This window comes from Sorghum bicolor, chromosome 4 (genome assembly GCF_000003195.3).
Source record: "Sorghum bicolor cultivar BTx623 chromosome 4, Sorghum_bicolor_NCBIv3, whole genome shotgun sequence".
In the NCBI taxonomy this organism is placed as follows: domain Eukaryota; kingdom Viridiplantae; phylum Streptophyta; class Magnoliopsida; order Poales; family Poaceae; genus Sorghum; species Sorghum bicolor.
Window position 1 is genome coordinate 44,546,044 of NC_012873.2, and position 72,089 is coordinate 44,618,132.

Here is a 72,089-nt window from a genome sequence, read left to right on the forward strand (position 1 = left end):
TTTTCCACAAGAGCTGTGGCTTGTGATATGGTAAGTGATAGGAATGCTCCTCCAGCTGCAGCATCCATGGTCTCTCGGGCACTGTTGCCGAGCCCATGATAAAACGTCTGCATCAGTAGCCAACTCTCCATTTCGTGATGGGGACATTCTAGGATGTAGTCTTGGAAGCGCTACCACGCTTCTGGAACGGATTCATCATGTTGTTGCTGAAAACTTGTAATCTTCCCACGGAGAGCATTGGTCTTGCCCATGGGAAAGAACTTAGCCAGAAAGTTCATGGAGCAGAGTGCCCACGTAGTATTCTTCTCCTTTGTAGCGTAGAACCACTGCTTCGCTCTTCCTAACAGTGAGAATGGGAAGAGGCGAAGTAGTATAACATCTCTGGGGACTCCTGATATGGTGAATGTGCTGCAAATCTCCAGAAAGTGTTAGAGATGAGTACTAGCATCTTCGTGCGCCTTCCCATAGAACTGGTTGGATTGCACCATTGAAGCGCCCCTGGTAAACCAGGAACACAAATGTGATACAATACTAGTCCCAGGAGGCTAGTAACACATTTATTACATCAGATAAGTTTCAGCGCAGTAGTCTCGGTAAGCGTGGACAAGGAAGGCACGCTATAATAATAAGACACCAAAATACAACATAGGTCCAAAGGACCTAGAAACAAACGATATCACAATCGAACATCTGACGAGTCCCAATGCCACAGGCTTAGTTGGGTGCAGACACGACCTTACTTGAATGCCACTTCGGGATCGAAGTCCGGATCTTCCTCTGTTTAATAAAGCAAGGGTGAGTACAAAGTACTCAGCAAATCCAACCTTACCCTACGGAAGGGGATAACAATATATATGCATATGGATAAATCAAGGGTGAGGCTTAGTTTTATTTGCATAAAGCTATCTTTTTACATATCCAAGGTTTCATTTCACAAATACTGTTGTAAAAGAACTCTTTTTCCACATATGATAGTATTTCTGAAAATGGGAGTTTGATCACAATTTTAAGTGTTGTTGAACCCCAGTTCCCACAACACAATGGCAGTCAACTATTTATTTCTAAAATCACACTCACTCTCATGTTTTCACTCATCTCATCCCATCTAGTTGTTGAAACCAAACCATAACCCGTCCGAGACCGCGGACACGGCTATCCAGATAGATTTACACTCTGCAGAGGTTGTACACTTTTCCCACAAGTAGGATACCATAACTTACACCGTCGTGCAAGCACAGATCCATCAAAGTCATTACCCTCCATAGCTAAGTAATGGCGCTCACCACAGGAACACTAAGGCCACATCTCATGATACCACAATAATTCACAAAGCTCTTTTCATATATTTCCACAATTTCACATACATCACTTAGTGTCCCGTTGCACACCTGCCTCCAGGTGATTGCCATACTAACTAGAGGGATTTAGACTAAGCCTTTCCCATGCAAGGCGAGTGGTTGTACGATAAATGAGTTAGGCAAGATGAATCATCAACTCAGTCCTTAATCGAGACAAGGCGGATATCTTCACGCTTAACCCCGCAAGGTATAAGCCACAACACCAGGGCATCCCTAAAAGAGATCTCATCCGCCCATCTCTATAGTAATCACATCTATGACTTGTTCATTAACCCTTTCACAATACCCACAATTTATTTTCACCACTCACACCTTTTACTTTTAAAATCATTATATTTGAGAAAATATAGCGATGAGTATCCGGAATGAGTAACAAGTCCTAAGCATACTAAATAATAATATTTCTTGTCATAGCATATTACTTGTTCCTATGTTCAAACAAGACAATTACCGGGTAATATCAATTCAAGGATGGCTATTCAACAGGTTTTAACTAAGCAGCGAAAATACTTCGTACATATATCGTACATGCAATATTTAAAACGGCTACTACGGGTTGTGTTTAATAATAGGATCAATATGCATCAAAGGGAATCGGTTGGACTTGCCTCCGTCGGCATCCTCGGCAAACTCCTGCTGACAGTTCGGGTCCTCGGCGTCAAACTCGCGGTACTCGTCTCCAACGTCCGCGTTTTCCAGCTCGTTCACTCCGTCAGCTAAAATACGCGACGACCGACACAGACAACAAGCACAGATAAATAATCACATAAATTCAAATAAGCTCTAAAAATCATGAAATTAATATGGGAGGTAGATCATGATTTTAGATGAATTTAGGAAAAAGAATCGTTGAAATCTGAACTCGGATGAAGGAGATATTAATTTTATAAGATCATTGTCTACTAAAATAAACAAGGCTTTTTGGAGAGACAAGTGACCATGTGCTGTCATTTTCATGGTGTACTCTGGCATGCATCTTTGCTCACTTACGTGTGGGTCCAGAAAGGGAAGAAATTGAAATTAGCTACTGCTATTGGTGAAGAATTAACAGAGAGAGAGGTGGGGGTACAGGAGCGTTCGTGCTCCTCACTCTTGTTTTCCATGGATGGCTTGTGGAGCTCAGAGAAAGGCTCGGTAAATGTAGGAACAAGGACAGCCATGGCTTAGGAGAGATAGAGGAGGGTCTGAAGGTGCTTGCTAGCTACTCACCTGTGAAGAGCACGAGAGAGAAACAGAGGTGCTGAAAGGGAGAAGCTGAGCAGCAGCACGGTGAGCTCAATGCGGTGGCAAGAGCAGCTCGACGTTGCCTTTTATAGGCAGCAAGAGAGGAGCCCTGGCACCAGTGCTCGGCTTCTTAACGTAATGGTAGCTCTACCACTTGCTGAGCAAGGACGATGGACGGTGAATGCTTTGCATGCATGGACGGTGCCTAACTTGCTACTATGTGATGGTCGGCACGTATCGAAGTACGAGCGCGTGTGTTGCTGAGGCTTTGCCTCCTCTGCATGCATGAGATATATATTCGTGTGGGTGCACTGCTATGTTTTCTTGCATGAAAGCTTGCTGGTACTTGCTGTTATTTATGCGCGAAAAATATAGATGGTGCCTAGTTGTGTGTTGCGACTTGCTATCTTTTTGTACAGCAAAAGAGGAGCGGGAAAAGGTGAGCGGTGGGGCCCGCATGTCGCGGTGCGCGTGCGAGCGAGTGCGCTCGGCGAGGGGGCCAGGCGCGAGTGAGCTGCGGCGATGATGGTGGTGGGGTCGGCGCACGCGCCGTTGCCGGGTATCGGGCAAAGCGAGCGAGCGAGAGAGATGGGTAGCGGACATATGATGCTCATGCAGGTTATATTTAAAGATGAATAATTAGGATGGATACAAAAGAATTAGATGGAGATACTATAGAGCTCAAATGATTTATAGTTTTTGAAATATATTTTGAAAATAATTTTTAATGCGAGTGATTTTTGAATGTTACAAACCTACCCCACTTAAAAGGAATCTCGTCCTCGAGATTCGGCTGGGTTCTAAACAGGTGAGGAAACTCTTTTCTCAGGGCATCTTCTCTTTCCCATGTTGCTTCCGCTTCAGTGTGTCTACTCCACTGAACACGACAAATTCGGACTGTGGTCGTTCGAGTTTGCTTGGTGACTGTGTCTAGGATTTTTATTGGCACTTCTTGATATCTTAGGTCGTCTTGTAAATCAACTGTATGTGGCGATATTTGTTCCTTTGGTACTCTGAGACATTTCTTCAATTGGGAGACCTGAAACACATTGTGTATATCTGACATTTCTTCAGGTAACCGAACACAATAGGCTACAGCTCCAATCCTCTGTAATACTTGATATGGTCGAATATACCGAGGTGCTAGCTTGCCTCTAACTTGGAACCTTCGAGTTCCTCGAATAGGAGAGACTTTGATATACACAAAATCTCCAACTGCAAAACATAAATCTCGCCTTCTTTTATCAGAATAGCTCTTTTGACGTGATTGTGCCTCTTTCAATTTTTCTCTGATTTCAGCTACACGATCTTCTGCTTCCTTTATAAGGGCTGGTCCAAGCAAGGTTCGTTCTCCAACTTCTGACCACATCAATGGGGTTCTATATTTTCTTCCATACAGGGCCTCAAAAGGTGACATGCCTAAACTAGCTTGGTAACTGTTATTATAGGAGAACTCTGCATAAGTTAGGCTTTTCTCCCAATCTTTACCATATGTGAGCACACATGCTCTTAGCATATCTTCCATTATCTGATTTATTCTTTCAGTCTGGCCATCTGTTTGAGGATGATAAGCTGAGCTAAAATCTTGCTTGGTTCCCATAGCTTCCTGCAAACTTTTCCATAACTTAGAGGTAAATTGGGTACCTCGGTCAGATACAATCCTTCTTGGCACACCATGCAATTTGACTATGTTATCCACATATAACTGGGCCAACTTGTCTCCACTATATTTGGTGTGCACAGATATGAAGTGAGCAACCTTGGTAAGGCGGTCCACTATTACCCATATTGAATCATTTCCTTTCAGAGTTTTGGGTAATCCATTCACAAAATCCATGCCTATCTTATCCCATTTCCAAACAGGAATAGGCAATGGCTGGAGCAAGCCTGCGGGTTTCTGATGCTCTGCTTTAACCCTTTGGCATACATCACATTATGCAATAAATCGTGCCACATCAGCTTTCATGCCATTCCACCAATACCTTTCTTTTAGGTCCATGTACATCTTGGTGGCACCAGGGTGGATAGAATAAGCTGAGTTATGGGCTTCATCAAGGATTAATTCTTGAAACTTTCCCTCCTTGGGCACACAAATCCTATTTTTATACCACAATACTCCTTTATTATCCACTCTAAAGTATGGAGCTTTATTTTCTCCAGTTTGCTCACAAATCTTCATCAGATCCTTATCCTTATGTTGTGTCTGCTTGATTTCTTCCACAAGAGTTGGCTGCACCATCAGACTGCCATTTTGAGGTTGACGTACTATATGCATGTTCAACGGTGCTATCTATTCTTGTAGGTGAGTGTTCTTAGGCACCAACTGCTGACCATATGACCTTCTGCTTAGGGCATCTGCTACCACGTTGGCCTTTCCTGGGTGGTAATGAATCTCAAGGTTATAGTCCTTGATTAATTCTAACCATCTTCTTTGCCTTAGGTTCAAGTCTGACTGTGTGAAGATGTACTTCAAACTCTTGTGATCAGTGTAGATTTCACACTTGTTTCCAATGAGGCAGTGTCTCCAAATCTTGAGAGCATGTACTATCGCTGCTAACTCCAAATCATGGGTAGGGTAATTTTGCTCATGAGGTCTAAGCCGACGGGATGCATAAGCAACCACTTTTCCTCCTTGCATGAGAACACATCCTAAACCTTGTCTTGAGGCATCATAGTATATGATGAAATCTTGGTGAATGTCTGGCAAAGTTAACACTGGTGCTGTTGTCAGTCTCTTCTTCAACTCTTGGAAACTCTTCTCACATGATTCTGTCCAAGTGAATTTCTTATCCTTCCTAAGAAGCTCTGTCATGGGTCTAGCTATCTTGGAAAATCCTTCTATAAACCTTCGATAATATCCAGCTAATCCAAGAAAACTTCTAACCTCACTCACATTGGTGGGTTCCTGCCAATGGGAGACAGCTTCTACTTTCTCAGGGTCAACTGCAACTCCTTCAGCTGTCAAGATGTGGCCTAGAAATGCAACCTTCTCAAGCCAAAATTCACACTTGCTGAATTTAGCATACAACTTGTGCCTTCTTAGCTTTTCCAACACTACTCTCAAGTGTTGCCCATGTTCTTCAGCACTCTTAGAGTAGATAAGTATGTCATCAATGAAGACTACAACAAACTTATCTAACTCTTCCATGAATACCTTATTCATGAGGTTCATGAAATAGGCAGGGGCATTGGTTAATCCAAAGGACATCACTGTAAACTCATATTGTCCATATCTGGATACAAAGGCTATCTTGGGAACATCACTATTCTTGATCTTGAGCTGGTGATAACCCGATCTCAAATCAATCTTAGAGAAATACTTGGCTCCTTTAAGCTGATCAAAAAGGTCATCTATCCTTGGCAGGGGATACTTATTCTTGATGGTGACTTCATTTAGGGACCTATAATCCACACACATCCTCATACTTCCATCTTTCTTCTTCACAAACAAGACTGGGGCTCCCCATGGTGAAGAACTAGGTCTAATATAACCTTTCTGCTGCAATTCTCTTAGCTGCTCTTTCAGTTCTGCAAACTCTGCCGGAGCCATTCTGTAAGGTCTCTTAGCTATGGGGGCAGTCCCGGGGATAAGATCAATGATGAACTCTATATCCCTGTCTGGTGGCATTCCAGGTAGTTCCTCAGGGAATACATCAGGGTATTCTTGCACTATTGGTACTTCCTCTATGGTCCTTGCATCCAAGTTGAAGACCATTGGATTAACTTTAGACCCTCGGGTTTGGCATTTCACTTTAATCCCTTCATGGTTAACTTATAATACTTCCTTGGTTGCACAACTAATAATTCCATTGTGTCTGGTTAACCAATCCATTCCAAGGATAACATCTATTCCTTTGGACTTGAGCACTACTAAGTCCGCTAAGAAAACTACCCCACTTAGAATGATCCTTACATTTGAACAACCTAGATGACATTTGATGTCAGACCCAGGTGTTCGAGTTATTAGGGGTAACTTTAGTAGTACTGTGGGTATTTGATGCTTCTCAACAAAACTTGATGATATGAATGAATGTGATGCTCCAGAATCAAATAATACTGTTGCAAGTACTGAATCGACTAAGAACTCACCAAGTACCACTCCTGAAGTAGTCTGAGCATCCTGAGCATGAATATGGTTGACACGGGCTCTACCATAGGATTGTTGAGGTTGCTTCATCATCTGGCTATTATTGTTGGTGTTGCTATTGTTGCGAGGGAAACCACGGTTGACTCCAGACACTGCAGGTCTTGGTCCATTAACGGTGTGGGACTGAGTGGATACTGTTGGTGGGTTGTTCTTGTAGGGACAGTTGGCAATGTAGTGTCCAGTCTCATGGCAGTTAAAGCAAGTTCTGACATTGTTTGTGACTTGACCAGTGCTGTTCTGTTGAGCCTTGCCATAAGTTTGATTTTGATATGTTGTCTTGGGCTGATATGATGACTACATTTGGTTATTAGAGACACTAGCAGGAGAGCGAAACTGCATTGGGGCTTGAGTCCGCTGGCTTGGTTGGCTAAAGGTTTTCAGCCTCTGGGATCTAGCACCATCTTGAACCTTACGCTCGAGAAACTTGCGCTTGTTTTCTTTCCTTTCTTTAGTCTTGGCCACATCAGTCAGAATGGTCCTATTCATCAATGTGTTGAAATCTGGATAGATCTGTGGGGTCATGAGGGTTCTGAGCTCACAGGTCAATCCTTCTATGAACTTTGTCTGTTTCTTGGCATCAGTGTTGACCAATTCTGGGGCATAGCGAGACAACTCAGTGAATTGGAAGATGTATTCACTCAGGGTTTTATTTCCTTGCTTCAAGTTGTGAAATTCATCAGCTTTCAGCTTCATGATCCCATTTGGAAGGTGGTACCAGCAGAACTCATCCACAAATTCTTCCCATGTGAATGTGTTGGCATTGTCCACAGCTCCACTATAGGCTTCCCACCAAGAAAGGGCAATTCCTGTCAGCTGATGAGATGCTAGCAGAACTCTATCCCTTCCATCGTAGTGGATTGTGTCCAACTTCCTTTCAATCACCTTAAGCCAATCATCTGCTTCCATGGGGTTGTCAGATCCAGTAAAGGTGGGTGGCTTAAGCCTCATGAACTCAGTCATCTTGTCTTGGGCTCTGGCTCCACGGTTGTTCCTGGGGCGGTTCATGCCTTGAGCCAAGGTCTCTAGAAGGCGAGTCTGAGTTGCCATGACTTGTGCTAAGTCAATTACTGGAGGAGGGGGCAAGTCAACTCCTTCATTATGGTTCCTAGTCTGACTCACTTCATCTTCATGAATACCATCAACATTTGCATTGGCTTGACTTCCATTTGGATTTTGGCTTTGTCTACTAGCTGCACGACCACTTGGTTGAGAGCGGGTAGCTGGTTTGGGAGGCATCTGTTGGTTAAGATGAGAAAGCATTAGATAAGGGTTAGATCTATTGAGTGATGTTTTTTTTGTCAAGACATTATATTTTAAAAAGGTGCAAGTTTTAAGACTTGCTATCCCGTAAAGGAACAACATAGAGCACTCAATTATTTAGCACAACCAACAAGCACAAATATATATTTTGAATAAGAGGGCGGTCTACAACATAGTAATGGAGGAAATAAGCGTACTACAATACGATTCATCTACTTTGGGGGTTGAACAAAAGTGAAGTAAACTTCACTTCCCCAAGACATAAGGAGGAACTAGGTGCTACTATTCTTCAACTTCTTCGGACAGAACGACTTCATTCCCTTGGTGTTGAGGAGGATCATGCTTCCGGCATTTGTGGTTCTTCTTTTGGACTAAGAGGTGGGTCACCATCTTCTTTTGGTGGTGGCTGGGTGAGGAGGGGAAATCCTCCTTCCTTAGTGGACTCCAACTATAAGGCTTCATGAGAGGCTTCTGTGGGTGGGGGAGCTGATGGCCCTTCTATGTCCATCTTTCTTTTGGTTTTTAGGGACATGATTGGGATACCTTTTAGGACTATGGGCTCTTGGTCTTCCTCTGCTAACATCCTTCTTTTGATCCTGGTGATAAGGTAGGCATCCTTCAACTCCTGAGCATGGCGGTCTTCAGCTGCCTTCAAGACTTCAGCAATGGTAGTTTCACGACTCTCGGTTGCAGCTGCTTGGGCCTGAGCTTCCGCAAGCTGCACATGGAGCTTTCTAACTATGATCTCGGCTTCCTCCGCACGATGGATGCACTTCCTTAACTCTGAGGCCTGCTCATCATATTGCTTATCTAGAGCAAGTAGGTATGTGGTCATGAGTACCACAGTTGGGTCATCTTCAAGTGAGTAACGTCCTTGCAAGAGCTCCATGCGGGTCCTCCAAACTGGTCGGTCTTTTTCGTCGGGTGGAAAGAACCTCATGGGTGTACGGGTGATAGGCTTCTCGTAGATCTGGCATAGGTACCTCAAGGCTTTACGGGCGACGGCTTGATATGTATCTGCAAACCAAAATCCGGTCGCAGTCATACTCCAAGCTTCAGCTATGTTAGGGAAGTCCTCACTTTTTCCAATATAGACAGTAACTTCACACCGCTCGGTCTCATGCTCTTCATATTCTCTACCTTCATATTCTGGGCGATCCTTGATTTCAAGTTTCTGCATGGTAGCATACAAGAGCTTGGGAAAGCCTTCTACACTTAGACAGTAACTGCTGGTCCAAATTCCTTCTGCCATCTGAGAGACATAGATGAGAGTAAATATTTTTTTCAAATAGAGGGAAGAGGGTAAGAACTTTTATAAAATACATTATTTAGTAAAATACTGGTCCAGAAAAGCCTAAGGTCGCGTCCTATAGCCAACTACGGCTTTGATACCACCAGAAGCGCCCCTGGTAAACCAGGAACTCAAATGTGATACAATACTAGTCCCAGGAGGCTAGTAACACATTTATTACATCAGATAAGTTTCAGCGCAGTAGTCTCGGTAAGCGTGGACAAGAAAGGCACGCTATAATAATAAGACACCAAAATACACCATAGGTCCAAAGGTCCCAGAAACAAACGATATCACAATCGAACATCTGACGAGTCCCAATGCCACAGGCTTAGTTGGGTGCAGACACGACCTTACTCGAACGCCAATTCGGGATCGAAGTCCGAATCTTCCTCTGTTTAATAAAGCAAGGGTGAGTACAAAGTACTCAGCAAATCCAACCTTACCCTACGGAAGGGGATAACAATATATATGCATATGGATAAATCAAGGGTGAGGCTTAGTTTTATTTGCATAAAGCTATCTTTTTACATATGCAAGGTTTCATTTCACAAATACTGTTGTAAAAGAACTCTTTTTCCAAAATAGGGGTTTGATCACAACACAATGGCAGTCAACCATTTATTTCCAAAATCACACTCACTCTCATGTTTTCACTCATCTCATCCCATCTTGTTGTTGAAACCAAACCATAACCCGTCCGAGACCGCGGACACGGCTATCCAGATAGATTTACACTCTGCAGAGGTTGTACACTTTTCCCACAAGTAGGATACCATAACTTACACCGTCGTGCAAGCACAGATCCATCAAAGTCATTACCCTCCATAGCTAAGTAATGGCGCTCACCATGGGAACACTAAGGCCACATCTCATGATACCACAATAATTCACAAAGCTCTTTTCATATATTTCCACAATTTCACATACATCACTTAGTGTCCCGTTGCTGCCTCCAGGTGATTGCCATACTAACTAGAGGGATTTAGACTAAGCCTTTCCCATGCAAGGCGAGTGGTTGTACGATAAATGAGTTAGGCAAGATGAATCATCAACTTAGTCCTTAATCGAGACAAGGCGGATATCTTCACGCTTAACCCCGCAAGGTATAAACCACAACACCAGGGCATCCCCAAAAGAGATCCCATCCGCCCATCTCCATAGTAATCACATCCATGACTTGTTCATTAACCCTTTCACAATACCCACAATTTATTTTCACCACTCACACCTTTTACTTTTAAAATCATTATATTTGAGAAAATATAGCGATGAGTATCCGGGATGAGTAACAAGTCCTAAGCATACTAAATAATAATATTTCTTGTCATAGCATATTACTTGTTCCTATGTTCAAACAAGACAATTACCGGGTAATATCAATTCAAGGATGGCTATTCAACAGGTTTTAACTAAGTTGTGAAAATACTTCATACATATATCGTACATGCAATATTTAAAACGGCTTCTATGGGTTGTGTTTAAAAATAGGATCAATATGCATCAAAGGGAATCGGTTGGACTTGCCTCCGTCGGCGTCCTCGGCAAACTCCTGCTGACAGTCCAGGTCCTCGGCGTAAAACTCGCGGTACTCGTCTCCAACGTCCGCGTTTTCCGGCTCGTTCACTCCGTCAGCTAAAATACGCGACGACCGACACAGACAACAAGCACAGATAAATAATCAAATAAATTCAAATAAGCTCTAAAAATCATAAAATTAATATGGGAGGTAGATCATGATTTTAGATGAATTTAGGAAAAAGAATCGTTGAAATCTGAACTCGGATGAAGGAGATATTAATTTAATAAGATCATTGTCTACTAAAATAAACAAGGCTTTTTGGAGAGACAAGTGACCACGTGCTGTCTTTTTCATGGTGTACTCTGGCATGCATCTTTGCTCACTTACGTGTGGGTCCAGAAAGGAAAGAAAGTGAAATTAGCTACTGCTATTGGTGAAGAATTAACAGAGAGAGAGGTGGGGGTACAGGAGCGTTCGTGCTCCTCACTCTTGTTTGCCATGGATGGCTTGTGGAGCTCAGAGAAAGGCTCGGTAAATGTAGGAACAAGGACAGCCATGGCTTAGGAGAGATAGTGGAGGGTCTGAAGGTGCTTGCTAGCTACTCACCTGTGAAGAGCACGAGAGAGAAACAGAGGTGCTGAAAGGGAGAAGCTGAGCAGCAGCACGGTGAGCTCAATACGGTGGCAAGAGCAGCTCGACGTTGTCTTTTATAGGCAGCAAGAGAGGAGCCCTGGCACCGGTGCTCGGCTTCTTAACGTAATGGTAGCTCTACCACTTGCTGAGCAAGGACGATGGACGGTGAATGCTTTGCATGCATGGACGGTGCCTAACTTGCTACTGTGTGATGGTCGGCACGTATCGAAGTACGAGCGCGTGTGTTGCTGAGGCTTTGCCTCCTCTGCATGCATGAGATATATATTCGTGTGGGTGCACTGCTATGTTTTCTTGCATGAAAGCTTGCTGGTACTTGCTGTTATTTATGCGCGAAAAATATAGATGGTGCCTAGTTGTGTGTTGCGACTTGCTATCTTTTTGTACAGCAAAAGAGGAGCGGGAAAAAGGTGAGCGGTGGGGCCCGCATGTCGCGGTGCGCGTGCGAGCGAGTGCGCTCGGCGAGGGGGCCAGGCGCGAGTGCGCTGCGGCGCTGATGGTGGTGGGGTCGGCGCACGCGCCGTTGCCGGGTATCGGGCAAAGCGAGCGAGCGAGAGAGATGGGTAGCGGACATATGATGCTCATGCAGGTTATATTTAAAGATGAATAATTAGGATGGATACAAAAGAATTAGATGGAGATACTATAGAGCTCAAATGATTTATAGTTTTTGAAATATATTTTGAAAATAATTTTTAATGCGAGTGATTTTTGAATGTGAATTTTTGGATGTTACAACCATATTGATAAGTCCTGGCTTGAGCTCAAAGTTGCCATCGATCTCTGCAGCAGGTCCAGTGCGGATGTTGTCCGTAGTGGGAGCTGAGAACTCACGAAACGATTTGTTCGCCGTGGCTTCGAAGTCTGAAGACAAGTTCCGGTGATCTTCTTGATTGGATGTAGCTTCTTGCTGAAGTGTTGATGATCCCTTCATGAGCTTGGCTCTAGTTTTTCTGAATAATGCTTCGGTATTGTCAACAAAATTTTCTGGAAGATGTCTTCTATTCAGACATTACCCTGCATAAGATAAAATAGAAAAATATCGGGGTAAAACTATATGAGAGAATTGATAAGCTCAATCATATTAGTGATGCGAATGATAACTCAAAATTCTATATTCATTCCTGATTAGTAATCAACATTCCCCGGCAACGGCGCCAAAAATGCTTGTTCGGTATTCTTAATGTCATTTGTTGACACCGTTTTTGGGCACGTGTCTAGGATGGCAGGATAAGGTGGCAGTACGATGTTTACAAAGTGGGTTGCCGATGAGGATGGTTGCCGATGAGGGAGAAGTTGAACGTGACTAAGTCCACGGGCAGTAATATGGTGCCGATGGCTAGATAAGAAAGTCTGCCGATGACTATGGCAAAGGGTCTGCCGATGATGCAAAGAGGGAGTCCGAAAGCTGCCGGTCGTTATGTGGAGGAGTTTCGGTTTGTCACGAGGGATAGTTTTGTTATTTCCTTAATTATTTGCATCGTTTTGTATACGGATTCCGTGTAATTTAGAATTCGAATTCTAATCGTGTCTGGTTGTAGCTCTTTGAGCAGGGTATAAATATAGACCCTAGGGCCTTGTAATAGAAAGTGAATCAATGAATCAAACACACGTTTTTACTCATATTCCAGCATTTACTTTTCGACGACTTCGTCATACTTTTTCCTTTTGTTACGAGTTCTTAGGAATTCGTCGACTTAAGCTCGGCGTGTTCTCAAGTTCCGCGTGAGTACCTCTTAGCCATGACATCCGGGCGCATCGCTGTTGTCAGGACTAAAGTATTCGAGTTATCACCTTTGCCGATAGCAAGGTCAAATCGGCTGGCACGCCTTAACATTTGAATCGGGTATTAGCCCTTTGTGTTTGCAGATCAGTTTTGCATCAACACATCTTTTGGCACGCCCGGTGGGACCGGATTCAAGATCAAGATCAACATGTCGATCTCTGACCTCGATCAAGAGAACGTCATCCCCGTGACGGAGGCCAACCTCAAGGATGAGCAGAAGCAAGCTATTGCCCAAGCCATGGAAGAGTTCAAGCAGCAATGCCTGAGGTCTTTCAGCATAAATAGGAGCGGCGAAGTGGTCTAGAAAGATGCACTGCCGGCACCACGGCAGGTTACCTTTGACGCCAATCCTGGCAAGCTTCAAGATATGGTTGACAATGACATCAATCGAGCGTTGATTAACCAAGCTGGTGTACTGTCTAATACGGTTTTCAATGCCGTGGCAAGAACTTTCAAGGAAGGACAAATCCCACCAGATTATGTGGGCCCCTCCCATCATCAGCCAACGGCTCCAGAGGTCACGGCTCCATCGGCTGCCTTGACGACTGCAAGTGCACAATCTGCCGTCCCTCCAAGTACATCGGGGACTACTGGTGCACTATCTATGCCGATGACAACCAACCCACAAATTTCAGTTGGGCAGCATAAACTGACAACAGATATGTTGGCATCGGCAATGTCAGGGTTGACTCTTCCTCCCAACTGGTGGGGTTACGGTATGCCTCCAGAGTTGACACCGGGAACATCACAAATAACTGACATGAGGGGCAAAACTCCTATGACATCGGCACCTCCCAATGCGCCGGTGAACCAGAGTCCTCGGTATACCACAACTACTACTGCAAGGCCTCACACTGGAAATCCTCAAGATTCAATGTTCCAGATGCCCAACGCATCGGCAGAGTCAATGCTGATGCAACAGAGGTCTATGGCCCAGTCGGGGTATGTCAATTCAACGACGGTACCCAATTACCAATCATCGGCAGCACCTATGCCGATGAACGCTAATAATGGATGGCTTGGACAGCAAGCCTTTCCACAATCGCCCCAGCAGAGTTACCAGACTACAGGGTTCCAGCAAGGGCAGGTCTATCCCGGGTTCCAAGGTCAGGGGATTCCCAACCAGCCAATGAATTTTGGACAGCAACTCGGAGGACAGCCAATCGGTGGACAGCAGTTTGGTGGTCCGCAGATTGGAGGACAGGTGATCAATACAATGTTCCGTGCAGATCACGTCCCGAACAGACACGTGGAGGTTCGCCACCAAGTGCCAGATCCGCAGCCGCCTCATCGGCAAGATGCCGATGCATATTGGGCCGATAAGATTGCTGAAGTAATGAGGGAACAATTTGGGATAAAACCCAAAGTCAACACTTATTCTTATCGGACACCGTATCCTCCCGCGTATGATTTGATCCCGCTTCCACATCGGTACAAGGTACCGGATTTTACAAAGTTTTCCGGGCAGGACGACACGTCAACCATGGAGCATGTCAACAGGTTCATCATTCAATGTGGAGAGGCTGGTAACAGGGACGAATTGAGGGTTCGTCTATTTTCATCATCATTGTCTGGATCGGCCTTTACTTGGTTCATATCATTACCTCCCAACTCAGTAATTACTTGGGCCGATCTAGAGAAGCAATTCCACAAATACTTCTTCTCGGGGGTTCATGAGAAGAAGATCACCGACTTGGTCAAGTTGAGGCAACGTAACGATGAGTCGGTTGAGGGTTTTGTGCAGAGGATACGAGAGGTCAAGAATAAATGCTATAGCTTGGTTCTGGATGATCGGCAGCAAGCCGATTTGGCTTTCCAGGGTTTGTTGCCACATATCAGGGATAAGTATGCCTCTTAGGAGTTCGAAAGTTTAAGTCATTTGGTGCAGAGGATTTCTGATCAAGACATCAAGCCTTTCGAGCCTAAAAGAGCATGGAATAGGAAAGTATCATTTGTCGATGAAGCAACAAGCTCAGATTCTGATGAAGAACCAGTAATCGGCTTGGCAGAGTGGGTAAAAAACAAGAAGCCGATGTCTTGTCCTTTTGGGCAGAAGGAACCAGAGAAGTTTGCTTTTGACACCGCTAAGGCTGATAGGATATTTGACTTTCTACTTCAGGAAGGTCAGATCAAACTGTCACCTAACCATGTGATCCCATCGGCAGAAGAGTTGAAGAGGATGAGATATTGCAAGTGGCATAATGCAACTTCCCATGACACCAACGAGTGCAAAGTATTCAGACAGCAGCTGCAATCGGCTATAGAGTCAGGGAGAATCAAGTTTGACAGTTCCAAAGCCCAGAAGCCGATGAAGATAGACCAACATCCTTTCCCGACAAACATGTTGGATGCTAAGGGGAAGGCTAAGGTCTTAACATCGGAGACAGCTGAGAAGAGTGCATCGGTAGATCCTCAGCATCAAGTTACTACTGCCGATGCAAGAAGTAAGGGCTTGGTCCACGAAGGAACTAGCTCAGGAAGGCCTCCTCGATCTGGTATCGTCATAACTCATAGAAGGCCTCGAGAAAAATGGCAACAACAGGAAGATCGGTATCGGCGCCAGCAGGAAGATTATCGACGGGAAGAAGAAAGACGCCGACAGGAGTGGAATCGGCACAGGGATCATTGGAATTGTCCATTCTTCATCCATTGTTGGGAGGAAAATATCAAGCTTCCTACTGTCAGAGACTGCCCTGAGTGCAACGGTTATGATCGGTACGATGGGATCGATCGACATTATCATGATGATGAACGGCGATTTAATGGGCCGATCAGAGGAAGGGTGTCAGTTCATGACCGGCTGGGGGGCAGATTTAGTGGGCATGACAGACTTAGTGACCGTGTCCAGTATTTTCCCAGGAACCAAGAAGAGCTCGAGGAAATGGCTGATGCGCGGGTTCCCGATGAATTCATATTTTGCAGGGATGCTAACACGCATCGTATGGAGTCAAGGGAGAACCGACGCCCGACGACAAGGCAAAGGCCACTTCCTCCATGGTGCCCTGGAGGATTAACCAAGACACAGAAAAGGAGATTGCAACGTGAAAGGCAAGAAGAGCTAAACAAGGGAGAGAACTCTGGAAGTCGACAGCCGTCAGACACTAAGAGGGAAGGTCCATCGGCAGGCGTCAACATGGTCTTCATGTTGCCGATGGAGTTTCTTGCACCAGCCAGTGATGATGAGTTGGAATTTTCTGATCAGATAGCTCAGTTGGCTCTGGATCCGATGACGGCTATCTTTGAGAAACCTGCCGATGACGAGAGGCAGCATCTTAAAGCTCTGTTCCTCAAAGGAAGGGTTGATGGGCAGCCAATGACCAAGATCCTAGTTGATGGTGGAGCTGCTATTAATATTATGCCGTATGCAGTATATCGGAAGCTTGGGAAAGGGGATCAAGATTTGACCAAGACCGATATGATGCTCAAAGACTTTGAAGGAAACGTGTCTCCAGTCAAGGGGGCGATATGTGCAGAGTTGACCAAGGGCAGCAAAACCTTGCCGACAACTTTTTTCGTGATCAGCGGAAAAGGTGCTTACAACTTATTATTGGGAAGAGATTGGATTCATGCCAATTGTTGTATCCCATCTACAATGCATCAATGCTTGGTTCAGTGGGTAGGTGACAAGATTGAGATTGTCCCAGGAGATTCTTCTTATGTTGTCGCATCGGCAGAAGCGGATACTTACAAAAGGACCAGGTGCATTTCAGGAGAAGTTTGGGAGAAAGATTTTCTCAAAGTTGCCGATTATGAGATTCCACCGATCCAAGCAGTCGGTTCTGACGACGGTTTTTAATGGATAGATTCGCCGATGATGGAAAATTAGGCCAGGGATTCACATCGGCCGATGATTTGGTAGAAGTAGATATAGGTAGTGGTGATAAGCCTAGGCCTACTTTTATTAGTGCTAAATTAGATCCTGAGAGTAAGCAACAATTGACTAGTTTGTTAAAGGAATATAAAGATTGCTTTGCTTGGGATTATACCGAGATGCCTGGTTTAGACCGATCAATTGTTGAACATCGGTTACCCATCAAGTCTGGATTTCGGCCACATCAGCAACCAGCCCGCCGATGTAATCCTAACATTCTACCTGATATTAAGGCCGAAATCACCAAACTTATTGAAGCTAAGTTTATTCGGCAGTGTCGGTATGCCGAGTGGATTTCCAATGTTGTTCCGGTTTACAAGAAGAACGGGAAGCTTCGGGTGTGCATTGATTTCAGGAATCTCAATAAAGCTACGCCGATGGATGGATACCCAATGCCTGTCGCCGATCTACTGGTTGATGCTGCGGCTGGTCATCAGGTCATCAGCTTCATGGATGGTAATGCAGGTTACAATCAAATATTCATGGCGGAGGAGGATATTCCAAAAACCGCATTCAGGTGTCCTGGTCATGTTGGGCTATTTGAATGGATAGTCATGACTTTTGGGTTGAAGAATGCTGGTGCTACTTATCAAAGGGCTATGAATTTTATATTTCATGAGTTCATCGGCAAGCTCGTGGAGATTTATATTGATGATGTGGTGGTTAAGTCTGGAGATTTCTCAAAGCATCTTGCCGATTTACAAAAAGTGTTAGAGTGCACAAGGAAGCATGGATTGAAGATGAATCCCAACAAGTGTGCATTTGGTGTATCGGCAGGGCAGTTTCTTGGTTTCATGGTACATCAGAGGGGTATTGAAATTAGTCAAAGATCTATTGATGCCATCAATAAAATAGTGGCCCCTACCAACAAAACCGAGCTCCAATCCTTGATCGGCAAGGTAAATTTTATCAGGAGATTTATATCGAATTTGTCTGGTAGGATTCGTGCTTTCAGTCCTCTTCTTAAATTGAAAGCCGATCAAGAGTTTATTTGGGGAGAAGAACAGCAGTTGGCTCTGGATGAAATCAAGAAGTGTCTAGTAAATCCTCCAGTTCTAGTTCCACCTCAACAAGGGAAGCCCTTCAGATTGTATTTATCTACCGATGGATCGGTTATCGGTTCAGCTTTAGTTCAAGAATTTGAAGGGAAAGAAAGGGTAATTTATTATTTGAGTAGGAGGTTGATTGATGCTGAAACCAGGTATTCGGCCATTGAGAAACTATGCTTATGCTTATATTTTTCATGTATCAAGCTGAGACATTACCTGTTATCGGCCGAATGCACTGTTGTTTGCAAAGATGACGTGGTCCGATACATGCTATCTATGCCGATTATGAGTGGTAGGATCGGTAAATGGATTTTAGCGCTGTCGGAGTTCGATTTGCGTTACGAATCGGCTAAGGCAGTCAAAGGGCAGATTATGGCCGATTTTGTGACTCAGCATTGCGGTCTAGTGGAAACCTTGGAAATTGTACCCTGGACGCTCTTCTTTGATGGATCTACCTGCGACCGGGGGGCAGGAATCGGCATTGTATTAGTTTCCCCTAAGGGGAGGAAGTATGAGTTTTCCTTGCCGATTGTTGCCACATCAACAAATAATCAGGCTGAGTATCAGGCTCTGATCAAGGGATTGGAGTTGTTAAGAGAAGTTCGTGCTGATGCTGTTGAAATATTCGGGGATTCTATGTTGGTTATAAATCAATTGGCCGGAAGCTATGAATGCCGAAGTGAAGTTCTCATAACTTATTTCGAGAGAAGTATGCAACTGTTAAAGGAATTCAAGGATTTCCGATTGGAGCATGTTCCCCGATTGCATAATGAAGACGCTAATCGGTTAGCTCAGCATGCCTCGGGATATCAGCCAATGATTAATGCGACATCGGCAGTCGGTGCCGGTGATTGGAGGAAAGAAATTATTGATTATCTAAAAGATCCATCCAAAAAAGTTGAAAGACGGGTTCGATTTCAAGCAACCAAGTATGTGCTCCTTGAAAATGAATTGTATTATCGAACTATCGACGGAATTATTCTCCGATGCTTGGGTGATGATGAAGCTAGAAGTTTGATGGGGGAAATCCATGAAGGAGTGTGTGGAGCGCATCAGTCAGCTTTTAAGATGAAGTGGATGATTCGAAGGAATGGATATTTTTGGCCAACCATACTTGAAGATTGTTTTAAATATTTCAAGGGATGTCAGGGTTGTCAAAAGTTTGGTAATATCCAGAGAGCACCCGCATCGGCTATGAATCCTATAATAAAGCCTTGACCGTTCCGGGGGTGGGCCGTCGATCTGATCGGCCAGATTTATCCACCATCTAGCAAAGGGCATAAGTTCATTCTAGTTGCCACTGACTATTTCACTAAGTGGGTTGAAGCTATTCCTTTGAAGAAAGTCACATCGGCCAATATGATTGATTTATTGAAGGAGCATATTATTTACCGATTTGGGATTCCCCAAACGATTACTACCGATCAGGGCACCATGTTCACATCGGGGGAGTTCGATGAATTCGCAATCGGTATGGGAATTAAAGTGTTGAATTCTTCTCCTTATTATGCTCAATTCAATGGGCAGGCCGAAGCGTCTAACAAAGGAATTATCAAGCTTATTAAACGAAAGATTGAAGAAAATCCTAAGCGGTGGCATACATTATTAAATGAAGCATTGTGGTCTTATCGGATGGCTTGTCACGGATCGACCAAAGTATCACCCTATCAATTGGTGTATGGACATGATGCAGTGTTGCCTTGGGAAATTAAGGCTGGATCTAGGCGATTATCTTTTCAAGATCAATTAACTTCCGATGGTTATGCCACTTGGATGACCGATGAATTGGACGATCTAGCAGGGCATCGGTTAAAAGCTTTAATGAGTATAGAAGAAAATAAGAAGAGAGTTGCTAGATGGTATGATAAGAAAGTGAAGGCTAAAAAGTTTGCCGATGGGGATTTGGTATGGAAATTAATTTTACCAATTGGGACCAAAAGTTCGAAGTTTGGAAAGTGGTCTCCTAATTGGGAGGGTCCTTATCGGATAAGTCGATCGGCTCCTGGTAATGCCTACATTCTAGAAACCCTCGAAGGAATTGAATTTCCCAGAGCATTAAACGGCAAATATTTAAAGAAGTACTACCCCAGTATATGGGTCGATGCATAGAAGTTTAGGTGCCGATAACACTCCTATCGGCTGGATCCAAATGCTTGGGGACAAGACTTGGTGTTTCAAAAGTTTAGGTGCCGATAACAGTCCTATCGGCTAGACTAAAAGCTGAGGAAGCAGGAAAGCGCAGATACAATGCCGATGGAAACTCTATGTGTTAAGCAGCGTCTGGATTGCCGATATAGCGCGTAGCCGAATTTGGTTGGCTGCTTCTATCTCCTTGATGTCATCATCGGCAGAACCTTCTATCGTCTTCAGCTTCTTCTTCAGTTGAAGTGCCTTGCGACCATGAGCATTTCGTTCGTGCTCAAGAAGCCTGATGGTCTCTGGCAATTGGCTCTCTTCCTGTTGGGCTTGGGACAGAGCGTTCTCTACTTCCTTGAGCTCCGCCAACAGGGATTCTTTTCTTGCCGATAGATCGGATATCTTCTTCTTCAGCGCGTCTCCAGAAGATCTCAGGATACCGATGTTCTTGTGCTTCTCATCGGTCAAAAGCTTCTCTTTCCTCATTTCATCGGAGAGTTGAGTCTGAGCGGCTCTATCGGCAAGCCGCCGAGAAGCTCTTTGGTACTGCAGCTGGCGATTCTCCAGATGAGCGGCTTGGAACAGGATTTCTTCAACATCGGCTGGGATTTGGCCTCTGAGAGTTCTGAACAGGGTCTTGGTAGGGTCGGAATCATCAACCAATTGCGCTGTGTCCTGGTGAAGGAGAGCTGACAATTCTTCCAGCCTGACCTTGATCTCTGCCGATGTGATGCCGACCGTCTGAGAAGAGCTTGCTTCTTCACCTTCTTCTTCAGAGAGATCGATGGCGAAGGAGAACAGGCTATCGGGAGAATCTTGTTCCTGGGAGGGAAAGCAAAATTAGCTCATACTCAGAGAATCGGCAAATAGTGCTAACGGTAAACGGTGACTTACTTGCTTCAAGGCGATCTCTTGTCTTTGACTGAGAAGTGCTGGCGGAGCTGCAGGCTGATCAGCCAAAGATGCCGATGGAGCTACAGGTTGATCGGCTGAGATTGCCGATGGAACGATATCAACTGAAAGAAGACAAAAGGAGTTATGAGACTAAACAAGAATAAGTTCATCGGTAGCGATATTGTTAAAGTATGTTACCTGGAGGAGGGACAACGGTTGTCTGAATCGGGAGAACTGCCGATGGTATAACTGGACCCACCGGGCCAGTTGTTTGTTCACCCATGTCAGCTGATGTATCTTCTGTTTGAGATCCTTCCTGTTGGGGTTCTTCTATCTGTGGTGCTTCCTGCATAGGTGGGGGAGATGGTGCTTGCTGTGGCTGGGCTTCTGGAGAAGAAGGAGAAGACTCCACCGGAATTGGAGATACCGGAGGAGGAGGGGGAGTTGCTACCTTCTGGCGCTTTGTTCCAGTCTTAGCACCCGTGGTGCCCTTTCTCTTGGGTTGGCTAGACTGGGGGGCATCGGTACTCTCACACCTGGCTTTCGCCGATGCGCCGGTTTGCTGCAATAATGAACACGAGTTTATAAGCATAAATATAGCCGATATAAAGATAGTCAGCATAAAGGAAAAGATTTGACAAATTGCCTTGAAAGCCCGCGCAGGAGTGGGAGCAGCAACCGTTGGTGATGTCTGGGTTCTTCTGGTGGTGACTTTCCTGAGGCGTACACCCCGATGCACGATGGAAGCTAGAGTGGGAGCATTGTGGCCGATTGAGAAAATCGGGCCTGATGGAAACAAGTCGATCGGCCTGCCACTCCTACTAACCAATGGAGGAATATTGCCAACCTGCAAAAGGAATACAAGGGTAAGCTACCGATGGAGGTAATATTGAGAAAATGAAACGTTGGTTTGAGTTACTTACAGTGTCATCGGGAACTTCGTATTCGGAGTCAATCATGCCGCGATCTACATCTATATCGGCGTTTGGTGGTAGTTGGGCTGCTCGAGTCCACTCAAGAAGGTTGTTGATAGTTTCTCTGGGTTTTATCACATCGGCATAAGGAAGTGCAATCGGCAACTGGCCGAAAGCTAACTGGCGAGCTAATGCCGATGGATTGTAAAATTCGTAAGTTTGAGGGGAGGTTTTTGTGCTACCAAAGAAATTCACTGGAATGATTCTGGGAGTCACAATTGCCATCATCGCCTCATTGTCCCTGTCGAGAGCTTCATCAAATGGATTGAAGGTCAGAGGGAGCATGCTATCTGGGTCATCATAAGCCAACCATGGTCGTTCGTCTCTGGTCAAACCCTCATACAGAGTCTGGAAGAATCGGCCGATCTGATCTGGATTACCCCCTGAACCAGGCAGAACTATGACAGCTTCGCCAAAGTTCAAGGGGGTGCGTGTTGCCGATTCCTCTTCACCCAATACATGGTTTTCAGCTATATCTCTTGGGAAACGCTGTGTGAACAGGTTGAAGTTGAGACGCTTGTGCAGATGCAGATTGAGCCACATGTTGACAAACCACCAGGGGCCTCCCAAGTTGCCAGTGGATTGGCCGAGCAGAAGTTTCTGGGCTACTTGATGGAGAAGGTGGTAAGCAGCGCCAAGCAAGTATCGGCCGAGAGGGAATCGGCCACCGTTAGCCAGTCTTTCTGCTGCCGATAGGTAGACAGAAGTCGGTCCTGCCGATCGACCACAGAATACAAACTTGTCCAGCCACATGTTCAGAAAGGTGGTTTGTTCCTTTATGGTGACAGATCCTTTCCCACGGTACTTCTGAATGTACCCCGACCAACCGCCGATAGCGCGAGTCTCCACTTTGGCACTAGGGGCAGTATCAAAAAAGTGGGTGCTATCGGCAGAAGATATATCTAGACCAGTAAGCATGGCTACATCGGCAAGAGTAGGAGAAGCAGGGCCGTGGCCGAAGGCAAAAGCATTGAGGGTGTCTGACCAAAAGTAGGATGCAGCTAACAGCAGTGACTCGTTCCTATGCATATCGGCAATGGACAATCTAATGCATTGGGCTAGATTCCTTTCACCCCACTGAACTTCATTAGAGTTGCTGACCCTCAAGAACCAGTCTTTCCACCCTACAGTTGGGCTGGGCCAAGAGCGGAAGGTGTCCTTCCACAGATCTAAGGAAAAATTTTCGGCTCTGAAGGGGATCCTGTTGGTTTCTGCGTTGATAAGGTCAGTTGGATCTGGGTCCCCTAGGGGGCCGAGGCATTGAAGGTGTGGTTGATCGGTGGGGATGACAATTTTGTTGGACAATTCCTAGTGATTTTGGGCGTAAAAAGAAATACAAAGAGGAAAGAAAAGGAAGATGTTCAGTAAAATGAATTGCGAGTGAACAGGGATATGAAGAAAAATACAGAAGACGGGGTGGAGATTTGACCTCAGGGACGACGAACCCGACGGCCATCTTGCTGCGAAGGAAGCGTTTGAAGGCTCCGGAGTTGGTGAAGAGGGGTACTTGTCGGAGACCTTGGGAGTTTTTGGTGGCGCCGCCGCTGGAAAAGTAAAGTTGGGTAGTAGAATGGTGTGATGGGGAAGGAGTGCCCAAGAAGGAACTATTTATAGGACAAAATGGGCAAGGGCAAATCCGACTTATCTCTTTGCCGCATCCGAGAAATCCGAGGGTACTCAGGTGGATATGGTAACTGTTCGCACGGTAATCCAGGGATTGTGCAGGTGATTTGATGGGAAGCGGTCATTATCTAAAGATATTTTACTGTGCGAGATCTCCTGGTCGGTCCATCGGCAATATTCTATAACGGTCATATTGCCGATGGGCGGATAGAGGGGAAGTAACCGTTTGTGCCAATATCCTGGTCAGAACATCGGCAGATCTTTGTAACGGTATTGTTGCCGATGTACGACTGAGAAAAATGCCCGTTTAGGAAGTTGGGGATTTCGAGAAATCTGCGGAGGAATAGGATCAGAGTTGTTCAGATTGAGGTTGTCGGTTACCAGATTAGGAGCATTAATTGCGGGAAAAGGCATCATTACTGCAGAGAATTTCGGAGCATTAATAGTTCTATACTCCAAAACTGGGGGGCATGTGTTGACACCGTTTTTGGGCACGTGTCTAGGATGGCAGGATAAGGTGGCAGTACGATGTTTACAAAGTGGGCTGCGGCGCTGATGGTGGTGGGGTCGGCGCACGCACCGTTGCCGGGTATCGGGCAAAGCGAGCGAGCGAGAGAGATGGGTAGCGGACATATGATGCTCATGCAGGTTATATTTAAAGATGAATAATTAGGATGGATACAAAAGAATTAGATGGAGATACTATAGAGCTCAAATGATTTATAGTTTTTGAAATATATTTTGAAAATAATTTTTAATGCGAGTGATTTTTGAATGTGAATTTTTGGATGTTACAACCATGTTGATAAGTCCTGGCTTGAGCTCAAAGTTGCCATCGATCTCTGCAGCAGGTCCAGTGCGGATGTTGTCCGTAGTGGGAGCTGAGAACTCACGAAACGATTTGTTCGCCGTGGCTTCGAAGTCTGAAGACAAGTTCCGGTGATCTTCTTGATTGGATGTAGCTTCTTGCTGAAGTGTTGATGATCCCTTCATGAGCTTGGCTCTAGTTTTTCTGAATAATGCTTCGGGATTGTCAACAAAATTTTCTGGAAGATGTCTTCTATTCAGACATTACCCTGCATAAGATAAAATAGAAAAATATCGGGGTAAAACTATATGAGAGAATTGATAAGCTCAATCATATTAGTGATGCGAATGATAACTCAAAATTCTATATTCATTCCTGATTAGTAATCAACATTCCCCGGCAACGGCGCCAAAAATGCTTGTTCGGTATTCTTAATGTCATTTGTTGACACCGTTTTTGGGCACGTGTCTAGGATGGCAGGATAAGGTGGCAGTACGATGTTTACAAAGTGGGTTGCCGATGAGGATGGTTGCCGATGAGGGAGAAGTTGAACGTGACTAAGTCCACAGGCAGTAATATGGTGCCGATGGCTAGATAAGAAAGTCTGCCGATGACTATGGCAAAGGGTCTGCCGATGATGCAAAGAGGGAGTCCGGAAGCTGCCGGTCGTTATGTGGAGGAGTTTCGGTTTGTCACGAGGGATAGTTTTGTTATTTCCTTAATTATTTGCATCGTTTTGTATACGGATTCCGTGTAATTTAGAATTCGAATTCTAATCATGTCTCGTTGTAGCTCTTTGAGCAGGGTATAAATATAGACCCTAGGGCCTTGTAATAGAAAGTGAATCAATGAATCAAACACACGTTTTTACTCATATTCCAGCATTTACTTTTCGACGACTTCGTCATACTTTTTCCTTTTGTTATGAGTTCTTAGGAATTCGTCGACTTAAGCTCGGCGTGTTCTCAAGTTCCGCGTGAGTACCTCTTAGCCGTGACATCCGGGCGCATCGCTGTTGTCAGGACTAAAGTATTCGAGTTATCACCTTTGCCGATAGCAAGGTCAAATCGGCTGGCACGCCTTAACATTTGAATCGGGTATTAGCCCTTTGTGTTTGCAAATCAGTTTTGCATCAACATCATTATCAAAAGTAGACTTAGTTTTCTAATTCTGATAACAGCGCCAAAAATACCAAACCTATCCCTCATACCACTTAAGCCAAGTTGTCATCCCCAGCATGACATGAGAGACGCGATATTGAAATATGCAATTGCTCATCTAGATAAATAATAAATGGGATCTGCAAGCGCACAGATTAATACCGATGTAGCATTTTAACCGGGAAGTATTCCAGGTATCGTTATTTATATTTTACCACTGGGAAGGGATTAGTAATCATCAATGTTGATTATAGAATGGAATATAAGATTGAGTATCTATCATTGCATGTATAATTGAGAACATTTATCTAACTCTTTCATACAGGAATAAGTGTCACATAAAAGATATATATAAGGTAATGAATAGTGATAAAGATAATTAATCTGATCAGCATAACTTAGCCACATATAAATATGATAAGCACCTCAATTAGATATTCTAGCAAGTCATTAGCATGGAATTAGGACGAACTACAAAAATATTTCCTAAGTTATTCTTAACTATACAGTCTAGCATATCATAGTTAGTGCAATTATACTTAGCAATCATTGTGAGACAAGATTACGCCCATGCATAGTGATATTATCAAGGAATATGAGAAACATCGCAATCACTCCCCTGTAATAATGTTGCTCTGCCAGCCCAATACATGAGAGGGAGACTATATAAGAATCACTGAAGCTGTCACTATCACGAACTACCCCGCGATCTGGCATATAGGGTACAATCGCAGATAAATACGGTATAAGCACCACGCCTACACAATATCTATCATTTACCCATGGATCTGATGGATAAACGCTATACGATCCGATGGATAAGCCAAGTATATAACTATGATAAACTAAGAACAATATAATTGCGAATATAAACAAGTAGAGCAAATTCATAAGCAATATATTGTAGAACAAAGTCATATTCATAATATCGAAGAACAAAGATGAACAATTGAAGAACAATAGAGAATTACCAAGAATCCTCTTGACAGATCCGAAAACCAATCGAAGATTGACTCCTTCTAGTTCTAATCCTATGTAGCTATGCTAATCTAGATGTCTAATTGATGTGGTGGCTCTAGGCTTGATCAGAGGCTTCTTCTCCCTTGATGAATAATGAATTAGGGTTGAGAGGTCCTCTCCTCCAGGGGCCAGGGGGTCTGGTTTTATAGTCCTTCCAAGTGAATATAGGCCGTTGGATCAAACTGACATTGATTGAACGGTTATCCTTGATCCTTTAGGTCGGTGGAGCGTAATCCCGAAAGAGAGTCCTGATTGGACTCTAGGAGGGGGTGGGCGCCCTGGTCCCTAGGGCGGGCGCCCTGGGCCATGCTGCGTTCTGCCTCCGCTTCGTTCTCGTAGCTTATGGAGTCTTCTAGATGTAAGATAATTGCGCGACACATTAATATCTCTATGTAATCCCGACGTGTGGGTCTTTCTTCCGTATTTCCTGATAACCCCTGCAGAAATAGACAAACAAAAAAACTCATGGAATTCTGTCAGATAAAACCCTAAGTCTGGATGTTGATTTCATTTGGATCCTTTTCTTTATTTATTTGATAATTAAATTTGATACTTAAGGACCGTCAACACCACCGCAAGAATTTTGCATTGTCCTTGTTTCTGAACAGACGTTTTAATCGTGGTATTATAGGAGCATACCACATTACCTTGACAAGAATTTTCTTCCTATGACGTTCTTCACCCTCAACATCGCCAGGATCATCTCGCCTGATCTTATATCGTGATGCCTTACATACTGGACATGCATCCAAATTCTCGTATTCCTCCCCACGGTAGAGGATGCAGTCATTATGACATGCGTGTATCTTCTGGATTTCTAATCCCAAAGGGCAGACAACCTGTTTTGCTTCATATGTAGTGGTGGGCAATTCGTTGCCTTTCGGAAGCATCTTTTTTATGATCTTCAATAACTGTCCAAATGCCTTGTCAGATGTACCATTCTTTGCCTTCCATTGCAGCAATTCCAGTGTGGTACCCAGCTTTTTTTGCCCCTCTTCAGCGGTGGGATATAGCGATTTCTTGTGGTCCTCTAGCATGCACTCAAACTTGGCTTTCTCTTTCTCACTTTCACATTCTCTTTGTGCATCACGGATGGCATCACCAAAAGCATCATCGCCCCGATCATCTTCTGCCGCTACCTCTTCTTCATTATCTTCCCCCATTGCAACATCATTGAAGCCACCGTACTGAGCAATAATGTTGGCGTGGTCCAATTCTTCTTCTTCTTCTTCTTCTTCTTCACCTTCATCCATTATAATCCCGCTTTCTCCATGCTTGGTCCAACAAATATAGTTTGGTACGAAACCAGACTTTAATAAGTGTGAATGAAGAGTTCTTGAGTTCGAATATTCCGTCAAATTCTTGCACACGGCACATGGACAACACATGAAACCGTCCCTCTTATTTGTCTCGGCAACACTTAAGAAATAGTGCACGCCATTAATGAACTCTTTGGAGCGCCGATCGGCATTATACATCCAGTTACGTGTTACCATCTACATTAAATATAACATATATATTATGAAAACCATGCACACGTATAGTTTCTCATCTTATTGCACAACATGTCTAACACACATAGTTGATTAATTCAAGCAAGCTTGGCTACAACAAATACAATTGCAACTAGCACTAAAAAAATCAAAACTAAAATGCACTTAAGCAACATAATTAGTTCGCGTCCGATCCCAACTATAATAGATAGATCATTCGCTTGATCAACATCATTGAACTCCTTTCGCCTGCTCACTGCCTCATCTCCTTCAGCCTCAACCACCTGTGCAAAAGATTTCTTGATGTGTTCAATGTATTCTTCCTCCCAGTACCAACCTGTAATCCGCCGGTACCGTCCCACTAAAAATAAAATAGAGAATCAAAGTTTAATTAATACCATTAAAAAAATAAGCACAGATATAAGCAAATGTCTGGAAATAACTCACATTACGATCCGGACACTTGTAGAATATACGACCCTTGTTTACTCGCTCTTTCGACACTTTGTACTCCATCACAATCTTCTGCCCACACTTGCCACAAGTAATGAGAGGGAGTTCCAGCCGGTATCGCTTTTGAACCCGTTGAGAGACCGAAGACCCGGTCACGGTTGCCATCTACTATCCATACTTAATTTTTAAATAATTATAAATTCCACATTTACTAGTAAACATGTATGATTAAAGAATAACCTAATAATATCCTTTATTTGTCTAGTTACTTAAATAAATATTTTAAATTATACAATGGACATTATGTAGTAATAAAAACAAATCAAGTGATATTAACAAACCAAATAATTTAAACTATCCTAATTTCTAAGATCATAAAAAGATACTATAATTCATTCTTGCAAACTACATTAATACTAGGTCAACCATGAAATATGATTCAAAATAACAAAGTGGATTTGAGCTAAAAATAATGGGAAAATCACAAGCCAAAAACAACATGACAAAGACAAGAAAGGATACAGTTAGTCACCTCCAAGCACGAAGAGACGATGACGGAGTCGAAGAAGATCAACGATGGACGTCGGAGATGAAGAACAAAGGAAGACCAAGCAAGAAGAAGCTCCAAGAACAACAATGGTGCTCTCGGTTTCAAATGGGCAGAGGGGAGGAGGTAGCCGGCCTATAAACCGGACGTTTAGCACCGATTCAGGGCACAAACCGGTGCTAAAGGCTTTGCCTCGGCCCGTGGCACTGGCCGGTGCTAAAGGGGACCCTTTAGCACCGGTTGGTAACACGAACCGGTGCTAAAGGGTCCCTGCCCCGACAGCACCTGTCAGTAGCCGTTGGGCAGGACCCTTTAGCACCGGTTCGTGTTAAAGGGGCATTTAACCCCGGGCCGCAAAAAGGCCTGGGTTTTTGGTAATTTTGGGCATCGACCAATGCCTCATTCTGTAGTAGTGACTGTGACCTCGCTTAGTGCCACTGTGGTACCAGAGGTGGATCAGAGGTGAGGCTGAGCGAAATGGACACATTCACCATCTTTCGCCACAGCGCATCGATGCACACGACATCCTTAGCACCAACTAGCACATGGGTGTAAGGATTATATGCCCATGATTATATCTTTTAGTTTTGATGATTGAGACGACAACACAAGTTTAGGACTAACATGTGTGCCAAATTAAGATGTGTTAGACATGTTATATTAGGTCATTATAGGGATGCAAGCTTAAAGGTTGATCAAGATCCGAATTGAAATAGGAAGATTCCTCATCAAAGTATTCACTATATCAGTTGATCAGCCCCATGGGATCATACAATCCAGTAATCTGGCCTGAGAAGACAGAGCTCGCCCCATTATAGTGTTTGCACAATCTAGTGAACATTATAGTGTTTGCACAATTGAAGACCATGAAGATCAGTGTACTGTGCAGCACAGGAGCATCCCAGCAGATTATCTAGTATATCCCAGTACCGTAGCAATGGTCAAGATCGACGGTTGGTTACTTTGCTAGATGATACAGTGGACAACCGAGGATAAGGTGGTGGATCATCCGGTGAAGGGAGGACCAATAGCAACAAGTGAAGATTGAACATGATCACTAATGAATACAGAGTGAAGGGAGCCCATTCGCTTGTCTTATCAGCCGTACTTTTTCTACCATCCATCATAATAAATCAGCCAACAGTAATTTCAGCCATAATTTTTCATCTCGTCAGACGATATATGGTACAATATCAAAGACCACCCAGTGAATCAGCTTGTGTGCACAGAGAAGTTGCACAAAGATTGCGACAACTAGTTCAGGGGATACATGTATGTGGTTCCCTCGCTGGTGCATGCTGGAGCAGTGACCTAAGCTGTGCTTATATATTAATTATTGAAGAAGCAACAATATTTAGTTGATAACCGTATATTAAAGAAGCGTGTTGAGATATATATATATATATATATATATATATATATATATATATATATATATATATATATGAGAGTAACTACACGCGCGTGTAAAAGAAACGCGTCCTATATATGTGTGTGTGTGTGTGTGTCCAGAACAACTGTAACAAAGATCTGTGTAGTATTGATTGGGTTGCTCCGGGATTTTTTATGTGTCAAAAGTAGGAATTGTAGAGGCAAGTTGAGTTCCTATCATTTGATTAAAGTTTAATGATTTTTCATGATAGAAGAGAAGTTTTTTAGTTTAAAACCTATACTCTCCTTGATTTCATCATTTGCAACATGGATTTTCATTCGCAGGACGCAAGCTGCATATGCTGGCTACCGCCTACCGAGAGCGAAGTGTGTCGTGTGCCGAGGGGGGCATGTCCCTGCGAGAGGCCTCCACCCAGCGGCTACTGAATAGTGTCCACTACTGCTCCATGCCTCCATAGCATGGGCATGCCACATGCTCCATCCTCTTCCATCGGACGCCCTGCTGATTGGTCATAGGAGTACTATTTTTGCCTATGCTCGCAGCACTACACTGGTCTTTCAATTACTGCCTTAGCTCCTGGAGGCATCCTTACTGTCCCAGTTGTTCCGTGCGTGGAAAAGTCAGTTCAAGGATGATATGGCCTATTTCTATTTTTCTAGTAACAAATTCTAGCTGGCATTCAACAAAGCTCGTACCACTATACAGAATTGGGCATCTTGGTACAGATTTGGGTGAACCAATAGTGATGTACATTCACCGTCGGTTCAGCTTGAAAATCACAAAATGATTGGAGCTCTGTGAAAGCCGGTAGTAAAAGGCCACATACTGGCAGTGAGTTGACGGCCACATACCACTGCTCGTTCTAGCCAAGAACCAACGGTGATAAAATGACAGTACAAAAAGGTTGCAGCCATCCTCTCTTCCATCCCAAGCACATGTACAAAGGCGTGCGTTTGGCCCCTCCCTCCATTGTTGCGGTTGCTCTTCACCATGAAGCTAACTCTTGGATTCTGAATAATGTCTCGATCTTTTTTATTTAAGGTTAATAACAAGCATCCACTCATTTAATTTTGTTGCTTAATTAGAGTTGTTTTGATGGCTACATTGCTTGATTCTCATTACACTGCTGCATGATCGGGCATTAGCACCGGTCGGGAAGGGCCTGTTGCCCCGGTTCCCGAGCCGGTGCTGCCCTTCCGGGACTAAAGGCCCACCCTTTAGTCCCGGTTCGGCCAACCGGGGCTAAAGGCCCCCCCTTTAACACCGGTTGGTAACACCAACCGGTGTTAAAGGGTCCTGCCAGGGCTGCCACGTTGCATGACCCTTTAACACCGGTTGGTGTTACCAACCGGTGTTAAAGGGTTTCTTTTTCTTTTTTTTTAGTTCACTTCTTCGGTTCTGTTTATTGTTTATATATAATATATAATAATAGGTTTTTCAATACATGTTTTGCTGATACAATAATATATTTATATTACACGCATATTAAGCATATATAAATGAAAATTGTAGGCTAAGCTTAATAGTTAAGCTTTGCCTATAATAAAATGAATAGACCACATCAAAAATTAAATAGATATGTAAAAAGCTTTATATATATATAGTTTTATATGTACAAAATTCGTAACACATATATACATAGAGTTTGTTCTCCCAATGTCTACAAACGATACAAATGATCATCGTTGTTTGGTATAAGAGTTTCGTTGCCGTTGAAGTGAAACTCGACGTTTGGATTGATCACTTGGTCGCGGAGAAATCCTGCTATCGTCTCTTGGATAGCTTTGATTCGGTCTTGTTGTAGGACCTTTTCCCTCAGCCATTCCGTCTTTAATTTGAAATAAATAAAAAAGGTATTAGTTATCTAAGTTATTCAATATAATTCAGGAGATAATGAAAAGAGACATGTAACGTACTCTGAGCGTCTCTGTGGGTGTTTGATTGACTTGTGCCATCATGAATTTGCACACGTAATATGCACATAGATTGTTCCCTCCTTCTTGTCTTAAACACCACTGTACGATGTATATATATATATATAAAAATATTCATAACCACGACAATAAGAAGGCTAAAAGTTAGCGAAAGTTTGTTAGCTAGTAGAACTTACTTGTGGATGTATTATGTTAAGCGGCGCTTTACATCCACTGAGATGTTCACGGTCAATGAATCTTTCCCAAACCCTATACACAGCCATTGTGGATCGTGAACTAATAATTACAGAGTCATATTATGATATTTTTGTAGCTGAGATCGACATTACGTACCTTTGAATAATGTTTACCATTTGTTGATAATTTTCTTGTGGTTTTCTCATTGAGTCAAAGATTATCAATCGGTTCTTGGGAATTTCAATGACCATGAGTATCCAGTGAAAGCTGTTTACACACACATATATAGGGTCAGTCCTATAATGTAAAATAAAATATGCATGCACTTAATAACTATATAACTCACTCGAAGTTGAAGGGGAAGAGTATTTTTTTTGTTTTTCTTTTTGGTTTACAAAGAACCTCATAAGATTGGTGCAGATTTCTGTCTCATAATCTGCTGTCCACACTGCCTGCGGAGCCTTGAAAACAATATAAGGGTCAACGAACCCAATACTATTGTCATTTCTCATTCTGAGCTCTCTCATTTGGTGCCTGCATATATACATACAAATCCTAAGTGTGTAAGGATTATATACATGTAATTAAAGAAGTTAGAAGTATAATAAAAAGGAAAAATACTTACAGACAAAAGCAGCTGACAAGAGATTTGTCAAGAGCGTCGAGGTGGCATAATTGGTGCAATTCTTCGAACTGCACGTATATGAGGTCATCTCCACGGAAGTAGTGATGTTGTCTAATACGAACAGAAATCCAATTCTCTCCCCTTTTAGACGCCTCAATGCACCATTTGTTTATTGCAAACATTTGTGTGCCGAGCTCGTGTAAACGCTTAGGGTCGAATAGACTCCTGCCCGGTTCATATCTTGCCCTCCATTGATCAACTACCTCGGCTTTTTCAAATGTATGACATCCAAGAATGGCGGTAATTTCTTCTATATTTAAACCGCTCTGTCCAAAGTAACTCTCAAGCGAGTCTAGCTCAGACAACGCTAAGGATTTCTTTGGCATCAAGTCTTCATTTGAGCCGTATTGATTTGACACAATCAAAGGGGGCACCGGTTTTGATACTTCTCCGAGCTGTGGGACCCCCTTTCCTACTCTCTTCTTAGTAGGCTGTGAAGACTTGACCAGAGACCGCTCATAGTCCGAAAGTGCTGGCTTTTTCTGAGCTTCGCGTTGCTTCTTTTGATGGTCCGCCACCTTCTGCCTCAGTTCCGATGGCTTCACATAAAAGTACGGCTTTTCTGGGTTAAGCCGTTTTTTCCTTTCCTCCTTTATTTTATCAAAAAATTGTTGGACCTCAGCTTTAGATGTAGCAATTACCTCCTCTTCACTCTTTTCGTAAGGTAATTTTTCTGGCGTCTTAGCTCTCTTTGCTGAGGCAGCCTTCTTTGGAGGTGGGACCGATGACTTCGGTCCTTCTTGGACGGACCGCTTCTTACTACCTCGCTTTGGAGGCGAGGGGACCGACCGTGCACTCTTTGGAGAGGGCGGTGCAGGCGGTGGAGGGGGTGGGGCCGATCTTTTTGGCGTTGGAGAACGCGGTGGAGGACTTGGAGAACGCGGTGGAGGAGTTGGAGACCTCGGTGGAGGAGGTGGAGACCGTGGTGGAGGCGGTGGCGGGGTCGGTGTGGCCGCCGCAGGTGTTGGAGGAGATCCAGCATTGTCACCGCCCGCAGCACTATGATGCGCTGGGGAGAGAACTGGACTTAGGTTGGAGGAGTCCCTGCAAAGAAAACAATTACAAGTTTTGTGAGTAAACTTTTTTTAAATTTCAATACATAATAAATAATATAAGAAGTAAAATCACACACAAACCTATGCTGAGGAATAATTATGAAGCGCTTGCGCCAACAAATAAATGTCTTCTCAGCTTCACCTAAGGTCTTCTCTCCGTCTCCCCCTTCTATGTCTAGTGGCACATTGCCACAACCTTTCTCAACCCTATCAACCGAGACGCTAGCATATCCACCAGGTACTGGTCGATTATGGATTCTTGGAGTGCCCATTCGGTCGATAGGGTTGACAACAGCGATAGCCACCTTTTTGGTGGCATTCCCATCTGGTACATGCAGCTCACAGGTAGTAAAAGCCTCTGTGACATCATCCACGGGGAAGTGTAGCTTCGTGTCATCCTGAATGGTTGGTACTTCCGTGGATGCGCAGCTGCTTTTCAACTGGCCTGGGGGGCTAACATTGACCTCAGGCTGTGATGTACCTTGCCCTTTCGTCATTTGACTAAGTGCTGCTTGCACTTGCCTTTGAATCTCTGCCTGCATCCATTCTTCACGAGCTTTCTCGCGCTCTTGTGACTGCAGAACAAAAGCTTCCAGGCGGCGGATCCGCTCTGCCTCCTCATCCTTCTTTCTCTGGCGGCTTCTGTAGGTATCTTGATCGGCTTGGAATGATTGCAGCCACGGAACTGCCCCATAGCCTCTCGTACGCCCACCGTGCTTAGGATTTTCAAGCGCATAGGTGAGTTCATCCTTCTCCCTGTTAGGCCTGAACTCACCAGACTGAACCGCCTCTCGTGCACGGACTAGTCTCTCTGCTGCTCTAGAGATTTCTTGGCCCCAAACTAGCGCCCCGGTGTCTGGGTCCACGCTTCCCCCATGACCGTAGAACCAATGCTTGGAGCGCTCGCTCCAATTCTTTGCTATTGTCTCGGGTGTGACCCCCCTAGCAAGCATCTCCTGTTCCATTCGGTCCCACTTGGGAGCAGCACTCTTATAACCACCTGATCCCATATGATGGTGGTATGCCTTTTTACTGGCATTCTCTTTGTTTCTATTGGCTCGTTCCTCGCCCTCTTCTGATGTTTTGTACTGCACAAAGTCATCCCAGAAGGCCCTCAGCTTTACATATTGCTTGAGGTTGAAATCTGGAGTCTCGTTTTTCTTGACATATTTATTGTACAAAGACTTCTTCCAATTCTGGAAGAGTACTGCCATCTTCTTCATAGTCCAGTCATAAATTCGCACCTTCAACTCTTCATCGTTGGTGTCGAAGGTGAAAACGTCTGTGACGGCTTTCCAAACTAACTCCTTGTCACGATCAGAGACAAAACTGATCTCAGGAGCACCTCGCTTCTCTCTCCATTCACGACAACTGATCGGTATTTGATCTCTCACAAGATATCCACAGTGATTAACATATTTATTTGCATGCTCACCAAGTGGTCTGCCTGTAGCTATCTCAAACTCAGAGATTACATAGCGGCCCTCCAACGGCTTCTTTGGCCCTCGTGGAGGTACGCTTCTCCCCGTAGAGGTCGATCCAGAAGGCTACACGTACATATAGAAACAAAAATACTAAATTAATAACCAAGTAATAAGTCTAAAACCTAATGTAAGAGATGCATTATTTATATATGTTTACATTTACATACCTCGTCAGTATTTTCTTCTTGTTGCACGACAAGTTGTTGCTCAGGGGCATTGCCCTCTTGTTGCTCAGGGGCATTGCCCTCTTGTTGCTCAGTAGGATTGCCTTGCATGATGTCGTGGTAATCAACGAAGTACTGACTACCGTCGTCGATTATATTTTGAATGGCAGCTTCCATATAATCAGGATCATCATGAGGACGGTCAGCCATTTCTATGTCTGCAACCATACATATATATATTCTATATAAGATAAGAAATACACTAATACTACTACAAATGAAAGTGTTGGAGTGCTCTAAAAATAATACTAGGATCTTTTAAGCCAAGTAATACATTAGAATAAAAAACAATACTAGAATAATACATACATACAAAAAATATTACATATATATGTGTGTATATGTACAAAAAATAATATACATACATACAAAAAATAATACATATATAAAAAATAGAACATACATACATACTATATATATACTAGAATAATATATTAAAAAAATAATACATACATACATACATACATACAAACAATTATAATTCATACATACAAACTATATATATGTGTGTATATGTACAAAAAAAAATATACATACATACAAAAAATATTACATATATACAAAAAATAAAACATACATACATACTATATATATATATATATACTACAATAATATATTAAAAAATAATACATACATACATACAAACAATTATAATTCATACATACAAACTATATATGTGTGTGTGTATATGTACAAAAAATAATATACATACATACAAAAAATAATACATATATAAAAAAAATAAAACATACATACATACTATATATATACTAGAATAATATATTAAAAAAATAATACATACATACATACAAACAATTATAATTCATACATACAAACTATATATATGTGTGTGTATATGTACAAAAAATAATATACATACATACAAAAAATATTACATATATACAAAAAATAAAACATACATACAAAAAAATTACATATATATACAAAAAAAATATATACAAAAAATTACATATATACATACTATATATACTAGAAATATATACAAAAAATTACATATATATAAAAAAATATATATACATACTATATATAATATACATACTATATATAATACTACAAATCAAAACACCATATATATAATATACATATACACAAAAAAAATTACATATATATACATAAAAATATATACAAAAAATAATACTACAAATCAAAACACCATATATACATATATATATATATATGTATATATATGGTGTTTTTATTTGTAATATTATTTTTTTTATATATTTTTATGTATATATATGTAATATTTTTTGTGTGTATATATATATATTTCTCTGGTCTAGTGTATATAAATACGTAATTAATCAATGGCGTCGTTCTCGATCTATACTTAGCACACAGCCGGCCGGAGAAGATCGCGCGTGGGGAAGATGATGTACTGTGCAGTGGCCCGCGCGCTCGATCTGGCCGTGGCCCGCTGCGGCGGCGTTGGCGGAGGGCCGCGGCGGCGCTAGTGGAGAGCCGCGGCGGCGCTGGTGGAGGCGGTGGTCGCGGCGGCGAGGGAGTCGAAACGACGGCGGCGAAGATGAACCCGGCGGCGCTGGAACGAAGACGAAGACGATGAACTACCGGATCCAGGGCTCCTGCGCATATTTATAGGGGCAGACCCTTTAGCACCGGTTCCAGCCACGGACCGGTGCTAAAGGGTCCTAGGCGGGCTCGGGCGGGGTCCTGAAATTTTCAGGACCCTTTAGCACCGGTTCCCACTATGGGCCGGTGCTAAAGGCCCATTTTTTTAGTTTAGGGTTTTTCAATTGTTTTATATATACAGTTTATATTATAAATTGTATAGTAAATTAAATATTTTGCATAATGTTTTTTAAATAGTGACATATATTGTAATTTGTTTTAATGTACACATGAAAATTTTTAAACTTAAATATCTTATTGTATTTTTATAATTTACAATGATTTTGTAAGAAATGTTTAGTATTTTGTTAATGCAAAAATATATTATTCCAATAAATTTACAAAAACTATATCCAATGAACTGGAAATTTATTTTCACATCATATTGACGTAAAACTTTTTATTTTTGTTATTTATTACTAGGAATGCTACTTGGGTATAATTTTCATCAAATAAAAAATCATATAAAAATATATATCTTGATGAACACACCCTTTGACCGAACCCTAGATTGTCCCAAATGGAAAAGTCATGAATACAAAGTTTGCTACACTCATCAAGTTCTACATTTTGTCTAATGGTCAACTTTTCATTTGGAAAAGTTTGAACCACTGAATTTTGAATTTTCATGGAACTCATAGCCACGCAGCGGTTTCGGAACCCTACATGGTCTCGAATGGAAAAGTCATGAATACCAATATTGTTCCACTCATCAAAATCTACATTTCATATATAGACCATTTTTGCATTTGACAAAGTTTTGGGAAGGTGTAGTTGAAAATCCACAATTGACACATATAGTTTCATATAGTTTGTGTGAGAACTTAGAATTGGTGGGTATTGTTAACTTAGATTTTCTCAAATGGAAAAGTTGTGTATATAAAAAGTTTAGATCTTGAAGATATCTAACAACTTGGTATTCAAAATATTTTCATTTGAAGTAATTTAGTTTGTCATTTGACCAAGTTTGACCGAAACCCGTCTTGGATTTTATAGAAATGTAACTAGAATTGGCTCAAAATTATCCAAATGGAAAAATGGACAATATATAAAATATAGATTTTGATGATCTCTAACAACTTTGTATTCAAACTTTTTTCATTTCAAGTCATCAAATGGGCTATTTGACCAAGTTTGACCAAAGTCAAAGCATTGGTTTTTACAAACACACCCTTTGACCGAACCCTAGATTGTCCCAAATGGAAAAGTCATGAATACAAAGTTTGCTACACTCATCAAGTTCTACATTTTGTCTAATGGTCAACTTTTCATTTGGAAAAGTTTGAACCACTGAATTTTGAATTTTCATAGAACTCATAGCCACGCAGCGGTTTCGGAACCCTACATGGTCTCGAATGGAAAAGTCATGAATACCAATATTGTTCCACTCATCAAAATCTACATTTCATATATAGATCATTTTTGCATTTGACAAAGTTTTGGGAAGGTGTAGTTGAAAATCCACAATTGACACATATAGTTTCATATAGTTTGTGTGAGAACTTAGAATTGGTGGGTATTGTTAACTTAGATTTTCTCAAATGGAAAAGTTGTGTATATAAAAAGTTTAGATCTTGAAGATATCTAACAACTTGGTATTCAAAATATTTTCATTTGAAGTAATTTAGTTTGTCATTTGACCAAGTTTGACCGAAACCCGTCTTGGATTTTATAGAAATGTAACTAGAATTGGCTCAAAATTATCCAAATGGAAAAATGGACAATATATAAAATATAGATTTTGATGATCTCTAACAACTTTGTATTCAAACTTTTTTCATTTCAAGTCATCAAATGGGCTATTTGACCAAGTTTGACCAAAGTCAAAGCATTGGTTTTTACAAACACACCCTTTGACCGAACCCTAGATTGTCCCAAATGGAAAAGTCAAGCCGACACAACAGTGAACTTCTTCTTGACGTATGACCCTTGGTTATGATCCTGCCGTAACCATGGAGTATCCTCATTGTTTAACAGAATGCTTGGGTCTTTGTTGACTATGAAGGGCGGAATTCGATCATCCCTTTCGTAATCGCCTGACATGTCTGACTTGTCCTCAATTCCGACAATGTTTCTTTTCCCAGAAAGGACAATGTGGCGCTTTGGCTCATTGATGATTGAGTGGTCATCATTTTTTCCTCTCTTTGGTTTCGTAGACATATCTTTGACATAGAACACCTGACTCACGTCTGCAGCAAGGACGAATGGTTCGTCTTTGAACCCACTATTGTTAAGGTCCACGGTTGTCATCCCATACTCCTTGTCGACTGTTACCCCACCTCCGGTCATCTTCACCCATTGGCACCGGAACAAAGGAACTTTAAAATTAGCTGCTTAGACTAGTTCCCATATGTCTTCTATGCGTCCATAATATGTTTGCCTGTTCCCATTTGGATCCGTGGCATCCACGCGTACACCACTATTTTGGTTGGTGCTCCTTTTATCTTGGCCAACTGTGTAAAATGTGTTACCATTTATCTCGTACCCTTTGTATGTGAGGACATGCCATGATGGTTGCCTGGCCAACAAATAAAGCTGCTCATCAATGTTTTCATCACCTTGACATTTTTTGCGCAACCAATCGCCAAAAGTTTCCATGTGCTGACGCATTATCCAAGCTTCATTCTTCTCGGGCCACTGGGACCGTAGGTAATCTTTGTGTACCTCAACATATGGTTCCACCAATGAGGAGTTCTGGAGAACTGTGTAGTGTGCTTTATTGAAGTAATCGTTTCCCGTACCAATATATGTTTTCTTCCCAAGTGTTCCCTTTCCGCTGAGTCTGCCCTCGTGTCGAGATTCAGGAATGCCAATTGGGTCAAGGTCTGGAATAAAGTCAACACAGAACTCTATGACCTCCTCTGTTCCGTAGCCCTTGGCAATGCTTCCTTCTGGCCGGGAACGACTATGGACATATTTCTTTAGGACACCCATGAATCTCTCGAAGGGGAACATGTTGTGTAGGAACACAGGACCGAGAATACGAATCTCTTTGACCAGATGAACTAGGAGGTGTGTCATGATATCGAAGAAGGATGGAGGGAACACCAACTCAAAGCTGACGAGACATTGAACGACATCATTCTGCAGAGTAGCTAGTTGCTCTGGATTGATTGCCTTCTGAGAAATTGCATTGAGGAATGCACATAGCTTTACGGTGGCTAGACGTACGTGTGGAGGTAGAATTCCTCTTAAAACGACCGGCAGCAATTGCGTCATTAGAACGTGACAGTCATGGGACTTCAAGTTCAGGAATTTCTTCTCTGGCACATTAATTATTCCCTTGATATTGGAGGAGAATCCAGATGGGACCTTGATGCTGCTAAGACATTCAAACATGCTTTCCTTCTCTTCTTTGCTCAGAGTGTAGCTAGCAGGGCTTAAGTAATGACGTCCATCATCTGTCTTTTCTGGATGCAGGTTGTCTCGTTCTTTCATGCGCTGCAAGTCTTGTCGTGCTTCAAGTGAATCCTTAGACTTCCCGTAGACACCCATGAATCCGAGCAAGTTCACACAAAGATTCTTTGTCAGGTGCATCACGTCGATCGCGTTGCGGACCTCTAGGACATTCCAGTAAGGTAGCTCCCAAAATATGCATTTCTTCTTCCACATGGGTACGTGTCCCTTAGCATCCTTGGGAATAGGTTCGCTGCCTCGTCCCTTTCCAAATACCACTTTTATATCCTTGACCATTTCGAGTACATCATCCCCGGTTCGATTGAGAGGTTTGGTCCGGTGGTCTGCCTTGCCTTTAAAATGCTTGCCTTTCTTTCGTACTGGGTGGTTCACAGGAAGAAACCGACGGTGGCCAAGGTACACGACCTTTCGACATTTTTTCAAAAATACACAGTCAAGGTCTTCATAACAATGTGTGCATGCATTATATCCCTTGTTTGACTGGCCTGAAAGATTACTCAGAGCTGGCCAATCATTGATTGTTACAAACAGCAATGCTCGTAGGTCAAAGTGCTCTTGTTTGTACTCATCCCACACGCGAACTCCTGGTTTGCTCCATAAAAGTTGAAGTTCCTCAACTAATGGCCTAAGGTAGACATCTATGTCATTGCCAGGTTGCTTCGGTCCTTGGATAAGCACCGGCATCATAATAAACTTCCGCTTCATGCATAGCCATGGAGGAAGGTTGTAGATACATAGAGTAACTGGCCAAGTGCTGTGACTACTGCTCTGCTCACCGAAAGGATTCATACCATCTGTACTTAAGGCGAACCGCAAGTTTCTAGCATCATTTGCAAAATCTGAGAATTCTCTGTCTATCGCTCTCCACTGGGATCCATCGGCAGGGTGTCTCATCATATTGTCTATCTTACGGTCTTCTTTATGCCACCGCAACAACTTTGCATTGTCCTTATTTCTGAACAGACGTTTTAATCGTGGTATTATAGGAGCATACCACATAACCTTGGCTGGAATTTTCTTCCTATGACGTTCTTCACCCTCAACATCGCCAGGATCATCTCGTCTAATCTTATACCGTGATGCCTTACATACTGGACATGCATCCAAATTCTCGTATTCCTCCCCACGGTAGAGGATGCAGTCATTAGGACATGCGTGTATCTTCTGGATTTCTAATCCCAAAGGGCAGACAACCTGTTTTGCTTCATACGTAGTGGTGGGCAATTCGTTGCCTTTCGGAAGCATCTTTTTTTATGATCTTCAATAACTGCCCAAATGCCTTGTCAGATGTACCATTCTTTGCCTTCCATTGCAGCAATTCTAGTGTGGTACCCAGCTTTTTTTGCCCCTCTTCAGCGGTGGGATATAGCGATTTCCTGTGGTCCTCTAGCATGCGCTCGAACTTGGCTTTCTCTTTATCACTTTCACATTCTCTTTGTGCATCACGGATGGCATCACCAAAAGCATCATCGCCCCGATCATCTTCTGCCGCCACCTCTTCTTCATTATCTCCCCCCATTGCAACATCATTGAAGCCACCGTACTGAGCAATAATATTGGCATGGTCCAATTCTTCTTCTTCTTCTTCTTCTTCTTCTTCTTCTTCTTCACCTTCATCCATTATAATCCCGCTTTCTCCATGTTTGGTCCAACAAATATAGTTTGGTACGAAACCAGACTTTAATAAGTGTGAATGAAGAGTTCTTGAGTTAGAATATTCCGTCAAATTCTTGCACACGGCACATGGACAGCACATGAAACCGTCCCTCTTATTTGACTCGGCCACACTTAAGAAATAGTGCACGCCATTAATGAACTCTTCGGAGCGCCGATCGGCATTATACATCCAATTACGTGTTACCATCTGCATTAAAGATAACATATATATTATGAAAACCATGCACACATATAGTTTCTCATCTTATTGCACAACATGTCTAAGATACATAGTTGATTAATTTAGAAAAGCTTGGCTACAACAAATACAATCGCAACTAGCATTAAAAAAAACAAAACTAAAATGCACTTAAGCAACATAATTAGTTCGCGTCCGATCCCAACTATAATAGATAGATCATTCGCTTGATCAACATCATTGAACTTCTTTCGTCGGCTCACTGCCTCACCACCTTCAGCCTCAACCACCTGTGCAAAAGATTTCTTAATGTGTTCAATGTATTCTTCCTCCCAGTACCAACCTGTACATCCGCCGGTACCGTCCCACTGAAATTAAAAGAGAGAATCAAAAGTTTAATTAATATCATTTAAAAAAATATGCACATATATAAGCAAATGTCTGGAAATAACTCACATTACGATCTGGACACTTGTAGAATATACGACCCTTGTTTACTCCCTCTTTCGACACTTTGTACTCCATCAAAATCTTCTGCCCACACTTGCCACAAGTAATGAGAGGGAGTTCCGGACGGCATCGCTTTTGAACCCGTTGAGAGACGGAAGACCCGGTCACGGTTGCCATCTACTATCCATACTCAATTTTAAAACAATTATAAATTCCACATTTACTAGTAAACATGTATGATACAATGGACATTATATGTAGTAATAAAAATAAATCAAGTGATATTAACAAACCAATTAATTTGAACTATCCTACTTTCTATGATCATAAAAATATACTATAATTCATTCTTGCAAAATATATTAAAACTAGGTCAACCATGAAATATGATATATATATATGGATACTAATTCATGTGAATGATTCAAAATAACAAAGTGGATTTGAGCTAAAAAATGATGGGAACATCACAAGCCAAAAACAACATGAAAAAGACAAGAAAGGCTGAAGTTAGTCACCTCTAAGCGCGAAGAGACGATGACAGAGTCGAAGAAGATCAACGATGGGCGTTGGAGATGAAGAACAAATGAAGAACAAGCAAGAAGAAGCTCCAAGAACAACAATGGTGCTCTCGGTTTCAAATGGGCAGAGGGGAGGAGGGAGCCGGCCTATAAACCGGACCTTTAGCACCGGTTCAGAGCAAAAACCGGTGCTAAAGGGTTTGCCTCGGCCCGTGGCTCTGGCCGGTGCTAAAGGGACCCCTTTAGCACCGGTTCTTGTTAAAAACCGGTGCTAAAGGGTCGCTGCCCCGACAGCACATGTCAGTAGCCGTTGGGCAGGACCCTTTAGCACCGGTTTGTCACACGAACCGGTGCTAAAGGGGTCTTTAACCCCGGGCCGCAAAAAGGCCGAGGTTTTTGGCCATTTTGGGCATCGACCAATGCCTCATTCTGTAGTAGTGTTATAATTCTTCTTCTAGAGAGCATTTTTCAATTGGACTTTGTGCAAGGCTTCCAAACAAATTGTAAAGAATCCATTGTCCAAAAGGTTGGTGTCTATAAACCCATTTAAATTCCTAGCTAATTACACGGTGGTCAAGTTGATTGTTAGTACGTGATGCTATAATTAGCTCTTGTTATGAGTAGAGTAGATTATTTTACAATTTTAATGAGCAAATCAATCCATGTGTCACCTACCAACACATTGTTTGGAGCTAGATTGTTGTTCATGATCATGTCTCTAATTTTTTTTTAAAATTAGTGCATCTATTTTTATGTGGCATGGAAAAGAAAATTGTTCTTCATAATTGTCTGATAATTATTTTTACGGGGCTACAATTTTCAATTTATATGGTCGGGTAAAAGTCCTAGTTTGGTTTTGGACAATTGATGAAACCGATGTGTACTAACCTTTGTCATGACTGAAATACAAAGATAGGTTGGTACACACCAAGTGATGGAGCTAGATGATGGTCATGGTGATGGAGGTGACCAAAAGATAATATTCAAGTGCTTTAACTTGGAAAAGATGAAAGAGAAACAAAATGAGTTCAAGGCAAAGGTATTATTAATAGGGCCATTTTGTTTTGCCACTCAAGACACCAAGTGGGTGTGAGTGGATTTAGGATAGATAACTGTACTATAATACTATAAACAGGAGAAATTTTTATTTGCAATAGTTATCTAGTGCCACTAAATATGAGTCTCATTTGCAGCGCTTAGTGACGTGGTGAGATGCATGAAAAAGCCGTGGAAAAATATTTCTGAAAAGCTAACTTAAGTGTCCAATTTATTTGGATGATTTTGGTAAAGTTAGTAACTTAAAAGGCTTGTTTTGGTGCTGTAATTTCTTAAGTTGTAAGCAGCTCTAATGTGTTAGAGGTAGTTGGAAGCAATTGCAGTCAGCTAAAACTAGTGCGTAGTTTAATAGCAAGTAAGCATTGGCGGACCCAAGGGGGGGGGCTGGGGTGGCTGCAGCCCCCCTCTTGCACTCAAAAATCTTTTAATAAGTTTTTTTTTCAAAAGATTCTATATATTTGGTATTTTTTATACTTATTCTACGAATCTTTGTCTTTGTACACTTTGAATCAATATTAAATTATCCAATCTTAGCTATATCTATTAGTGTACTATATTGAGGCAGAAAAAATTTTTAGCCTATGCCCCCCTCTTGGTTCGTTTCTGAGTCCGCCAGTGCTGTGTTTGTAGAGAAGGAGTTCCTAGCCACCGGTTCCTGTTCGTGCACGTGAAAGAGAAAATCGTCCATGGACATGGTAAGCACATGTGCTACTACTAATTATAGCTATGGGGCCTGCACTTTATGGAGGCATGCACGCTTGGTCATTTTTTTTGTGCTTACTCTTGAGAAGGAAATGGTGTGAGCAGTGGCCTGGTGACCACTCGGTGGTTTGCATGCATGTATATGTAAAACACTTTGAGAAAATAAGGTAACTATTGACTTTTGCTATTTATAGTATAAGGTTCACTCAAGTATAAGAAGATATAAAATTGTTTTGAGGTGTAGCTTGTCTATTTAGAAAGGAGAGTGGTGGACGTGCATGAGTGGTAGACGTGCATGAGTTGCTGCATACTACTGCTTTTCTTAAACGTATGGGGCCCGCATGTACTAAGGAGGAGGCAGAGTTTCTGCCGTTGCCCGCTCTGAGTGCTTGGGGCTCGCGTGTCGTAGACAGGAAGGACAGGCCGCTCCCTCCATGGGGCCCGTGTCAGGCTCCTGTGCCATTGGCCTGTAGCCGTTGTGGGCTGTGGCCGTGCACACGAGACCGAGCTTGACCAGCTCGGGATAAGGTCAGGTCTCCTTTCTTCCTCTCTCTCTAGAACATGGAACAAAATACTCTCTTATTCTTCTTCCTAGGGAGCTCTCTCCATTGCTATACGATCGATCTTTAGTTCCCATCGGGGAAGGGCTTTAGCTTCGCATCCCGAGTTAGGACTAAGCTTCTAGAACTAGAGGCCTCTCTTTTAGTCCCGTTACAAGGCAGCGAAGCTAAAGCCCCGCCTTTAGTCCCGGTTGGTATTACCAGCCGGGATAAAGAGTACTGCCAGCGGTACCATGCAGCAGCACCCTTCAGTCTCGGCTAGTAATACCAACCAGGACCTTTTCTGGTTTTTTTTTTCTTTTCTTTTTCGTTTTGTTTTTAGTTTTGTTTATTCATTTAATAGGTTTTCCAATATGTATTCTTTGCTGCTAATATATATATATACAAGTGCTATTCTACACCCAAGGTGTAGAATACTATTCTACACCAAACTGTTATACTGAACAAAATTCAGTATTATTCAGTACTCGTATTTTAGTATTGTTCAGTATTTCGTGGTCCTGAGTGTACGACTCGATGATACTAAACGTTGTTCAGTATTGGTCAATATTTTTTCTGCTCAGTTTTGACTTACGGTGTAGAATAATATTCTAGCGTTGCCATATATATATATATATATATGGCAACGCTAGAATATTATATATATATATATATATATATATATATATTAGCAGCATATGACTAAGCTTATTTTATGCATATATAATTGAATTATATATATATATCCAAATCTATTACTGCACAAGTTGTACTCCGAAGTTAGTACTCTAAACCTATTACAAGTTGTACTTCATCATCCAAAGATCTACAGGGCATACAAATGATTATCGTTTTTTGGAATCATCATCTCGTTAGGATTATAGTGGAACTCGCCGCTTGGATTTATGACTTGTTCACGAAGAAATCCTGCTATTGCGTCTTGTATTGCTTGGAGTTGTTCATATTGCATGAGTTTTTGCCTTAACTATTCAGTCTTCAGTTTGAACTAAAAGAATGTATTAGTAATATCAAGATTATCAATAGTTGTTGACACCGTTTTTGGGCACGTGTCTAGGATGGCAGGATAAGGTGGCAGTACGATGTTTACAAAGCGGGTTGCCGATGAGGATGGTTGCCGATGAGGGAGAAGTTGAATGTGACAGGCAGTAATATGGTGCCGATGGCTAGATAAGAAAGTCTGCCGATGACTATGGCAAAGGATCTGCCGATGATGCAAAGGAGGAGTCTGGAAGCTGCCGGTCGTTATGTGGAGGAGTTTCGGTTTGTTACGAGGGATAGTTTTGTTATTTCCTTAATTATTTGCATCGTTTTGTATACGGATTCCGTGTAATTTGGAATTCGAATTCTAATCGTGTCTGGTTGTAGCTCTTTGAGCAGGGTATAAATATAGACCCTAGGGCCTTGTAAGAAGAATCAATCAGTCAATCAAACATACGTTTTTACTCATATTCCAGCATCTACTTTTCGACGACTTCATCATACTTTTTTCCTTTTATTACGAGTTCTTAGGAATTCGTCGACTTAAGCTCGGCGTGTTCTCGAGTTCCGCGTGAGTACCTCTTAGCCGTGACATCCGGGCGCATCGCTGTTGTCAGGACTAAAGTATTCGAGTTATCACCTTTGCCGATAGTAAGGTCAAATCGGCTGGCACGCCTTAACGTTTGAATCGGGTATTAGCCCTTTGTGTTTGCAGATCAGTTTTGCATCAACACATCTTTTGGCACGCCTGGTGGGACAGGATTCAAGATCAAGATCAACATGTCGATCTCTGACCTCGATCAAGAGAACGTCATCCCCGTGACGGAGGCCAACCTCAAGGATGAGCAGAAGCAAGCTATTGCCCAAGCCATGGAAGAGTTCAAGCAGCAATGCCTGAGGTCTTTCAGCATAAACAGGAGCGGCGAAGTGGTCCAGAAAGATGCACTGCCGGCACCACGGCAGGTTACCTTTGACGCCAATCCTGGCAAGCTTCAAGATATGGTTGACAATGCCATCAATCGAGCGTTGATTAACCAAGCTGGTGTACTGTCTAATACGGTTTTCAATGCCGTGGCAAGAACTTTCAAGGAAGGACAAATCCCACCAGATTATGTGGGCCCCTCCCATCATCAGCCAACGGCAGCAGAGGTCACGGCTCCATCGGCTGCCTTGACGAATGCAAGTGCACAATCTGCCGTCCCTCCAAGTACATCGGGGACTACTGGTGCACTATCTATGCCGATGGCATCCAACCCACAAATTTCAGTTGGGCAGCATAAACTGACAACAGATATGTTGGCATCGGCAATGTCAGGGTTGACTCTTCCTCCCAACTGGTGGGGTTACGGTATGCCTCCAGAGTTGACGCCGGGAACATCACAAATAACCGACATGAGGGGCAAAACTCCTATGACATCGGCACCTCCCAATGCGCCGGTGAACCAGAGCCCTCGGTATACCACAACTACTACTGCAAGGCCTCACACTGGAAATCCTCAAGATTCAATGTTCCAGATGCCCAACGCATCGGCAGAGTCAATGCTGATGCAACAGAGGCCTATGGCCCAGTCGGGGTATGTCGATTCAACGACGGTACCCAATTACCAATCATCGGCAGCACCTATGCCGATGAACGCTAATAATGGATGGCTTGGACAGCAAGCCTTTCCACAATCGCCCCAGCAGAGTTATCAGACTACAGGGTTCCAGCAAGGGCAGGTCTATCCCGGGTTCCAAGGTCAGGGGATTCCCAACCAGCCAATGAATTTTGGACAGCAACTCGGAGGACAGCCAGTCGGTGGACAGCAGTTTGGTGGTCCGCAGATTGGAGGACAGGTGATCAATACGATGTTCCGTGCAGATCACGTCCCGAATAGACACGTGGAGGTTCGCCACCAAGTGCCGGATCCGCAGCCGCCTCATCGACAAGATGCCGATGCATATTGGGCCGATAAGATTGCTGAAGTAATGAGGGAACAATTTGGGATAAAACCCAAAGTCAACACTTATTCTTATCGGACACCGTATCCTCCCGCGTATGATTTGATCCCGCTTCCACATCGGTACAAGGTACCGGATTTTACAAAGTTTTCCGGACAGGACGACACGTCAACCATGGAGCATGTCAACAGGTTCATTATTCAATGTGGAGAGGCTGGTAACAGGGACGAATTGAGGGTTCGTCTATTTTCATCATCATTGTCTGGATCGGCCTTTACTTGGTTCATATCATTACCTCCCAACTCAGTAATTACTTGGGCCGATCTAGAGAAGCAATTCCACAAATACTTCTTCTCGGGGGTTCATGAGAAGAAGAACACCGACTTGGTCAAGTTGAGGCAACGTAATGATGAGTCGGTTGAGGGATTTGTGCAGAGGATACGAGAGGTCAAGAATAAATGCTATAGCCTGGTTCTGGATGATCGGCAGCTAGCCGATTTGGCTTTCCAGGGTTTGTTGCCACATATCAGGGATAAGTATGCCTCTCAGGAGTTCGAAAGTTTAAGTCATTTGGTGCAGAGGATTTCTGATCAAGACATCAAGTCTTTCGAGCCTAAGAGGGCATGGAATAAGAAAGTGTCATTTGTTGATGAAGCAACAAGCTCAGATTCTGATGAAGAACCAGTAATCGGTTTGGCAGAGTGGGTAAAAAACAAGAAGCCGATGTCTTGTCCTTTTGGGCAGAAGGAACCGGAGAAGTTTGCTTTTGACACCGCTAAGGCTGATAGGATATTTGACTTTCTACTTCAGGAAGGTCAGATCAAACTGTCACCTAACCATGTGATCCCATCGGCAGAAGAGTTGAAGAGGATGAGATATTGCAAGTGGCATAATGCAACTTCCCATGACACCAACGAGTGCAAAGTATTCAGACAGCAGCTGCAATCGGCTATAGAGTCATGGAGAATCAAGTTTGACAGTTCCAAAGCCCAGAAGCCGATGAAGATAGACCAACATCCTTTCCCGACAAACATGTTGGATGCTAAGGGGAAGGCTAAGGTCTTAACATCGGAGGCAGCTGAGAGGAGTGCATCGGTAGATCCTCAGCATCAAGTTACTACTGCCGATGCAAGAAGTAAGGGCTTGGTCCAGGAAGGAACTAGCTCAGGAAGGCTTCCTCGATCCGGTATCGTCATAACTCATAGAAGGCCTCGAGAAAAATGGCAACAACGGGAAGATCGGTATCGGCGCCAGCAGGAAGATTATCTACGGGAAGAAGAAAGACGCCGACAGGAGTGGAATCGGCACAGGGATCATTGGAATTGTCCATTCTTCATCCATTGTTGGGAGGAAAATATCAAGCTTCCTACTGTCAGAAACTGCCCTGAGTGCAACAGTTATGATCGGTACGATAGGATCGATCGGCATTATCATAATGATGAACGGCGATTTAATGGGCCGATCAGAGGAAGGGTGTCAGTTCATGACCGGCTGGGGGGCAGATTTAGTGGGCACAACAGACTTAGTGACCGTGTCCAGTATTTTCCCAGGAACCAAGAAGAGCTCGGGGAAATGGCTGATGCGCGGGTTCCCGATGAATTCATATTTTGCAGGGATGCTAACACGCATCGTATGGAGTCAAGGGAGAACCGACGCCCGACGGCAAGGCAAAGGCCACTTCCTCCATGGTGCCCTGGAGGATTAACCAAGACACAGAAAAGGAGATTGCAACATGAGAGGCAAGAAGAGCTAAACAAGGGAGAGAACTCTGGAAGTCGGCAGCCGTCAGACACTAAGAGGGAAGGTCCATCGGCAGACGTCAACATGGTCTTCATGTTGCCGATGGAGTTTCTTGCACCAGCCAGCGATGATGAGGTGGAATTTTCTGATCAGATAGCTCAGTTGGCTCTGGATCCGATGACGGTTATCTTTGAGAAACCTGCCGATGACGAGAGGCAGCATCTTAAAGCCCTGTTCCTCAAAGGAAGGGTTGATGGGCAGCCAATGACCAAGATCCTAGTTGATGGTGGAGCTGCTATTAATATTATGCTGTATGCAGTATATCGGAAGCTTGGGAAAGGGGATCAAGATTTGACCAAGCCCGATATGATGCTCAAAGACTTTGAAGGAAACGTGTCTCCAGTCAAGGGGGCGATATGTGCAGAGTTGACCATCGGCAGCAAAACCTTGCCGACAACTTTTTTCGTGATCAGCGGAAAAGGTGCTTACAACTTATTATTGGGAAGAGATTGGATTCATGCCAATTGTTGTATCCCATCTACAATGCATCAGTGCTTGGTTCAGTGGGTAGGTGACAAGATTGAGATTGTCCCAGGAGATTCTTCTTATGTTATCGCATCGGCAGAAGCGGATACTTACGAAAGGACCAGGTGCATTTCAGGAGAAGTTTGGGAGAAAGATTTTCTCAAAGTTGCCGATTATGAGATTCCACCGATCCAAGCAGTTGGTTCTGACGACGGTTTTTAATGGATAGATTCGCCGATGATGGAAAATTAGGCCAGGGGTTCACATCGGCCGATGATTTGGTAGAAGTAGATATAGGTAGTGGTGATAAGCCTAGGCCTACTTTTATTAGTGCTAAATTAGATCCTGAGAGTAAGCGACAATTGACTAGTTTGTTAAAGGAATATAAAGATTGCTTTGCTTGGGATTATACAGAGATGCCTGGTTTAGACCGATCAATTGTTGAACATCGGTTACCCATCAAGTCTGGATTTCGGCCACATCAGCAACCAGCCCGCCGATGTAATCCTAACATTCTACCTGATATTAAGGCCGAAATCACTAAACTTATTGAAGCTAAGTTTATTCGGCAGTGTCGGTATGCCGAATGGATTTCCAATGTTGTTCCGGTTTACAAGAAGAACGGGAAGCTTCGGGTGTGCATTGATTTCAGGAATCTCAATAAGGCTACGCCGATGGATGGATACCCAATGCCTGTCGCCGATCTACTGGTTGATGCTGCGGCTGGTCATCGGGTCATCAGCTTCATGGATGGTAATGCAGGTTATAATCAAATATTCATGGCGGAGGAGGATATTCCAAAAACCGCATTCAGATGTCCTGGTCATGTTGGGCTATTTGAATGGATAGTCATGACTTTTGGGTTGAAGAATGCTGGTGCTACTTATCAAAGGGCTATGAATTTTATATTTCATGAGTTCATCAGCAAGCTCGTAGAGATTTATATTGATGATGTGGTGGTTAAGTCTGGAGATTTCTCAAAGCATCTTGCCGATTTACAAAAAGTGTTAGAGTGCACAAGGAAGCATGGATTGAAGATGAATCCCAACAAGTGTGCATTTGGTGTATCGGCAGGGCAGTTTCTTGGTTTCATGGTACATCAGAGGGGTATTGAAATTAGTCGAAGATCTATTGATGCCATCAATAAAATAGTGGCCCCTACCAACAAAATCGAGCTCCAATCCTTGATCGGCAAGGTAAATTTTATCAGGAGATTTATATCGAATTTGTCTGGTAGGATTCGTGCTTTCAGTCCTCTTCTTAAATTGAAAGCCGATCAAGAGTTTATTTGGGGAGAAGAACAGCAGTTGGCTCTGGATGAAATCAAGAAGTATCTAGTAAATCCTCCAGTTCTAGTTCCACCTCAACAAGGGAAGCCCTTCAGATTGTATTTATCTACCGATGGATCGGTTATCAGTTCAGCTTTAGTTCAAGAATTTGAAGGAAAAGAAAGGGTAATTTATTATTTGAGTAGGAGGTTGATTGATGCTGAAACCAGGTATTCGGCCATTGAGAAATTATGCTTATGCTTATATTTTTCATGTGTCAAGCTAAGACATTACCTGTTATCGGCCGAATGCACTGTTGTTTGCAAAGATGACGTGGTCCGATACATGCTATCTATGCCGATTATGAGTGGTAGGATCGGTAAATGGATTTTAGCGCTGTCGGAGTTCGATTTGCGTTACGAATCGGCTAAGGCAGTCAAAGGGCAGATTATGGCCGATTTTGTGACTCAGCATTGCGGTCTAGTGGAAACCTTGGAAATTGTACCCTGGACGCTCTTCTTTGATGGATCTACCTGTGACCGGGGGGCAGGAATCGGCATTGTATTAGTTTCCCCTAAGGGGAGGAAGTATGAGTTCTCCTTGCCGATTGTTGCCACATCAACAAATAATCAGGCTGAGTATCAAGCTCTGATCAAGGGATTGGAGCTGTTAAGAGAAGTTCGTGCTGATGCTGTTGAAATATTCGGGGATTCTATGTTGGTTATAAATCAATTGGCCGGAAGCTATGAATGCCGAAGTGAAGTTCTCATAACTTATTTCGAGAGAAGTATGCAACTGTTAAAGGAATTCAAGGATTTCCGATTGGAGCATGTCCCCCGATTGCATAATGAAGACGCTAATCGGTTAGCTCAGCATGCCTCGGGATATCAGCCAATGATTAATGCGACATCGGCAGTCGGTGCCGGTGATTGGAGGAAAGAAATTATTGATTATCTAAAAGATCCATCCAAAAAAGTTGAAAGACGGGTTCGATTTCAAGCAACCAAGTATGTGCTCCTTGAAAATGAATTGTATTATCGAACTATCGATGGAATTCTTCTCCGATGCTTGGGTGATGATGAAGCTAGAAGTTTGATGGGGGAAATCCATGGAGGAGTGTGTGGAGCGCATCAGTCAGCTTTTAAGATGAAGTGGATGATTCGAAGGAATGGATATTTTTGGCCAACCATACTTGAAGATTGTTTTAAATATTTCAAGGGATGTCAAGGTTGTCAGAAGTTTGGTAATATCCAGAGAGCACCCGCATCGGCTATGAACCCTATAATAAAGCCTTGGCCGTTCCGGGGATGGGCCATCGATCTGATCGGCCAGATTTATCCACCATCTAGCAAAGGGCATAAGTTCATTCGAGTTGCCACTGACTATTTCACTAAGTGGGTTGAAGCTATTCCTTTGAAGAAAGTCACATCGGCCAATATGATTGATTTTGTGAAGGAGCATATTATTTACCGATTTGGGATTCCCCAAACGATTACTACCGATGAGGGCTCCATGTTCACATCGGGGGAGTTCGATGAATTCGCAATCGGTATGGGAATTAAAGTACTGAATTCTTCTCCTTATTATGCTCAAGCCAATGGGCAGGCCGAAGCGTCCAACAAAGGAATTATCAAGCTTATTAAACGAAAAATTGAAGAAAATCCTAAGCGGTGGCATACATTATTAAATGAAGCATTGTGGTCTTATCGGATGGCTTGTCATGGATCAACCAAGGTATCACCCTATCAATTGGTGTATGGACATGATGCAGTGTTGCCTTGGGAAATTAAGGCTGGATCTAGGCGATTATCTTTTCAAGATCAATTAACTTCCGATGGTTATGCCACTTTGATGACCGATGAATTGGACGATCTAGCAGGGCATCGGTTAAAAGCTTTAATGAGTATAGAAGAAAATAAGAAGAGAGTTGCTAGATGGTATGATAAGAAAGTGAAGGCTAAAGAGTTTGCCGATGGGGATTTGGTATGGAAATTAATTTTACCAATTGGGACCAAAAGTTCGAAGTTTGGAAAGTGGTCTCCTAATTGGGAGGGTCCTTATCGGATAAGTCGATCGGCTCCTGGTAATGCCTACATTCTAGAAACCCTCGAAGGGATTGAATTTCCCAGAGCATTAAATGGCAAATATTTAAAGAAGTACTACCCCAGTATATGGGTCGATGCATAGAAGTTTAGGTGCCGATAACACTCCTATCGGCTGGATCCAAATGCTTGGGGACAGGACGTGGTGTTTCAAAAGTTTGGGCGCCGATAACAGTCCTATCGGCTAGACTAAAAGCTGAGGAAGCAGGAAAGCGCAGAAACAATGCCGATGGAAACTCTATGTGTTAAGCAGCGTCTGGATTGCCGATATAGCGCGTAACCGAATTTGGTTGGCTGCTTCTATCTCCTTGATGTCATCATCGGCAGAACCTTCTATCGGCTTCAGCTTCTTCTTCAGTTGGAGTGCTTTGCGACCATGAGCATTTCGCTCGCGCTCAAGAAGCCTGATGGCCTCTGGCAATTGGCTTTCTTCCTGTTGGGCTTGGGACAGAGCGTTCTCTACTTCCTTGAGCTCCGCCAATAGGGACTCTTTTCTTGCCGATAGATCAGATATCTTCTGCTTCAGCGCGTCTCCAGAAGATCTCAGGATGCCGATGTTCTTGTGCTTCTCATCGGTCAAAAGCTTCTCTTTCCTCATTTCATCGGAGAGCTGAGTCTGAGCGGCTCTATCGGCAAGCCGCCGAGAAGCTCTTTGGTACTGCAGTTGGCGACTCTCCAGATGAGCGGCTTGGAACAGGATTTCTTCAACATCGGCTGGGACTTGGCCTCTGAGAGTTCTGAACAGGGTCTTGGTAGGGTCGGAATCATCAACCAATTGCGCTGTGTCCTGGTGAAGGAGAGTTGACAATTCTTCCAGCCTGACCCTGACCTCTGCCGATGTGATGCCGACCGACTGAGAAGTGCTTGCTTCTTCACCTTCTTCTTCAGAGAAATCGATGGCGAAGGAGAACAGGCTATCGGGAGAATCTTGTTCCTGGGAGGGAAAGCAAAATTAGCTCATACTTAGAGAATCGGCAAATAATACTGGCGGTAAACAGTGACTTACTTGCTTCAAGGCGATCTCTTGCCTTGGACTGGGAGGTGCTGACGGAGCTGCGGGCTGACCGGCCAAAGATGCCGATGGAACTACAGGTTGATCGGCTAAGGTTGCCGATGGGACGATATCGACTGAAAGGAGACAAGAAAGGTTATGAGACTAAATGAGAATAAGTTCATCGGCAACGGTATTGTTAAAGTATGTTACCTGGAAGGGGAACAACGGTTGTCTGAATCGGGAGAACCGCCGATGATATAATTGGACCCACCGGACCAGTTGTTTGTTCACCCGTATCGACTGATTTACCTTCTGTTTGAAGCTCTTCCTGCTGGGATTCTTCCATCTGTGGTGCTTCCTGCATTGGTTGGGGAGATGGCGCTTGCTGTGTCTGGGCTTCAGGAGAAGAAGGAGAAGACTCCACTGGGATTGGAGATACCGGAGGAAGAGGGGGAGTTGCCACTTTTTGGCGTTTCGTTTCGGCCCTGGTGCTCTTGACACCCTTCCTCTTTGGCTGGCTGGACTGGGTGGCATCGGCACCTTGACGTGTGACCTTTGCCGATGCACTGGTTTGCTGCAATAACGAACAAGGGTTTATAAGTATAAATAAAGCCGATATAAAGATAGTCAGCGTAAAAGATAAAGATTTGACAAATTGCCTTGAAAGCCCGCGCCAGAGTGGGAGCAGCTACCGTTGGTGATGTCTGGGTTCTCCTGGTCGTAACTTTCCTGAGGCGCACACCCCGATGCACGATGGAAGCCAGAGTGGGAGCATTGTGGCCGATTGAGGAAATCGGGCCTGATGGAAACAAGTCGATCGGCTTGCCACTCCTGCTAACCGATGAGGGGATGTTATCAACCTGCAAAAGGAATACAAGGGTAAGCTACTGATGGAAATAATGTTGAAAAAATGAAACATCGGTTGGAGATACTTACAGTGTCATCGGGAATTTCGTATTCGGAGTCGATCATGCCGCGGTATGAAAGGGCCGATCTGCAGAATAGATGCTCTTTCCATTCTGCCCACCATAACTTGTATGCCCGAGTGATAAAAGCAGCCGGAACCCATTCTGATAGATCTACATCTGTATCGGCGTTTGGTGGTAGTTGGGCTACTCGACTCCACTCAAGAAAGTTATTGATAGTTTCTCTGGGTTTTATCACATCGGCATAAGGAAGTGCGATTGGCAACTGGCCGAAAGCTAACTGGCGAGCTAATGCCGATGGATTATAAAATTCATAAGTCTGGGGAGAAGTTTTTGTGCTACCGAAAAAATTCACTGGAATGGCTCTGGGAGTCACAATTGCCATCATCGCCTCATTGTCCCTGTCGAGAGCTTCATCAAATGGATTGAAGGTCAGAGGGAGCATGCTATCTGGGTCATCATAAGCCAACCATGGTCGTTCATCTCTGGCCAAACCCTCATACAGAGTCTCGAAGAATCGGCCGATCTGATCCGGATTACTCCCTGAACCAGGTAGGACTATGACGGCTTCGCCAAAGTTCAAGGGGGCACGCGTTGCCGATTCCTCTTCACCCAACACATGATTTTTGGCTATATCTCTTGGGAAGTGCTGTGAGAACAAGTTGAAATCAAGGCGCTTATGCAGGTGCAGATTGAGCCACATATTAATAAACCACCAGGGGCCTCCCAAGTTGCCGATGGATTGGCCATCAGGAGTTTCTGGGCTACCTGATGGAGAAGGTGGTAAACAGCGCGAAGCAAGTATCGGCCGAGAGGAAATTGGCCACCGTTAGCCAGTCTCTCTGCTGCCGATAGATAGACGGAAGTCGGTCCTGCCGATCGACCACAGAATACAAACTTGTCCAGCCACATGTTCAGAAAGGTGGTTTGCTCCTTTATGGTGACAGGCCCTCTCCCGCGGTACTTCTGAATATACCCTGACCAACCGCCGATAGCGCGAGTCTCCACTTTGGCACTGGGGGCAGTATCAAAAAAGTGGGTGCTATCGGCAGAAGATATATCTAGACCAGTGAGCATAGCTACATCGGCAAGGGTAGGAGAAGCAGGGCCGTGGCCAAAAACAAAAGCATTGAGGGTGTCTGACCAAAAGTAGGACGCAGCTATCAGCAGTGACTCGGTCCTGTGCATATCGGCAATGGATAGCCTAATGCATTGGGCTAGCTTCCTTTCGCCCCACTGGACTTCATAAGAATTGCTGGCCCTCAAGAACCAGTCTTTCCACCCTATGGTAGGGCTGGGCCAAGAGCGAAAAGTGTCTTTCCACAGATCTAAAGAAAAGTTTTCAGCTCTAAAGGGGATCCTATTGGTTTCTGCGTTGATAAGGTTGGTTGGATCTGAATCCCCTAGAGGGCCGAGACATTGAAGGTGTGGTTGATCGGTGGGGATGACAATTTTATTGGACAACTCCTAGTGATTTTGGGGGAATAAAAATACAAAGAAAAGGGAAAAGGAGAATATTCAGTAAGATGAATCGCGGATGAACAGGAATAAAAAATACAGAAGATGAGATGGAGATCTGACCTCAGGGACGACGAAGCCAATGGCCATCTTGTCGTGAAGGAAGCGTGTGAAGGCGCCGGAGTTGATGAAGAGGGGTACTTGTCGGAGACCTTAGGAGTTTTTGGTGGCGCCGCCGCTGGAAAAGTAAAGTTGGGTAGTAGAATGGTGTGATGGGGAAGGAGTACCCAAGAAGGAACTATTTATAGGACAAGATGGGCAAGGGCAAATCCGACTTATCTCTTTGCCGCATCCGAGAAACCCGAGGGTACTCAGGTGGATATGGCAACTGTTCGCACGGTAATCCAGGGATTGTGCAGGTGATTTGACAGGAAGCGGTCATTATCTGAAGATATTTTACTGTGCGAGATCTCCTGGTCGGTCCATCGGCGATATTCTATAACGGTCATTTTGCCGATGGGCGGATAGAGGGGAAGTAACCGTTTTTGCGAATATCCTGGTCAGAGCATCGGCTGATCTTTGTAACAGTATTGTTACCGATGTACGACTGAGAAAAATGCCTGTTTAGGAAGTTGGGGATTTCGAGGAATCTGCGGAGGATTAGGATCAGAGTTGTCCAGATTGAGGTTGTCGGTTACCAGATTAGGAGCATTAATTGCGGGAGAAGGCATCATTACTGCAGAGAATTTCGGAGCATTAATAGTTTTATACTCCGAAACTGGGGGGCATGTGTTGACACCGTTTTTGGGCACGTGTCTAGGATGGCAGGATAAGGTGGCAGTACGATGTTTACAAAGCGGGTTGCCGATGAGGATGGTTGCCGATGAGGGAGAAGTTGAATGTGACAGGCAGTAATATGGTGCCGATGGCTACATAAGAAAGTCTGCCGATGACTATGGCAAAGGATCTGCCGATGATGCAAAGGAGGAGTCTGGAAGCTGCCGGTCGTTATGTGGAGGAGTTTCGGTTTGTTACGAGGGATAGTTTTGTTATTTCCTTAATTATTTGCATCGTTTTGTATACGGATTCCGTGTAATTTGGAATTCGAATTCTAATCGTGTCTGGTTGTAGCTCTTTGAGCAGGGTATAAATATAGACCCTAGGGCCTTGTAAGAAGAATCAATCAGTCAATCAAACATACGTTTTTACTCATATTCTAGCATCTACTTTTCGACGACTTCGTCATACTTTTTTCCTTTTATTACGAGTTCTTAGGAATTCGTCGACTTAAGCTCGGCGTGTTCTCGAGTTCCGCGTGAGTACCTCTTAGCCGTGACATCCGGGCGCATCGCTGTTGTCAGGACTAAAGTATTCGAGTTATCACCTTTGCCGATAGTAAGGTCAAATCGGCTGGCACGCCTTAACGTTTGAATCGGGTATTAGCCCTTTGTGTTTGCAGATCAGTTTTGCATCAACAATAGTAATTCGAGAGAAAATAAAAAGAGACATGTGTTACATACTCTGAGGTATTCTTCAGGAATTCTATTTGTTTCTGACATAATATACTCGCAAACGTAGTATCCACATAAGTTGTTACCCAGTTCTTGTCTCAAGATCCACTGTAGGATGTAAAGATTTATCTCGTAAAAAAGACAAGATATATGACATATGATATAATAAAAGATACACACCACGTATATTGACGAAGGATAAACTTACTTTAGCTATATTATCTTTAGTGGCGCCCTACATTGAGGTAGATGTTCCCGAACAATGAATATTTCCCAAACCCTAAACCAATGATATATATGAAACAAGAGAGTTGGATCATTAAGTATACATATATACAAGCTTAGTCTACTTTACGTATGCAATGGATCAAAATTATCTTTGAATGATGTCTATCATATCTTGGTAATCTTGTTGTGGTTTCTTCATTGAGTCATAGATTACCAACTTTCTTTCAGCAAGATCGATGACTATGAGTATCCAGTGAAAGCTATTCGTAGAGGCATGAGTCGTAGATTAGGGTTAATTAAAATTAAAGGTGCACACTTGCATGTTAACTATATATATATTGTAGGAGAAGAGTATTCTTCTTTTGTATTTTTGGTTCACAGAGAACCTAATAAGATTCGTACACATGTCATTGATCCAAGTCGCCGAAGGGTTTGGTTCCTTGAAAACGACATAAGGATCAACAAATCCAACAGTATGGTCATTTTTTGATCTGAGCTTAGTCATTTGGAGCCTGCATATAGTGAGTCCATCGACAAGTACGTGTGTAAGGATTACTACTATATAGACATGCTGGAGAGTTTAATAAAAACAAAGAAATACTTACAAACAAAAGCAGCTAATGAGCGATTTGTCTAGAGCGTCCATGTGGCATAGCTGGTGTAATTTGCCCATCTGGACTAAGATAAGGTCATCGCCACAGAAGTAGTGATGGTTTCGAATTCGAATAGAAATCCAATCGACTCCGCCTTTAGAAGCCTCCATGCACCAATTGTTGATTGCAAACATCTACGCACCGAGTACATGTAGGTGCTTGGGGTTCATTAGACTCCTACTCGGTGCAAAATTTCTCCTCCATTCATCAACTACTTCCGCTCATGGAAACTCTAGCCCAGCAGCAATATTGCCAATCGTGGAGTACATGAGACCGCTCTCAATGAAATAATTTTCAAGTGAGTCCACCTCAGACAAAGTGGGCTCTCCCGATTTCCTCTATACTATGCCCACATTGGAACCATACTGATCTGCCACAATTAACAGGGACAAAGGTCTTGATGTGTCCTCGAGCTGTGGAACACCCTATCCTGCTTTCTTCTTGGCGGGTTGAGCTTTTACAACTTTTAGTAGTTGACGTTCATAGTTCGACTTTGGTGGAGGCTTTCGAGCTTCGCGCATTTTTCGGTAGTGCTCTTCCACCCTATTCCTCACCTCCCCTTTTGGTAAGAAGAGGTATGGCTTTTCAGGGTTCCGCTTCGCTTCAATTTCCTTTTTAGTTTTTTTAAAGTGTGCTTTCACATCTGAAGCAACTGATGCAATTAGCTCCAGTGGCGGATGTAGTATAGGTGCATGGGGGTACAGCTGTACCCCCAAAATTATTATAGAAACACCAAACATATACACCTATAATGTATTATTATCTAGAATACTTTATCAAATAGCAATTTCTTGAGCTCAAATACTCATCCAAGAAGATGATGGATGGTATTTTTTTTCACCAAAATCTCTATTTTTATAAAATAATAATGATATAAAGAGTCTCTTAGAATTTATCTTAGTAAATTACTAAATTATGTCACTTAGGTCGTCATATTATATCATTAGTAAATTGCGTCACTTAGGTTCGTACCCCCGTGATTGATATTCTAGATCCTACACTGATTAGCCCCTCGTGACTCTTCTCATAAGACAACTTTTCACTGGCTGCTTTTCTATCAGAGGGAGCCTAAGCCCGCTTCTTTGTAGGAGGTGGGACCGAAGCCTTTGGTGATGGGGCGGACCTCTTCTTACTAGTCTAAGGCGGTGGCGGTGGCGGTGGCGGGGACAGTGCGGACTCTGGCGGCATTGGAGACCGTGTTCGAGGCGGTGGTGAAGGTGGTGGCGGGGTGGGTGCGGCTTGTGGCGGCATTGGAGACCGTCGTGGAGGAGATGGGGTTGCAATCGCGTCCTCCAATGCATCTTCACCTCCCACAACACTATAATGCGCTGGGGAATGAAGAATTGGACTGAAGTCCCTACTAGGAAAACAATGAGTGTTGTGAGTAATAAACTCTTTTTTTGAATTCAATATATATAGGATGTTAGCAAATAAATTGTTTTTGAATCCATGCACCTATGCTGACGCTCTTGATCATCAGTAGGACAAGGTGTCGGCGGCGGTGAGACTCCAGAAATGATGATGAAGCGCTTACGCCAACAAATGAATGTCTTCTCCGCCTCACCTAGAGTCTTCTCCCCATCTCTCCCTTCAATGACTAGAGGCACGCTATCACAACCTCGCTGCACCCTATCCACCGAGACACGAGCACACATATCCTTCTGGTACCGGTTGACCATGGATTCTCGGTGTCCTCGTCCGGTCGATAGGGTTTACAACACCGACAGCCACCTTCTTCATCTCGGTTGCTTCTGGAATGTATAGCTCACACGAAGTAACTGGTTCTGTGAGGTCATCCATAGGGAAGCGTAGCTTCATGTCAGCTTGAATGGTTGGTACTTTCGTGGAGGCGCAACTGCTCTTCAACTAATCTGGGGAGCTAATGTTAACGTCTGGCGCCGGCTGTGATGATGTAGCCCCCCTCTCGTCATTTCACTATGTGCGGCTTGCACTTGCCTTTTGACCTCCTCGCGCATCCATTCTTCGTGAATTTTGTCATGTTCTTTCAACTCATGAACATACTCATCTAACTTGTGGATCCGCTCTGCCTCCTCGTCCTTCTTTCTCTGGTGGCTTCTATATGTTTCTCGATCTGCTTAGAAGGAATGGTACCACAGAACCACCCCATACCCTCTCGTACACCCGCCGTGTTGTGGATTTTCAAGGGCGTACGTGAGTTCATCTTTTTCTCTATTGGGCTTGAACTGACCAGCCGCAAACGCTGCTCATGCACAAACTACCCTCTCTGCTGCTCTTGACATTTCTAGGCCTCAATCTAGCACCCCAGTTTCTTTATCCATGGTTCCCCCATAACCGTATAATCAATGCTTCAAGCGTTCAGCCCAATTCTCCCATACAGTCTGAGGTACAACCTCCTTGGCAATCATCTCTGCTTCCATTCTCTCCCACTTTGGAACGACACTCCTATAGCCACCTGATCTCAAATGATGGTGGTATCTCTTCTGAGCAGCATTCTCTTTGTTCCTTCTAAGAAGAGCCTCACCCTCTTCTGATGTTTTGTACTGTACAAAATCATTCTAAAAGGGTCTCAGCTTGACATACGCCTTAGTGTTGAAATCTAGTGTCTCATTCTTCTTGATAAACTTGTTGTACAAGTTCTTCTTCCAAGCCTAAAAAAGTGTTGCCATCTTTTTCATTGTCCGCTCCAAGATTCTACTCTTCAGCTTCTCATTGTTCATGTTGAACGTGAAATGCTCTCTGATGTCAGTCCATACTACCTCCTTATCATGATTAGAGACAAAACTAATGTGTGGAGCACTTGGCTTCTTTTTCCATTCTCAAGCACTGATCGGTATCTTGTCTCTCACTAGGTTGTTGACACTTGCAAACACCACTTGAATACTAGGTTGTCATCCCCAGCATGGCACTAGAGTGTACTATGGTATTTATACGCACATAGATAAATCCGCAAGCGCACGGATACCGTTGTAGCTTTTACCCAGTTAAAGGTTTTATCGTATCACAGGGAAACGGGAGAACTGATCTACGCTCTAACTTAACCTAGTTAGAAAGGTAGGTGTAAATAGGAAAGATGGTAGAATTGAATAAGAACAATATTAAAGGTAAGATAACAATGGGTGATAATATGGGAATAGAGAGTAGAGCAATCTAGTATATGGGCGATGGTAGGAGAATAGAGAGGAAAACTATGGTTTCTCTACTTCAAAGGGGTATGTCTATGTCTGGGACGAACCACGTGATAAGAATACACCACAAAGGATGCTTATCCATAGGCCGATAAACCCTACCAGTCCTGCTAACGGGAGGTGGACTACAGGGGACCAACGTAACTGTCACCTACGTGGCCTACCATACGATCCGGCTAGACAGGGGATATCCACAAGTAATCTAGGTCTAAGCACCACGCTTACACCTATACTACAACTCTAACCTATAGGGTCCTATAGATTAAAAGTACTCAAAAGAGTTGTGAACCACAACATACATGGATAGTAATTGCATAATGAAATAGAAGTAGATTACCAGAGTAATCCCATGAGCAAGCTTGATTAGAGCTTGATCATGGCGAAGTACAACCGGAGGAAGAACCGACAGGTCGGCCTCTCCTCCAATCCTCCCTCGCTCTCCATCTCGCTACTATCTAGATCTACTCTAGTTTAGAGAAGAGAGGAGAGCTCTCATCTCCAAACCCTAGCTTTTGCTCTGTCTATGAATAATGAATAGGGATCAAGGGGTGCCTCCTCCAGGGGCTAGGGGGTCTGCTTATATAGTCCCCTCAAGTGAATCTGGGCCGTCAGATCAAACCGACCTTAATCGCACGGTTTTACTTGATCCTCAAAGGCGGTGGAGCATAATCCACAAGACGGAGCCTCATTGGCTCCTGTAGCAGGGCGGGCGCCCAAGGGGGGAGGGCGGGCGCCCTGCCCCCGGGCCTGCTCGGCCTCTCGTTCGTTCCCGTGGCTTCTGGAGTCTTCTAGATGATAGAAAATTGCCGCACACGTTAATATCTCTATGTAAACCCGACATGTGGGCCTTTCCTCCATATTTCCTGATAACCCCTGTAGAATTAGACAAACACCAAAACTCGTGGAATTCTGTCAGATAAAACCCTAAGTCTAGGTGTTGGTTGCATTTGGATCCTTTTCTTTATTTATTTGATGGTTAAATTTGATACTTAAGGACCGTCAAACTCCCCCAAGCTTACCTCTTGCTTGTCCCTGAGCAAGGATAGACTTAGTGATGGATCAGAAATTGCTGCAATGTCTTAGAAAGTTGACGGTACACATGCTTTCAAACAAGGTCTTATGTCTGAGTTAGAGTAAACTGTTAAGACTTAAAAGTTACTCATTTTACCTTTCACCATGGGTCTTTCAACCGTCACTTGTGTCTTGAGCAGTTAAAAGATAGAATGGTCAAATCAAGCGCCATGTCTCTTGTTCTTTGATCAGCTATAGCTCTGGAGTTTTTTTTTGTAGATTTTCAAATAAAACTTAGAGATTCCTTGTATGACTCTCTCAAATCTCTCTTTTGTGGTATTTGGTATTTTTGGTATGAGGCATAGTGACATTGCTTTCTCTCTCACCCTACTCTAATAAGGTTTTGATATCTGGAGCTCATAGGTGGGAGACAGCTAATACATACTTACAAGACATTTATTGCATAGTCAAACCATGGATCCAGAGAAACAAGTCAATAAGTCAATATCAAGATGTGCATGTGTGGCGAATGAATGGTGTATGGTGATGATGGTGATAATGGTGAAAACAATGGTGAAAGTCTAATTCTACTTTTACTCTTTTGAGGGGATACATACCTTTCTTGCACTTTGAAGCTTTTTGAGGGGAATGAGATGCTCTATATTTTCTTTTTCTTTTCTCTCAGGTGGGTATCTTGTACCCCTAATTCTACTGTCGGACACTTGTCCATTTTTACCTCTTGTCTCACTTTTTCTTTTTTTTTTCTTTTTTCGAGGTTCCCGGCACTTGCCCCTTTTTATTTCCTCGTATTCACTTTTTTTCAGAGCACTCACCCTCCTGGAATAATGTAGCAAGTGGTAGTAACCAAAATATCTCGAGCATTTATTTCACGGGGAAAAACAGGAATGGGATAATGTTTTTGGCTATTCTCTCCCGGATAGGAGTAGAATAATTTTGGGTGAATCTGGAGATGTAAATGAGTGGATGTATGTGGATGCGTACTTCCAGAGTAGAAGCAGCATGTATGAGTGAACGTGCAAGTGAATCTTGATTTTAACCGCATGACAAGCTCTTAAGGGTCTACATAGCTTGACCACACTCAATGCTCATAAGCAGTAAAAAGTAAATGTGTAGTTCATAGTCTAATAAGCATGTATATGTGGCTGTGGTAGGATTTTAAACTCTCATCATACAGGAACTCATCATGCAACATTTTAAAGAATTTCAAAGATAAAATTCTCCAGAATTCTAGCATCTCTAGGAACAGATAAACAGCAGCTCAACCTTCCCATATCATATCCGTTAACGACTTAGACTTTAGATCAAGTACTCTTCCCACAAGTTCAGATTTAGAGCAAATCTTAATTCATAGCAGTCATGCCTAAACTTGAGAGAGAATTCAATTTTGAGAAGTAGTCATGGCAGAGCAACTATTCATCATTTCCATGTGAGAGCTTATCATGAGGGTTCATAGCAAACTTTATTTATTTATTTATTTAGAAAACTAAGCAAAGATATATATATATAAGTACAAAATCTTTATTTGGATTTTTATGATTATGCATCTTTTTATTATTTGAGTAAAGTATAAATGCGAGTAGAAACACTTAGCTGGATAAATGGGGGTGCTCTCCCCCAAGCTGGATTTTGATGTAATTTCTTCTGATGTAGCTAGCAGGTGGCAGAGGTGTATTTGAATATCGGCAGCACCCTGACAGCAATTAGGATGTCCTCCGTCTGCTAGTCTTCTTTGAGCCTTGAATTCTGTGGAACTCAAATAGACAACAAAGCTTTGTGGAGTCTGGGAGTTATAAAACTCCTCCATGTTTTGCTCGAAGTGTACCTACTCATAGAGACAAGGCAGAGATCAAGTGCATGGGCCCTGTTGGTGGAAAACACCAATAGAACCAAAAGTGTATTTGTTCTTCTCTAACGTTAAGCATAGTGAGCCAGACAAAGTTGATGGATAATAAGATCATGAGTGTAGTATTTAAAACATTTGTCAGATCAGATCGCTCAACCTAATGGAAAGATAATCTATCTATATTTATGTTTCTTTTATATATATCTTCCAAAGATTGAGTGTGCAACATTTTAGCTCATATGATTAGGAGTGTGGGATCACAAAGGTGGAAGGACTAAACATGTTGAATCGATTGGGTTGGTTAACCTAGAGTTGTAAATCATACATGTTTGTCTCTTTTATTCATATGAACGCCAGAACCAAGGAGAAGCTTATAAAAGTGATAGTCAAGTACCTTAAGATGTTACCTTACTTGAAGAGTGATGGTACAGTATCACCTTGTGGAAGCTTTCCTTTCTTAGCGGTTGTGCATCGTGTTTGTGGCACCCTCCATGGATCATCTCTTATGAGCTACGTCTTCCTTGTGTAAATTGTTAAACTTGATGTGTCTCTCTCTTTGTCTCCAATGTGAGTTTATCTCAGGACTTCCCAGGTCGATATTGAATGTTTTCCTGCAGGGGTTAGTCCAACAAAATATCCAATATCTACTATAGCATACTATCGGCTCAAAAATCAACCTAGACACCATGTCTAATTTGATTTAGGAGGGCATTTTAACCTAAGCACCATGCTTAATTTAAAATCCCTTGGAAGTAAGATCATCATTTCTAAACTAAGCACCATGCTTATTTAAGAGATAAATAAAACTACTCCAGCCCTAGACATATACTAGAGCAAATAAAGGTATCATGAGAGCATTTATAGTGATCTACTCAAGTGGAGATGAAGTAGTGTGATTAGTATTTAACAAATTGAGCATGTCTCAAAGGTAGGGACAACCAACATAGCAACATGGCAAAGGATGTTTTTATGTAAAGTACTCCCCCAAGCTTGAATTTTGCAAAATTCAAGTTTGGATGAATTTAATTCAATGTTGTATGATGATTGGTTGGACATACCTTGTGCTTGTCATTCATCCGATCTTCTTGCTCCAATCCTGGAAAGGTTAGTGACAAGAATACCCGAAGGAATATTTTTACAATTATCCTTATATGCTCAATACACAAGGTAATATTGCAAATAATTAAAAGCTCATGTTACGACCTGATCAGTGCTTATTTTAGGACACTAAGCTTGTCCTTGGGAAACCATCAATTTATGTCGGCGAAGTGGTTTCCCTTCCAACGCTCACCTATATCAAGATCAACTCAATGAGATCTGCAATATTCATTATAGACATATGCATCGACAATCGCCCTTTTAAAGTTTTTATAAATAGAAAGGAATAGGGGGTTGGAGATCTCAAGTGTGGTGATGTCGGAGAGACCAATAGATTGGGAAGATGTTGCATATGAGCATGGAGTAAACGAAGTGGCTATGAAATAAATTCCATGCTCATTAATGTTATTTTCATCTCCAATCTGAATGTTCGGAGTTTCTCCTAGATTGGTCTCGCCAATGTCCTCTTCTGTAGTTGGATGAATCTCATCTTCAAAGGGAGTCAAAAACTCACCATTTGAAATTGAGCCAAAGTCAGAATCCATTAAGGCTTCTTCCTTGTCCATCCATTCTACACATTCTAGCCATTTACAACTTGTGATCAGGAAAGGGGAGGTGTTAGAATTTTCTATATGGCTTAGCTCTCCTTCTGTGACATTACTTGACATGTCATCCTCATGGTCTTTATGACTCCTAAGGTTTGATCGTCTTGATGGATTGCTAGGATCATCATGAGACTTAAAAGGAGAGGGATAAGAGGGGTCTCTAAGGTTAAGAATGTATTTAGAATTTGTGAACATGGAAGGGGAGCAGATAGAATCTTCTATATGGTTTAGCTCTCCTTCACTTGATATGTCATCCTTGACTTCGTCATAACAGGAACCAAGACATTCTCTAAGAGAACCATTATTGCAAGGATTTGAATTATCCTGCTTGAAGGTCTCTTATAGAACCAGAAGTCTAAACTATTAGCATCTGTAAGATTTAAGGTCGGAATTCCTTCTTCCCTTGGAGAATTTCGGGGTATTGATGGTTTAGGATTGATAGCTTAAGTTTGGGATTGAAGTGGTTGTGATCTGGCTATCAAAACTTCCTCTTCTTGTTTAGGAACTGATTCTTTCTCTTTCTTAGGGATATAAATGCTAGGAAACTTTCCACTCAATGAATCAATTAAATCCCTAGCTTCACTAGCAGGTAGGTGATAGAAGGATCCTCTAGTGGTTGTATTCAAGGTTTGCTTATTTTCCCTACTAAGGCCCTCAAAAAAGTGAATTAGAAGAACTTCTTCTAGAATAGAAAGTTTTGGGCCAGTGAGAGTAAGGTTAATAAAGCGGTCCCATGATTTGCCAAGAGATTCTTCTTCCAGTTGTCTAAAAGAAATAATCTCACGCCGAAGTTCCGCCACTTTGAAGATTGGAAAATATTTAAAATGAAAACTATTATATAACTCCTTCCAATCTCCATGAACACTCCCTACTTTGAGTTTGTACCAATGTCTAGCTTCTCCTATTAAACAGAACGGAAAGAGCTTCCATTTAAGGGTCTCATCGGACATGCCTTCTATGCGAAGGAGGTCACAGACTCGATAAAACTCTCTTAGGTGTGTGTATGGGTTTTCTTCACCTTCTCCTGAGAAATGTTGTTTTTGAACAAATTCTATATATTCGGGGTCTATCTCAAAACTAGATGCTATGATTGGCTTTGAAGATTTTGGTGGTTCGAGATGTGTGCCCTTAGGTCTATGAAACTGATAGATAGACATGTTTGCATTCATGCTAGACCAGAGATCAAGGATTAGATAAGAAGAAAGAATAGCAGAGATAAGGCAAAAGATAAAAGGAAAAGTATATTTTTTTATTTTTTAAGAAAATGATTAAGCTAGTTCGTAGTCAACTCAGCAACCGTTTCCCCGGCAACGGTGCCAAAAAGCTTGTTGACACTTGCTAACACCACTTGAATACTAGGATGTCATCCCCAGCATGGCACTAGAGTGTACTATGGTATTTATACGCACACAGATAAATCCGCAAGCGCACGAATACCGTTGTAGCTTTTACCCGGTTAAAGGTTTTTATCATATCCACAAGGAAACGGGAGAACTGATCTACACTCTAACTTAACCTAGTTCTGACCGGAGGTGGAAGAAGAGAAGTCACCCTCTTCTGATGTTTTGTACTGTACAAAATCATTCTAAAAGGGTCTCAGCTTGACATACGCCTTAGTGTTGAAATCTAGTGTCTCATTCTTCTTGATAAACTTGTTGTACAAGTTCTTCTTCCAAGCCTGAAAAAGTGTTGCCATCTTTTTCATTGTCCACTCCCAGATTCTTTTCTTTTGCTTCTCATTGTTCATGTTGAACGTGAAATGCTCTCTGATGTCAGTCCATACTACCTCCTTATCACGATTAGAGACAAAACTGATGTGTGGAGCACTTGGCTTCTTTTTCCATTCTCGAGCACTGATCAGTATCTTGTCTCTCACTAGGTTGTTGACACTTGCTAACACCACTTGAATAATAGGTTGTAATCCCCAGTATGGCACTAGAGTGTACTATGGTATTTATACGCACATAGATAAATCCGCAAGCGCACGGATACCGTTGTAGCTTTTACCCAGTTAAAGGTTTTATCGTATCCACAGGGAAACGGGAGAACTGATCTACGCTCTAACTTAACCTAGTTAGAAAGGTAGGTGTAAATAGGAAAGATGGTAGAATTGAATAAGAACAATATTAAAGGTAAGATAACAATAGGTGATAATATGGGAATAGAGAGTAGAGCAATCTAGTATATGGGCGATGGTAGGAGAATAGAGAGGATAACTATGGTTTCTCTACTTCAATGGGGTATGTCTATGTCTGGGACGAACCACGTGATAAGAATACACCACAAAGGATGCTTATCCATTGGCCGATAAACCCTACCAGTCCTGCTAACGGGAGGTGGACTACAGGGGACCAACGTAACTGTCACCTACGTGGCCTACCACACGATCCGGCTAGACAGGGGATATCCACAAGTAATCTAGGTCTAAGCACCACGCTTACACCCATACTACAACTCTAACCTATAGGGTCCTATAGATTAAACGTACTCAAAAGAGTTGTGAACCACAACATACATGGATAGTAATTGCATAATGAAATAGAAGTAGATTACAAGAGTCATCCCATGAGCAAGCTTGATTAGAGCTTGATCATGGCGAAGTACAACCGGAGGAAGAACCGATAGGTCGGCCTCTCCTCCAATCCTCCCTTGCTCTCCATCTCGCTACTATCTAGATCTACTCTAGTTTAGAGAAGAGAGGAGAGCTCTCATCTCCAAACCCTAGATTTTGCTCTGACTATGAATAATGAATAGGGATCAAGGGGTGCCTCCTCCAGGGGCCTGGGGGTCTGCTTATATAGTCCCCACAAGTGAATCTGGGCTGTCGGATCAAACCGACCTTAATCGCACGGTTTTCCTTGATCCTCAAAGGCGGTTGAGCATAATCCGCGAGACGGAGCCTCATTGGCTCATGTAGCAGGGCGGGCGCCCAAGGGGGGAGGGCGGGCGCCCTGCCCCCGGGCCAGCTCGGCCTCCCGTTCGTTCCCGTGGCTTCTGGAGTCTTCTAGATGATAGAAAATTGCTGCACACGTTAATATCTCAAAGTAAACCTGACATGTGGGCCTTTCCTCCATATTTCCTGATAACCCCCTGTAGAAATAGACAAACACCAAAACTCGTGGAATTCTGTCAGATAAAACCCTAAGTCTAGGTGTTGGTTGCATTTGGATCCTTTTCTTTATTTATTTGATGATTAAATTTGATACTTAAGGACCGTGAACATAGGTAACCACAATGATCGACATATTTCTCTGCATGCGGTCCTAGTGATTGGCCTGTAGGCTTGTCGAATTCGGAGATTATGTGACGGCCCTCCAACGGCTTCCTTGGTCCTCGTACCAGTCTGCTCTTCCCCATCGTAGATGTCGATCCAAAGGGCTACATATGTAAAGACACAAATATGAAATTAATACAAGATACATTGACCCTAAAGTCTGAACCCTAAACTCTAACCCTAATCCCTAATAAACATGTATAATATACCTCGCCAATATTGTCTTGCTCGATAATTTGTTGCTCATGAGACAGCGGGGAGGATTCCTGCATGATCTCCTTGTAATCTGCCCACAATTACTGACTCCCATCATCAT